The sequence below is a fragment of the Musa acuminata genome, chromosome BXJ3-10 (assembly GCF_036884655.1).
Source record: "Musa acuminata AAA Group cultivar baxijiao chromosome BXJ3-10, Cavendish_Baxijiao_AAA, whole genome shotgun sequence".
Classification (NCBI taxonomy): Eukaryota; Viridiplantae; Streptophyta; class Magnoliopsida; order Zingiberales; family Musaceae; genus Musa; species Musa acuminata.
Window position 1 is genome coordinate 14901076 of NC_088358.1, and position 67953 is coordinate 14969028.

General features: G+C 39.9%; 4 protein-coding genes and 1 non-coding gene across 13 annotated transcripts; 1 reads left to right on the forward strand and 4 right to left on the reverse strand.

Moving 5' to 3' along the window:
- Positions 1-24094: 24094 nt before the first annotated feature.
- Positions 24095-26232, forward strand: LOC103999878 (delta(12)-acyl-lipid-desaturase-like). Of its 2 annotated transcripts, none has more exons than XM_018819065.2 (2): positions 24095-24742; positions 24845-26232. In XM_018819065.2, exons 1-2 carry the CDS (start codon positions 24712-24714, stop codon positions 25999-26001), a joined length of 1188 nt encoding a protein of 395 aa, XP_018674610.2. In that variant the 5' UTR covers positions 24095-24711; the 3' UTR covers positions 26002-26232. The 2 variants fall into 2 exon arrangements, with proteins under 2 accessions (XP_018674610.2, XP_009420049.2); XM_009421774.3 differs by having other exon boundaries at positions 24098-24644.
- Positions 26233-28347: 2115 nt separating this feature from the next.
- LOC103999877 (uncharacterized) lies at positions 28348-32253 on the reverse strand. The gene is made up of 2 exons (XM_009421773.3): positions 31873-32253; positions 28348-28839 (listed from the first exon to the last, which is right to left on the reverse strand). Exons 1-2 carry the CDS (start codon positions 32050-32052, stop codon positions 28666-28668), a joined length of 354 nt encoding a protein of 117 aa, XP_009420048.1. The 5' UTR covers positions 32053-32253; the 3' UTR covers positions 28348-28665.
- Positions 32254-33470: 1217 nt separating this feature from the next.
- On the reverse strand, positions 33471-36214 carry LOC135650601 (cation/H(+) antiporter 15-like). Its single transcript, XM_065170083.1, has 3 exons — positions 35975-36214; positions 34886-35884; positions 33471-34767 (listed from the first exon to the last, which is right to left on the reverse strand). Exons 1-3 carry the CDS (start codon positions 36212-36214, stop codon positions 33502-33504), a joined length of 2505 nt encoding a protein of 834 aa, XP_065026155.1. The 3' UTR covers positions 33471-33501.
- Positions 36215-36859: 645 nt separating this feature from the next.
- LOC103999875 (uncharacterized) lies at positions 36860-38569 on the reverse strand. Of its 8 annotated transcripts, none has more exons than XM_018819083.2 (4): positions 38483-38569; positions 37520-38292; positions 37310-37437; positions 36860-37161 (listed from the first exon to the last, which is right to left on the reverse strand). In XM_018819083.2, exons 2-3 carry the CDS (start codon positions 38084-38086, stop codon positions 37345-37347), a joined length of 660 nt encoding a protein of 219 aa, XP_018674628.2. In that variant the 5' UTR covers positions 38087-38292; positions 38483-38569; the 3' UTR covers positions 36860-37161; positions 37310-37344. The 8 variants fall into 8 exon arrangements, with proteins under 8 accessions (XP_018674628.2, XP_018674627.2, XP_018674626.2 ...); XM_018819082.2 differs by having other exon boundaries at positions 36860-37212; XM_018819081.2 differs by having other exon boundaries at positions 36860-37217.
- Positions 38570-39251: 682 nt separating this feature from the next.
- TRNAL-CAA (transfer RNA leucine (anticodon CAA)) lies at positions 39252-39335 on the reverse strand. Its single transcript has one exon. It is a non-coding gene; the product is annotated as a tRNA-Leu (tRNA).
- Between the last annotated feature and the right edge of the window lie 28618 nt (positions 39336-67953).

The window sequence follows — 67953 nt, forward strand, 5'->3', positions numbered from 1 at the left end:
GACATGCCGGACAACTTGATTAATACTTAGTATTAATTGTCTAGATTGAAGTATGTTTTACATATGCAGGAGTAACTATGATAACAAGGAATGAAGCAAAATGAAGTCCTAGAGTCAAGGACGCGATTTTGTTGGGAGTTTGAGAGTTCGTCAGAAGTCCGGACGTTCGTTAGAAGTTCTGGCAGAACTAGCTGAGAAGTCTCAAAGCTTGCCAAAGAAGCTCATCGGAACTCACCAAGAAGATCATCGTGAAGTCTAGGAGCTTGCCAGGAGTCCGCCGGAACATTGTCGGAAGATCGCTGAAAGCTCGCCGGAAGAATAGACTTACAGACTTGTTTAGCTCAGATTATGTCTTATATTTCATAACTAGCACGTAATTGGGTTTGGATTTGGGCCAACCCATTAGGGGCCAGCAAGGCCCATGTAAGAACTGTATTGGGCCCAATGAGAGGCTCAAACAGTGCCCCAAAAAGTTTTACAGTTATGGCACAGTCTTCGAGACTATGTCAGGCGATGGTACCGTTAGTCTGGGTGGTTGCACCTACCACTGCCCCTGGCAGGGTGTCAGGTGATGGTACCGCCAGTCTGGGCGGTGGTACCACCTAGCACTGCCCCCCAAGTGGTGGTACCGCTAGACCTAGGTGGTGGTACTACCTAGGGCAGTGTTAGTGTCAAACTGATATTGGGCAGTGGTACCACCCAACGCAGGCGATGGTACCACTCGTGCCCGGGGAACCTGGGATGGGAAAGTTTTAGGTTCCAAGTTTGAATCAACTTGATACCTATAAATACCCTTCTCATCCCTGGTTAAAGCACACAAAAGCACAGAGAGTTTAAAAGTGAAGAAACGCTGCTACAATCTCTTTAGAAATTCCCTCCTCCACTCTAAGTTTAGAATTCTGTAAGAGAGGAGTGAGTGCTTGTAAGGGTTGTCTCCTAAACCCGTGAAAAGGAGAAGAGGGGTGTAAGAAGGAGGTTGATCTCGACTATTAAAGGTGTTGAATCTCGTATTTTGATGATGAAACCACTTGATATATGTTTATGATTTAATCTGCATTTTGAGTGATGTAGGATGCTACGATCAGGATGAGACAATTAAAGCAGGAAAATCATGTTGTGCCGGAGGAACATGTCAGAAGATTGGATGTCGGGCCAGTGGATCGGTCGACGTATCGACAAAAGACTTCGGGTCGTGGATTCGGGCATCAGGCCAAGAAGAGCGGGTATTGCGCCAAGGATATCAGAGTTACAGAGTCAACTGGCCGATTGGGCAATAGGCTGCAAGAGAGCATGATGCGCCCAAGAATCGCACGAAGCGTCATAGGACCAATGACATTCCGGAAAACTTAGTTATTGCTTTGTATTAATTGTCTCAATCAAAGTTTTGTTTGAAGTATGCAGGATTAACTACGAAAGCTTGAAGACATAAAGCAAGTTTACCGGAGTCAAGTTCGATGGGTGTTCGAGAGACCGTCGAGAGTCCGAAGCTTCATCGGAAGTGCTGTTGGAACCAACCGAGAAGAAATCGGGGACTTGTTGAAGTTTTCAGAAGTCCGCCGAAGAGATCGTCGGAGGTTCGTGGAGATCATCGAGAAGGTTCGGCTACTTCCCAAAGACTCGCTGAACTCGCCACAAGACCGGGAGCCTGCTGGGAGTCCGCCGGAAGAAATCCGAGGATGTATCGGAAGTCCGCTGAAAGATCGCTGAAAAGCTCGCCGAAAGAAAACTCGACGTTGTCAGTTAAAAACTTGCTTAGAACTATGTTTTTAATTACGTAGTTTGCATGTAATTAGGGATAGGATTAAGGGTTAATCCTATAACCCGGTTAGGGGCCAATTGGGCCCGAGTTCGGACTAGTTTGGGCCAAGTTTGGAGCCCAACCAGTGAGCTGAAATAGTGTAGGCAGTGGCACCGCCAAACTAGGCGGTGGCACCGCCCAGAGCCTGAAGTATCAAGCGGTGGTACCACCGGACTGGGTGGTGGCACCGCCCAGAACCCGAGAGTTCCAGCGGTGGCACCACCAAAATACTGTCAATGTGGAAATTGATAGGCGGCAACTGTAATATCCCTCACTTTTGAAAATTTATTAATAAAGATTTATATGTAAATTGGAGGACCTATATGTAAATATAAAAATTTCAAGGACTAAATTTTTAAGTTGCAAAAAGAAAAAAATAAAGAAAACCGAAAATTTCGGTTTTATCCCACCGCCTCCCACGCTCTCTCTGTTTCGGTGGGGCATGGGGAGAAGAAGAAGAGAAGTAGAGGGAGAAGAGAAGAAGAGGGAAAAGAAGAGAGCCAGAAGAGGGAGAAGAGAAGAAAAGAAGAAGAAGAAGAGAGGGAAGAGGGAGAGGTAAGAGAGATAGCTGCAGCAGCTAGGGCTGCAGCACCTCTGTTTCGTGTAGGAGGAAACAGAGGAGTGTTAGGATCGGAGCGGCACTAAGAGGGGGGGGTGAATTAGTGCAGCGGATTAAAACTTCGATTTTAACAAAATCTTTCGTACGTTAAGAACGAAACTTGAAAAGTTTAACTTGAAGGCGTATTCTTAAAGTTGCGCAGCAAGAGTAATAAGGAACTAAAGCAGTAAGAAGATTTGCAGTAATGTAAATGACAATAATAAAATGCAAACTAGAGATTACGCCGATTTTTAGAGTGGTTCGGTCAAATGACCTACTCCACTTGCGAGGCCCCTCTTCGATGAGGCTCCCACCTTCCACTAGCAAGTCTCTTGAAATGGAAGGGTAAACACCCCTCTTACAACCTTTTACAAGCAGCTCAACCTCTTACAAATTTTCAATAAGAAAGAAGGAGGAGAACTCTCTAGCAAATTGAAAACAAGACTTGCTAAGACTTTCTAAGACTTTTCTCTCAATCAAAATGCTTCTCAAAAGTTGTAACCTCAGCTGAGATTTGAGGGGTATTTATAGGCCTCAAGAGGATTCAAATTTTGGGCTTCAAAATTTGAATTCTCTTAGGGTTCCCGGTGCTGGAGGTGCCACCGCCCAGCGCTCGGGTGCTGGACGGTGCAACCGCCCAGCCAAGGAGGTGTCACCGCCCAACCAGGCGGTGCCACTGCCTGGCTCTCCAATTCATTTGTTTGGCTTAATTTTAGCCCAAACCAAATCTGACTTTGGGCCCAGTTGGCCCCTAACCAGGATATAGGATTATCTCTTAATCCTAATCCTAATTACAGGTGAACTACATAACACAAAAAAAACATCCTAAGCAAGTTTTTTTTAACCGCGAACGTCGAGTCTTGTTCCGGCGAGCTTTCCGACGAACTTCTTCCGACGGACTCCCTGCAAGCTCCCAATCTTTGTGATGACTTTAACGAGTAGCCGAGCCTTCTTGGTGATCTCCGCGAGCCTCCGACGATTTCTTCGGCGAACTTCCGACACGTTCCCGATTTCTTCTCGGATGGTTCCGGCAGCATCTCTGATGATTCTTCGGTCTCTTAAACGTCCATCGAGCTCGACTCCGGTATCCTTGCTTTATGTTTTCTGGTTATCGTAGTTAATCCTGCACACTTAACTCAATAATATGGATTAGATCAATTAACCCACCAATTGATTATATTATCAAAATCCGAGATTCAACAATCTCCCCCTTTTTGATGATGACAATCAATTGATTACGGAGTTAAACATAACTCCCCCTATCTATATGCCATATTATGAGAAGATAAAAAACACTTGAATTCCATCCCATTGGATTCAAGCATAACCCGATAAGTTCTAATCGTAGAACTTATCGTTATCCTCATTAAACAATAGTAAGTACGAAACTTCGATGAAAATCATAAGTTAAATGATACGGGACGAATTTTGCTACGACAGAAGATAAAGATTTTCAATATAAATTTCATGATATCAATCTTGTGATATTTTCAAGGATTTGCAAGTCATATAAGACATTCATATCACACAGAAGATAAAGATTTTCAATATAAATTTCATGATATCAATCTTGTGATATTTTCAAGGATTTGCAAGTCATATAAGACATTCATATCACACAAGTTTTTGTAATTCATATTAGTCATGCTATCGTTCTGGTGTAAGTCATCACTTCCCCCCCTTTGTCATCAACAAAAAGAGACAAGCCAGTTAATTGATGATCATAGAAAAAAGGTTTAGCATTTATCAAAGTTCATCATTCAAATTTGCCAGAAATAGTTTATCCAAAAGACATCATCATCTATGCAGATTAAGACAGTAGTTATCTAAAAGGAAAGATCAGTTATCGTTCAATCGATGACAAACTTGAACTTGTTTTTAAAAGCAAACAAAACAGAATAAAAAGATACATCAATTTAATCCTTAGGAGGTAATCCACAGTGCTGATACATGATATCTATTTTTTCATTTATCTGTCGTAGTGTCTTCAAAATTTCAACTTGTTGATTCTGAATTTGTTCTTGCTGTGATTTGATCTGAGATAGCTCCGTCATAATGATATCTTCAGAGGAGGAAACAGGAGCTGAAGGTGCTGCGCCAAAGGGACTAGGAGGAGGAGATTCATTTCCCATAAGAATTGGTGTTTCGGGTTGTTCTATTGGTGGAGGAATTGGATCCGTCCTTCTAGGCTGCCTAACCCATATGCCATTGCTAAAAGTGCACATAAGTTTTTTCAGCAGGTTTTTATTTATTATGTTATATCGATCATTTTGAATAGATTCTTCATCGGGTGGAATGCAAATGTCATAGGCATGAAGAATTCTAGTGATTAACCTCCCATATGGCAATATAGTATCTTTAGTCATAATATCCTGCATGTGTTGGCGAATTAAGTACCCAAAACAATTATGTTGACCGGTCATAATCCAATACATGGTTCCTATCTCTATTTGACTTATTTCGTCAAGATGAAATTGTTTGGGGAATATGATGCTTGTGATAATGTGATGAAGAATTTTAGAGTTGAAAGGCAGTAAGTGTTCACAGCTCTTGGGTAGGAAGTCAAGGTTTGGATTTGCAAAAATTGTTTTCACGGCTTCGGCATAGGTTGCTCCTATTTTTTTGACATCCCATTTACCTTTAAAATAGCATCCCCTATCTTTTTCAGTTATGCCAATTAGCTCACAAATGGTGCTGTCAAATATTCTAATGGGTGTTCCTAGAATGTAAGTGCTTAGGCTATCATTGTCTTCATATAGGTTGGCATAGAACAATCTCACTAACCATGGATAGATTGGTTCATCTATTTGTAGTAGAGGTAGAGCTTCTAGGTGTGCAAACCACCTAATGGGTTCTAAGTCCTCTAGTTCATCCAAATCAACGTATTTTCCCTTATGGACACATCGTGTTTCAAATTTTGGAAAGCTAAGGGCTACCTCTTTTGATCTAAAAAGGTCATGGTTATATGAATCTCCTTCAATCCTTATTCCTTTTGATCTCTTAGGAGCCATTTTCTAGACAACATGATGATGAAACTGTGAAAAATAAGCAAGAGAAAGAGAAAAGAAAAGAGGGATTTCAAGTGTTACCGTGTGGAGATTATGTTGAGAGATGGAAAGCTTGGACCACCAAGAATCCTTCTCCAATGTTTCTAAGAGTTAGAATGAGGGTTAGAGGGAATGGGAGAGGGTTTTTGAGAGGTTTTTCTTCGGGTTGGGGGCGGTGTCAACGCCGGCCCTAACCCCTCGGGTTAAAAGGGTGACTCAATCGGTGTCACCGCTTGGCGCCCGAGCGCCAGTCGGTGCAACCGCCGGATCTGGCGGTGCCACCGTTGGCATCACGCGGAGGAAAGAAAAAAAAATTTTCTTCCTTCCTTTTGTTTAGCTTCTTCCCTCAAGATCATAATTTATACTTTAATGGATCATTTTGAATTGAAGAAGAAGGAAGAATTCAAATTCATAAACGAAGGGAAAAGAACGAGTCCTTTTTGTGAAGTTCATTTTAGGGATAATTTAGCATGCCTAATTCCCTTCGGATGAATTCAAATTGGTCTTCATTCAAAGCTTTTGTAAATATATCTGCTAATTGATGCTTTGTGTCAATGAATTCTAGAACAACATCATTGTTAAGAACATGATTGCGTATGAAATGATGCCTAACGTCGATGTGCTTAGTTCTAGAGTGCTGAATTGGATTTTTAGTAAGGCATATGGCACTAGTATTATCGCATTTTATGGGAATATTCTCAAGGTGAATTCCATAGTCTTCTAATGTATTTTTCATCCAAATTACTTGTGCACAACATACACTTGCAACAATGTATTCGGCTTCCGCCGTAGATAGTGCAACTGAATTTTGTTTCTTGGAAGTCTAAGAAACAAGTGCATGTCCTAAAAATTGGCATGTTCCGGATGTACTTTTTCTATCTATCCTACATCCGCCAAAATCGGCATCTGCATAAGCTATTAGATCGAATTTTTCAGATTTTGGATACCACAATCCTAAATTTGGAGTTCCTTTAAGATACCTAAATATTCTTTTAACACTCTTAAGATGAGATAATTTAGGATTAGATTGAAACCTAGCGCAAAGTCCTACACTAAACATAATATCCGGTCTAGTCATAGTGAGGTAGAGTAGACTACCTATCATTCCCCTATATGTTTTTTGATCGAAACTTTCACCATTTTCATCCATATCTAACTTAGTTGCAGTACTCATAGGGGTGTTTATTGCTTTTGAATTATCCATGTTAAATCGTTTTAACAATTCTAATGTATATTTAGATTGGTTAAGAAATATACCATCACTAAGTTGTTTGATTTGTAATCCCAAAAAGAAAGTTAATTCACCCATTAAACTCATTTCAAATTCAAGACTCATACATTTGGCAAATGATTCACATAGTGATTCATCCGAAGAGCCAAACACAATATCGTCAACATAAATTTGCACAATAAGAAAATTATTTTCAAAATGTTTAATAAACAATGTAGTATCAACCTTGCCTTTGGTAAAATTATTTAAAATAAGAAAGAAACTAAGCCTTTCATACCAAGCTCTAGGAGCTTGTTTTAAGCCATAGAGAGCTTTAGTCAATTTGAATACATGATTAGGAAGAAGAGAATTTTCAAATCCAGGAGGTTGTTCGACAAATACTTCTTCGGAAATAAAACCATTCAAGAAAGCACTTTTAACATCCATTTGAAATAGTTTAAAATTATTACTACTAGCATAGGCAAGGAGCATCCTTATGGCTTCTAATCGAGCCACGGGAGCGAAGGTTTCTTCGTAATCGATACCTTCTTCTTGGTTGAAACCTTTGGCCACTAATCTAGCCTTGTTTCTAACCATGATACCATTTTCGTCTTGCTTGTTTCTAAAGACCCACTTAGTACCTATGACTAAGTGGTCACTTGGTCTAGGAACAAGCTTTCATACCTCATTCCTCTCAAATTGGTTCAATTCTTCTTGCATTGCAATGATCCAAAAATCATCTTTTAAGGCTTCGTCAATGCATTTAGGTTCAATTTGAGAAAGGAAAGCGGCGTTAGCACAGAAATTTTTGAAAGAAGAATGAGTTTGAACCCCTTTTGATGTATCTCCTATAATTTGCTCTTTTGGATGAGCATATCTACATACTTCCATTCTTTTGGTAAAGAAATTTCGGAAGAAGATGCATTCAAATGGCTATTTTGAGGAGAGGGTTCATTTAAATTCAAATTATCAAAACCAAGATCATCATCAAAATCATTTTTCTTTAAATCGGAAATTTCATTAAAAACTACATGAATAGACTCTTCAATTACTAAAGTTCTTTTATTAAAAACCCGAAAAGCTTTAGAAACCGAAGAGTAACCAAGAAAGATGCCTTCATCGGATTTAGCATCAAATTTTCCTAAAGCATCCCTTTCATTTAAAATAAAGCATTTACAACCAAAAACTTTAAAATAGGAGATGTTTGGTTTTTTGTTATTCCATAATTCATAGGGAGTTTTGGATAAGGATGGTCTTATTAGGACTCTATTCATGATGTAGCAAGCCGTATTTACGGCTTCGACCCAAAAGTACTTAGGTAAACTATGTTCATTCAACATAGTTCTTGCCATTTCTTGTAGGTTTCTATTTTTCCTTTCAACTACTCCATTTTGTTGAGGATTTCTTGGAGTTGAGAAGTTGTGATTGTACCCATTACTTTCGCAAAAATTTTGAAAGTCACGGTTTTGGAATTCACCACCGTGATCACTCCGAATTGATGAAATCATGAAGCCTTTTTCGTTTTGAGTGAGTTTACAAAATTTAGAGAAACACTTGAAGCAATCACTTTTGTGAGCTAAGAAATAGGTCCAAGTGTATCTAGAGTAGTCATCCACAATCACAAAAGCATATTTGCTTCCACCTAGACTTGTTGTATCAATTGGTCCAAATAAGTCCAAATGGATCAATTGTAATGGTCTAGTAGTGCTAATTTGATTTTTTGGTTTGAAGCTTGTTTTTATTTGTTTGCCTAGTTGACATGCATCACATACTTTGTCCTTAATAAACTTTATATTTGGAATTCCTCGTACTAATTCTTGAGATGAGATCTTAGATATTGTTTTCATGCTTGCATGGCCTAATCTCCTATGCCAAAGCCAAGCATCATCATTTACGGCGGAGAAGCACATTTCATTACTTAGTTCATCAAGATTGATGGTATAGACATTATTTTGTTTTAAAGCAATCATAGTCATGTTATGATTTGGTTTTTCAATAATGCACATATTTGATTCAAATCTAACGATGTAACCTTTATCGCATAGTTGACTAATACTCAAGAGATTATGTTTCAATCCATCAACTAGTAAGACATCATCAATGGAAAAATTAAATTTGTTACCAATAGTTCCCTTGCCAATAATTTTGCCCTTGTTGTTGTCTCCGAAGGTAACGTACCCTTCTTCTTTGCTAGTGAGCATAGAGAAATGAGATGGATCTCCAGTCATATGTCTTGAGCATCCACTATCGAGATACCATCTCTTGCTCCTAGCTTGTGGGTTTGTCTACAAAAGAGGATGATTTTTAGGTACTCATTTGATTTTGGGTGCCTCAAAAATTGACCCACTAACTTTGTTATTTATGATTGAATTCTTTATAGTTCCTTTAGGAACCCATATTAATTTTTGTGAACTAATTTTCCTAAATGGGCATTTGTAGGCAATATGTCCGGATTTGCAACAAAAGTTACATTTCATATAAGAGGAAACATGTAATGTAGGTCCTTTTATGAAAGTGGTAGGATTTTGATGTAATCCTTTTACAAATCCAATTCCATTTCTATTTGCGATGTGACCCTTGTGTGCAAGGATCATATCTAATCCTTTACTACCAACCTTAAACTTGTTTAAGGTTTCCTTAAGAAGTAAATTTTTATTTTTTATTGCTTCTAAGTGCTCACACTTAGAGCATGGAGGAGTTTGAAGACTATCAAACTTATCTTGTAGCAAAGCATGCTCTTTCTTTAAGATACTTAACTTCTTGCTAATAGTTCTACATTCATCAAATAATTCATGAAAAGCGATAGATAGTTCTTCAAAAGATAAATCTTCATTAAATAAATCACATACCTCTTCTCCTAACGCCATTAGCGCGTAATGAGCAACTTGCTCGGTGTTGGACTCCTCTTCTTCGAATGCGCTTGAATCATCCCATGTTGCCTTGAACGCCTTCTTCTTTGATGTTCTCTTTTTGGCTTGAGGACAATCGTTCTTATAGTGTCCCGGTTTTTTGCATTCATAGCAAATCACTTGGTCCTTCTTTTGTTCAAATTTATTTTTTGTATTATTTTTAAATCTATTCTTTCTTAAATATTTTTTAAATTTTTGAGTCAAAAGTGCAATGTCATTGTCACTGTCCTCATCACTTGATGTTCCTTTCAAGTGGTCTTCTTGTGATTTGAGTGCCATATCCTTCCTGTTCTTTGGAAGGGGGTTCTCGAGCTCGTCATGAGCTTGACATGTCATTTCGTAGGTCATTAGAGACCCAATGAGTTCTTCAAGAGGGAATGCTTTAAGGTCTTTGGCCTCTTGAATGGCCATAACTTTTGGATCCCAACTTTTAGGGAGGGATCTTAAGATTTTAGTTACTAGTTCAAAGTTAGTAAAATCTTTACCAAGAGCTTTGAGTCCATTGATGACATCCGTAAACCGGTTGTACATGTCTCCGATGGACTCACTTGGTTTCATTCGGAAAAGTTCGTAAGAGTGCACAAGGATGTTGATTTTGGACTCTTTCACTCGGCTAGTGCCTTCATGAGTGACCTCAAGAGTTCTCCAAATATCAAAAGCCGAATCACACATTGAAACACGATTAAATTCGTTTTTGTCTAGTGCACAAAACAAGGCATTCATAGCCTTTGCATTTAAAGCAAAAACCTTCTTCTCCGACTCATCCCATTCGCTCATCGGAAGAGAAGATTTTTGAAATCCATTCTCGACAATAGACCAAAGCTCAAAGTCCATAGAAATGAGGAAGATTCTCATGCGAGTCTTCCAATATGTGTAATCCGACCCATTAAACAAAGGTGGTCGTGCAATAGAATGACCCTTTTGCATGCCGGAGTAAGCCATCTCTCTTGGGTATTAAACCAAATATGAGAGATAACCTTGCTCTGATACCACTTGTTAGGATCGGAGCGGCACTAAGAGAGGGGGGTGAATTAGTGCAGCGGATTAAAACTTCGATTTTAACAAAATCTTTCGTACGTTAAGAACGAAACTTGAAAAGTTTAACTTGAAGGCGTATTCTTAAAGTTGCGCAGCAAGAGTAATAAGGAACTAAAGTAGTAAGAAGATTTGCAGTAATGTAAATGACAATAATAAAATGCAAACCAGAGATTACGCCGATTTTTAGAGTGGTTCGGTCAAATGACCTACTCCACTTGCGAGGCCCCTCTTCGATGAGGCTCCCACCTTCCACTAGCAAGTCTCTTGAAATGGAAGGGTAAACACCCCTCTTACAACCTTTTACAAGCAGCTCAACCTCTTACAAATTTTCAATAAGAAAGAAGGAGGAGAACTCTCTAGCAAATTGAAAACAAGACTTGCTAAGACTTTCTAAGACTTTTCTCTCAATCAAAATGCTTCTCAAAAGTTGTAACCTCAGCTGAGATTTGAGGGGTATTTATAGGCCTCAAGAGGATTCAAATTTTGGGCTTCAAAATTTGAATTCTCTTAGGGTTCCCGGTGCTGGAGGTGCCACCGCCCAGCGCTCGGGTGCTGGACGGTGCAACCGCCCAGCCAAGGAGGTGTCATCGCCCAGCACTCGGGTGCTGGGCGGTTTCACCGCCCAGCCAGGCGGTGCCACCGCTTGGCTCTCCAATTCATTTGTTTGGCTTAATTTTAGCCCAAACCAAATCTGACTTTGGGCCCAGTTGGCCCCTAACCAGGATATAGGATTATCTCTTAATCCTAATCCTAATTACAGGTGAACTACATAACACAAAAAAAACATCCTAAGCAAGTTTTTTTTAACCGCGAACGTCGAGTCTTGTTCCGGCGAGCTTTCCGACGAACTTCTTCCGACGGACTCCCTACAAGCTCCCAATCTTTGTGATGACTTTAACGAGTAGCCGAGCCTTCTTGGTGATCTCCGCGAGCCTCCGACGATTTCTTCGGCGAACTTCCGACACGTTCCCGATTTCTTCTCGGATGGTTCCGGCAGCATCTCCGATGATTTTTCGGTCTCTTAAACGTCCATCGAGCTCGACTCCGGTATCCTTGCTTTATGTTTTCTGGTTATCGTAGTTAATCCTGCACACTTAACTCAATAATATGGATTAGATTAATTAACCCACCAATTGATTATATCATCAAAATCCGAGATTCAACAAGGAGTTCATGTGTGGGGTGTCGGGGAGGAGAAGGGAAGAAGAGGAGAAGAAGAGAAGCAGAGGAATAGAAGAAGAAGAAGAAGAAGAAGATGAAGAAGAAGAAGAAGAAGAAGAAGAAGAAGAGAGAAGGTGGCTGTGGCAAGGGCTGCAGCGAGGAGCTGTGGGGCGTTGGGGAGGAGAAAGGAAGAAGAGGAGAAGAAGAAAAGAAGAAGAAGAGGGAAAAGAAGAGAGGAGGAAGAAGAGGGAGAAGAGAAGAATAGAAGAAGAAAAAAAGAGAGGGAAGTGGGAGAGGAGCGAGAGGTGGCAACAGCTAGGGCTGCAGCACCTCTGTTTCCGCCTGGAAGAAGAAGAGGGAAAAGAAGAGAGGAGGAAGAAGAGGGAGAAGAGAAGAATAGAAGAAGAAAAAAAGAGAGGGAAGTGGGAGAGGAGCGAGAGGTGGCAACAGCTAGGGCTGCAGCACCTCTGTTTCCTGCAGGCGGAAACAGAGGAGACGAGGTGTGGGGCGTTGGGGACGAGAAGAAGAAGAAGAGGATGGCTGCGGCATGGGCTGCAGTGAGAAGGTGTGGGGTGTCGGGTAGGAGAAGGGAAGAAGAGGAGAAGAAGAAGGAGAAGAAGAAGAAGAAGAAGAGGAAGAGAAGAAGTAGAAGTGGGTGAAGAGGCGACACCTCTGTTTCCTGCAAGAGGAAACAGAGGAGAGGAGGTGCTGTTCGTCGGGGAGAAGAAGGGGAGGAAGGAGAAGAAGAGAAGAAGAAGAAAGGAAGGAGAAGGAAGATGAGAAGGGAAAGAAGTAGCTGCGGCTGTGGCTGTGGCAGCTGCAGCTGTGGCAGGGAAGAAGGAAGAAGGGAAGAAGAGAGGAAGAGAAGAAGTAGAAGCGGGTGAAGAGGTGGCACCTCTGTTTCCTGCAAACAGGAAACAGAGGAAAGGAGGTGCTGTTCGTCGGGGAGAAGAAGGGGAGGAAGGAGAAGAAGAGAAGAAGAAGAAGAAAGGAAGGAGAAAGAAGAGGAGAAGGGAAAGAAGTAGCTGCGGCTGCGGCTATGGCAGCTGCAGCTGTGGCAGGGAAAGAGGAAGAGGAAGGAAGAAGGGAAGGAGAGGAAGAAGAGAAGGGGAAGAAGGGGCTGCGGCTGCGACGATGGCAGCTACAGTTGGAAGAGAAGAAGGAGAGGAAGATGAGCAGGGGAGGAAGAAGAGGCTGCAGTCGTGGCTGAGGCTGCGACTGCAGCAGTGCAGCTGAGAAAGAAAGAAGAAGAGAAAGGAAAAGGGAAGAAGAGAGGAAGAGGAGAAGGGGAGGCAGCTGCGGCAGTGGCAGCTGCAGCTGGAAGAGAAGGAGAGGAAACAGAGCAGGGGAGGAAGAAGAGGCTGCGGGTGTGGTGGCTACGACCGTGGCTGCGACTCCGGCTGTGGCTGCGACGTTGGCTGCGGTAGCTACGGCAGCGGTGGTGGCTGCAGTTGCTGCTTTTGGGAAAGAGAAAGAAAGAAAAGGGAAAAAAAAAGGGGGCTATGGCCGTGATTGCGACTGCGGTGGTGGCGGCTGCGTCTGCGTCTGCGGCAACTGTGTTTGGGAAAGAAAAAGTAGGAACGAGAGAAGGGAGGAAGGAAGGCAGTGCAGTGGAAGGGGCTGCGATTGTGGCAGCGGCAACGGCGGTGGCTGTGGCAGCTGCGTTTGGGAAAGAAAAAGAAGGAATGAGAGTAAGAGAGAGCAGGTGACTGTGCCTCGATGTTCGACACGTGGTGTAGTTGCGAAGAAAGAAAGAAAACGAGTGCACAAAACGAAATAGGGAGGAGATGGAGGAAAAGTAGAAAAAGGATTCGAGCGTACACCTTCTTTGGATCTTCGGATCAATATCTTTGAAAGGCAAGTGTTCCGATCCTTCCTATTGCAAGCTTTCAATTCTTTCCTATTGCAAGTGTCCTGATCTTTCCTTACTGTAATTTTATCTCTACATTTGCTTTGAATATGAGAAACTTTGAATTGTTCTAGCCTTGCATTTGATATATCTCCTGTTTAGACGTAACGATTCGAATCTGTGTAACGTTTATACTATATCGTATTGACTCATATAGGCACATGTATTTCCCATTGTTCTGCATTTGCTTTCGATATGTGCCTATTCCAGTTTCGTTCCTTTCGACATTGAATTTATCTAACCTTCTTATTTGAATTGAGTTATATGTGATTGCTTGGAATCCTTGAATGCTCTTGCTTTCATTTCCTTTCAAATCTGAATACAATTGTGAAAGATTATTGTTTACTTCGTATTGACTCGTAAAGGCACATGTACGTTTTGTTGTTCCACGTGTGCTTCTGATATGTGCTATTTATTATTCATACTGTCCCTTTGTACTCTGGTGTTTGTGGGATATTGTGAACCTTTGCCAGAAATGGTGAAGGGAGTTATGCATAGAGCCTGTGATGTTCTGCCGGCCCCTATGACTTCACTCAAACGTGGGTGGAGAGCTCCTAGACGTGGGAGACCTCCCAGACGTGGGAGACTTATGTTTGGTGGTCATTCAAAAATGGATATACCATATTATGTTATGGTCTCACTTCACCTTCTATATGTTTGATATGATATCCAGAGCTTTGGTTATGTGTTTCTATACATGCTTTGGATAAGAATAAAATAAATGCAACGTCAATTCGACGTTTGAGCTTCTGTTTTGTATTCGTTCTTTGAAATGCTCTGAAATGGTCCATACGCCATTGATATGTTCCGAAATATTTCATTTATCATTGATATGCTCCGAAACATTTCATACGCCTTTGATATGCTCCGAAATGTTTCATTCGCTATTATTATGCTTCGAAATGTTCCATATGTAGTTGATATGCTCCGAAACATTTCATACGCTATTGATATGCTCCAATTACTCTATGCTCCATCTGTTATGAACCAAATAGGTTTTGAATGACATGACACATATGATTTTGTATCTAATGATATGGTATCTTAAAAATTCTTGTATTCTGCCTTGCAGTATGATATCTTACTTATTTGAAATCATTCCTTTTGTTCTGAATATGTTTTGTCACTTGCTGAGCTGTTTTTAGCTCACTCCGTTGTTATATAAAATCTTTCAGGTCAGCTTATCACTTTTTGAGATGTTTGAATTGGGCTGAGGCAGTGGAGAGCTATTCAGAATTATGGGTAAGTTTTGTTGGTTATTATGTTATTGTTGTATAAGCATGTTTTGTATGTAATGAAATATTGTCGATGAATCGAAATGGATATACTATGTAAAAGTGTTAGAAGATCTCTCTTATTTGGAATTTCGGAATGTTAAGTCTAGTTTATGATGATATGAACTTGTGGTGAATAATTGGAGTTCTGATTGTATAATTTATTTAGCTTGTGGATTTATAAATGTTGTTCATGTTTGTCAAGTTTGGCTTGGGTTGCCATAAATATGAATTATCGAGTGATGTGATATATGATTATAAACTGCACAGGTTTTATAGATGTGAATTTGATAGAATGTTTTTCAGTGTCCTCAAATGTTAGTTTGGATCCTGGATTGGTTTGTGATGAAAATTTTAATATTATCGATATTATTTTTGAGGGGCGTGACAGCAGCACCGCCACCAATAGGCGGTTGCACTGCCAGCCTCAAAAACCCAAGAGAATTCAAAATTTGAAGCCCAAATTTGAATCCTCTTAGGGCCTATAAATGTTGAATCTCGGATTTTGATGATGAAGTCAATTATCATTTGTTATCTAATCCATATGTTGAGATAAGTGTGCAGGATTAACTACGATGGAAGAAAGACATGCAGCAGGAGTTACGTTGGAGTCAAGACTATGATCACGTTGGGAGTTTGAGAGTTCGACGAAAGTCCGGACGGTCGTCGGAGGTTCTGCGGGAACAAATCCGAGAAGTCAAGGAGCTTGCCAAAGAAGCTCGTCGGAACTCGCCAAGTGGATCATCGCAAGTCCAGGAGTTTGCCGGAAGTCCGCTGGAGCATCGTCGAAGGTTCATCGGATGTTCGCCGGAAGTTCGCCGGAAGCTCGCCGGAAGAAGAAGCGATTGACGCACAGGAGCAAGTTGTAGTAAATGTCTTAAGAAATATCGTAGTTAGCATATAGATTAAGTTAGGAATGGGAGGTGATCCCATTAACTTAATCTAGGGTTAATTGGGCCCTTAATAGACCCAAATTGGGCCGAATGGATCAACCCATTCGGACTAGAATTCCTGCCAGGCGGTGGCACCGCCCAAGAGATGGTCTCCCAAGAAAGCTAGGCGGTGGCACCACTTGGGCTCAGTCTCCGAGCGAGATTGGGCGGTGCAACCGCCCTTGACAGGCGGTGGAACTGCTTGAGCTCTGTCTTCGAGCTCTGCCAAGCGGTGCAACCGCCCCTGACAGGCGGTGGCACTGCCCAGAGGCTCAGTCTCCGAGCTGCCAAGTGGTTGTACCGCCCCAGTCAGGAGGTAGTATCACCAGGACACCGGAAATCTGGGAAACAAAATTTTTGAGCTCCAAATTCAAACTAGTTTGGGGCCTATATATACCCCACCCTTTCCTGCATGAAAGAGCACCGAAAGCTTGATCTTACTCTGTGATTTTAGAGCTCAAAAGTGTTGTAAAGTCTAGAAGTTCTCCTCCCTCTTTTCTTCTAAGTTTTGATCTTTCAAAAGAGGAGAGAAAAGTTTGTAAGGGTTGTCTCCTAAGCCCGTCAAAAGGAGTGAAACTGTAAAAGGGTGGTTGGCCTTTGCCTATTGAAGGAAGGTCTCTAGTGGAAGTCGGTGACCTCGTCGAAGGAGGAAGCCAAAAGTGGATGTAGATCAAGATTGACTGAACCACTCTAAAATTGCGGTGCTCTCTGGTTTGCATTTCTTCTTGCTGCAAATCTTCATATGTGCTTTACTTTGTTATTACTTTTGCTGCACTCCTCAACGAACTCGCTTTTAAGTTAAGTTTCCAAAATGGTTTTACGTCAGAAACGATTTCATCGTACAAATGCAATTTTAATCGTCGAAAGTTTTTTGCTGCACTAATTCACCTCCCCCCCCCCAATACACTTATCATGTGAAAAATATTTTTTTACGAAATGGATTTGATAAAATGATTCATACTTGTAAATTCCTTCTTGAAATATGGATGTTAGTGTTTTTACTTGCAAGGATTTGTTTCACATACATATCTTGATCCTTGTAAAAATAAAGTATGATTTAATCTCTCATCGATTTTAACTTCATAGCTGGTATCACAAATAGCCTTCCTCCTTCATGCAAAAAAATAATAACAAATAAAAAGGAAGAAATATTTAAAGCTATCTCCATGTCATGTTTTCCTTGAGATATTTGTATAATTGGTATCCTATCACTCACTGTTGGAAAATGACATGAACCTAGTTATGGCATGAATAATTATCACACTTATGCTTAAAATTTGCTTATATCATTCTTATTTTTGTTGATGACAAAGGGAGAGAGAGATATGAATTGATGCTATGATTATGCCATGTTTGCATCATCGAAAATATATGAATTGATAATAACTATGATTGCCATATTTGCATTATGCCATGTTTGCATCATGTTAAGATATCAAGAACTTGCATCGTAATTTTACGTGTTGATATCTTACCATATGATGAAATGCTATGATTGCTAAAATACTTGAAATACGTGCATCATGTTAAGATATCAAAATCTTACTTCGAAATTTTGCATGTTGATATCTTACCATATGATGAATTGCTACCATTACCATCATTCACATTTGAAATTTGAAAATGGACGTCAAGCCTTGACATCATTTTCAGAGAGATACATCATGATAGGAATCATGATGGGAGTATTGATAAGGTTAAATAATTTTAACTCATCAGTATGTCTCTTGAATTCAAAGGCTTTAAATTCAAGAATGACTTATCTCAAGTATGCCATATAGATAGGGGGAGTTAAGGTTAACTCCGTTATCAATTTATTGCCATCATAAAAAAGGGGGAGATTATTGAATCTCGGATTTTGATGATGAAGTCAATTGTCATTTGTTATCTAATCCATATGTTGAGATAAGTGTGCAGGATTAACTACGGTGGAAGAAAGACATGCAATAGGAGTTGCGCCGGAGTCAAGACTATGATCACGTTAGGAGTTCAAGAGTTCGACGAAAGTCCGGACGGTCGTCGGAGGTTCTACGGGAACAAATCCGAGAAGTCAAGGAGCTTGCCAAAGAAGCTTGTTGAAACTCGCCAAGTGGATCATCGCAAGTCTAGGAGTTTGCCGGAAGTCCGCCGGAGCATCGCCGAAGGTTCGTCGGATGTTCGCCAAAAGTTCGCCGGAAGCTCGTTGGAAGAAGCGATTGATACACCGGAGCAAGTTATAGTAAATGTCTTAAGAAATATCATAGTTAGCATGTATATTAAGTTAGGAATGGGAGGTGATTCCATTAACTTAATCTGGGGGCAATTGGGCCCTTGATAGACCTAAATTGGACCGAATGGATCAACCCATTCAGACCAGAATTCCTGCCAGGCGGTGGCACCGCTAGGGTCGGCGGTGGCACCGCCTAGGAGATGGTCTCCCAGGAAGTTGTAAAAGGTTGTAAGAGGGGTATTTGTCCTTCCCCTTTAAAGTGATTTGCTAGTGGAAGTTAGGAGCCTCTTCGAAGAAGGCTTCGCAAGTGGATGTAGGTCATTTTGATCGAACCACTTTAAATTGGCGTGTTTCTGGAATGTGTGAGTTCTTACTTTCCTAAAATTGTTATTTACACTACTACAAGCTTTCGGTTTTCATCTACTCAAGTTACTATTGAAACGAAATCTCTGTATTTTACAGAATCATTTTTAAACTTACAAGTTTTAATCCGCTGCACTAATTCACCACCCCCCTCCCCCCCTCTTAGTGCCGCTCCAATCCTAACAATTGGTATCAGAGCCACGGTTTTCTATTTTGGTTTAACACCCAATTAGAAATAGCTCTTTTCGGCATTCAAGAGGGTTACTCTCTCATTCGTCCTCCCTTTTTCAATGGGATGGACTACTCTTATTGGAAAACTCGAATGAGAGTTTTCTTAATTTCTTTGGATTTGAATTTATAGCACATAGTCGAAAATGGATTTGAAATGTCTTCTCTTCCAATGAACCATTGGAATGATTTGGAGAAGAAGATGTTTTCTCTAAATACAAAGGCTATGAATGTCTTATATTGTGCACTTGACAAAAATGAATTTAATCATGTTTCGATGTATGACTCGACTTTTGATATTTGGAGAACTCTAAAGGTTACTCATGAAGGCACTAGCCGAGTGAAATAGTCCAAAATCAATATTCTTGTATATTCTTACGAACTTTTCCGGATGAAACCAAGTGAGTCCATCGGAGACATGTACACCCGTTTCACGGATGTCATCAATGGACTCAAAACTCTTGGGAAAAGTTTTTCTAACTTTGAACTAGTCACTAAAATCTTAAAATTCTTTCCAAAAAGTTGGGATCCAAAAGTTACGGTCATTCAAGAGGCCAAAGACCTTAAAACATTCCCTCTCGAAGAACTTATTGGGTCTCTAATGACCTATGAAATAAATAATGTGACAAAAAGGGAACTCGAGAATAACCTTCCAAAGGACAGGAAGGATTTGGGACATAGAACACATGAAGACCACTTGAGCATAGGCTCAAGTGATGGTGAACTTGAACTTGCAAAGAAATTTAAGAAATTAATAAAACAAAAATTAAAGAACAAAAAGAATGGAACTACTTGCTTTGAATGCAAGAAGAAGAAAATAAATTGGGATGAAACGAGCTCCTCCGAAGATGAGGAGAAAATCAAGAAAGGCGAGGTGGCAAACTACGCCTTAACAGTTTTCAACGATGAGGTAATCAAAAACCCCTTAATTTATTTTGAAATTACTTGATGTTTTCCATGATGCACTTTCTTTTTTTTGAATAATTTTTTTTTAAAATTACATGTTTTATGTTAATGGAATAAAATGTTAGTTTTAAATCTAATGATCATATGTATGTTTTTCTTGAGAAGATAAAATGTGTATCTTGATGATTTTCGATTTTGAATGAAACCATGCTTGATGTCTTAATAAAAATATTAGGAAGTTTAATATCATGCTTAATGATGGTGATGGCTTTTGTATGGAAAACTAAGCGTGAAAAGATAGATTCACCTAAAAAGAAAAATGCATAACTATAACAAATAACAAAATTATTTTGGTTAAAAATACCTTATGCTCAATGAAACCTTGATTGATGAATATGCTTTATGATGATGCATAATGATGAAATTGTGTAATAAAAATATTAAACATTTTGAAATCATATTTTAGTGTCATGCATATTAATCATGCTTAATAAATTTCGAAATTATGCATGATGAATCTTGTGATTTATGGATTATTGATTTTTACCATAATGAAAGTGCCTTATTGATCTTTGTTATAATAAATCTTACACCTTCGGTTTTAAACATGATACATGTTTTTATTTGGCATAAATGAAACAAAATCATATGTTTTGAAACAACCGAAAAGAGGAAAACATTCTTGAAAATTATTTTACTCAATCTTATTGATTTTGATGAATCCATTTGTATCATCTTTGTGAATCTCTTTGATTTTGATAATGATTTTGATGATTTAAATTTAAATATTTTTTTCTCGAAATCATGATCTTGATCTCTTGAAATTTATAACATGAAATCCTTTATGAATCAAGATTTCTTACTCTTTATTCTCTTACATTTTGAGAAAATTTTCAAAATGAATCATAAGTGTTCTTATGCATGAATTGAAATCTTTTTCTCCTACATTTCCTTTTGTGATTTACTAAAGAAATTCTTGACTTAAAATTTTATTTAAAAATCTCTTATTATTTGATCTCCTAAGATTTTCCTTTGATTATTTATGATGAGGCTTTTCAAAAAGAAATCATGCCTTTTGGCATTCACATATTTTAATATTTTATGGTATGATTTTTATGTAATTCCTTGTATTCATGAAATGTTTATCTCATCACCCAATTATTTTCTCCTTGATATTCCTTATGTGATGATATGAATACATGAAATATTCATTAATTTGTTTTGATGAAAAGTTATGATCATGAATGGTAGGATGAAATTTGACAAATTAATACCATCATGATTTGAAACATTTATGATTTGAAATTATGCATAAAATTACTTTTTATTGTAATGATATATGCATATAATGTGTATCATGAATACTTTATTATCATACATGAAAATAGGGATAAATATTTTGAAAATAAATGTTTGAATCATGTTCGATGATTTTACATTTTTTGCATGATGAGTTATAGTGATGATTGAAACAATGATTAAAATAATATGAATGATAAAACATGAGATTGTCTATAGTGCAAATTTATTGATCTCATGACTGAAACACTCTTGATATTATTTTGATGCATACAAATGAAAAGTTTTGATCATGCATGGTAGGATGTAATTTGATAAGTTATACCATCATGATATGAAACATTTATGATTTGCAATGATGCATGCAATACTTATGCTTTTTAATTATGATGTGATGTATTGCATATGATGTAAATCATGATTTAAAATACTATGAGTTTTTGCTAAAATGATGTATTATAAATGTTGATTTAATGTTTTGTATAATGAATGCTCTAAATGATGAATGTTTGGTATCATGATCAAAATATTGATAAATAGTTAAAAATTTTAGTAGCATGTATGATATCCTCATAATGTTGATCGGTTTATTCAATATCTTGCTTGAATGAAATATAAGGTTTTTGAAAATATGTATATTCTAATTTGAAAATATAATGATAAACAAATAAGATTGATACTTACCTTTGTCATAATTGATGTAAAGGGTCTTCCCTTCTTTTTGACAATGACAAAGGGGGAGATAGCTAGCTTACACAAGTCAAGAAGATGCAAAAACTTGATTGCTAACTTGTCTATCTTAAGTAGCAAAGATTGCTAATTATTTCAAGAAGCAAAAGTTGTCTTCTTGAACATCACTATCTTGCCTATCTCAAGAAGCAAAACATGCTAACGTGCATATCTAGCAAACTTGTATATTTCAAGAAGCAAGAGTTGCTTTTTGAACATCTTAAAACTGCTATCTTGCATGTTCTAAAATATTGTAAAATGTTGTGAAGAAGGACATGCTATCTTACTATTTTACATATCTAAAACTTGATAGCTTGCATATTCTAATGTGATAAAGCAATTGCTAAATTTTTGCTAGCTTGCATGATGTAGCATTTGCTAAATTTTCAAACTTACTAATTGCATGATGATAAAATTTGATATTATATTTTTTCATGCAATAAGTTGAATTCATATCTCAAACACATAGAAAGTGACATTTCTCTTTTTTGTTAATGACAAAGGGGGAGAAGTATGATCATGTGAAGCATGATGACGTGTTGCAAATATTCACGTTGAATATTTGCAATGACTTAAATTCGACCTGAATTCAAGGTTCTATCAATATGACATATTGATAGGGGGAGTTTGTTTAAACTCTGGGAGTTAAGGTTAACTTCGTCATCAAGTGATTATCATCATCAAAATGGGGGAGATTGTTGAATCTCGTATTTTGATGATGAAACCACTTGATATGTGTTTATGATTTAATCTACGTTTTGAGTGACGCATGATGCTTCGATCAGGATGAGACAATTAAAGCAGGAAAATCATGTTGTGCCGGAGGAACATGTCAGAAGATTGGATGTCGATCCAGTGGATCGGTCGACGTATCGACAGAAGACTTCGGGTCGTGGATTCAGGCATTGGGCCAAGAAGAGTGGGTATTGCGCCAAGGATATCGGAGTTGCAGAGTCAACTGGCCGATTGGGCAATAGGCCGCAAGAGAGCACGATGCGCCGAAGAATCGGATAAAGCGTCATAGGACCAATGACATGCCGGACAACTTAATTATTGCTTTGTATTAATTGTCTCTATCGAAGTTTTAAGTATGCAAGATTAACTACGAAAGCTTGAAGACATAAAGCAAGTCTACCGGAGTCAAGTTCGATGGGTGTTCGAGAGTCCATCGAGAGTCCAAAGATTCATCGGAAGTGCTGCCGGAACCAACCGAGAAGAAATCGGGGACTTGTCGAAGTTTTCGGAAGTCTGCTGAAGAGATCGTCGGAGATTCGCGGAGATCACCAAGAAGGTTCGGCTACTTGCCAAAGACTCGTTGAACTCACCACAAGACCGGGAGCCTGTTGGGAGTCCACCGGAAGAAATCCGAGGATGTATCGAAAGTCCGTCGGAAGATCACCGAAAAGCTCGCCAGAAGGAAACTCGACGTTGTCGATTAAAAACTTGCTTAGAACTATATTTTTAATTGCATAATTTACATATAATTAGGATTAGGATTAAGGATTAATCCTATAATCCGGTTAGGGGCCAATTGGGTCCGATTTCGGACTGGTTTGGAGCAAGTTTGGAGCCCAACCAGTGAGCTGAAATAGTGTAGGCGATGGTACCATCGGACTGTGCGGTGGCACCGCCCAGCACCCAAGAGTTCGAGCGGTGGCACCGCCCAGAACCCGAGAGTTCCGACGGTGGCACTGTCAGAACACTATCAATGTGGAAATTGACAAGCGGTAGCACCGCCACCGACAGGCGGTTGCACCGCCAGCCTCAAAAACCCAAGAGAATTCAAAAGTTGGAGCCAAAATTTGAATCCTCTTAGGGCCTATAAATACCCCTCAATTCTCAATAGAGAACATAACCTTTTGAGGAGTAAGAAATTGAGATAAAGCCTTAGCAAAGTCTTTAGCAAGTCTTGTTTTTCAATTGCTTGAGTGTTCACCTTCTTCTTTCTCGTTGAAAACTTGTAAGAGTGTGAACCACTTGTAAAAGATTGTAAGAGAGGTACTTGTAAGAATGGCAGGCGATTATCTCACTTAGAACCATAGTGTCGAGGTGACTTGGTGCGCCACGTTAGCTTCGAAATGTCATGTCAAGTTCGTCGTAGCAACTGACGTATCCGTGGGGTGAATACTAAAATATACTGCATCAATAATTATAGATCGATTGATCTACTATAAATATTGGCTATGTTTGTAACCTTTTAAGACAAAACAAATAATTAAATAAATTATATGTGAAATATCTATTACAATTATTCTATTTGATATGATCCATTATCAATTCTTGAGAGTCCTTTCCGACCATCCATGTGAACTCCTTGCACCCGGTAAACCTTCGTGCTAACAATAGATGGAAATTGTATGGGTGGTAGATACGCATCTGGATTACCTCTTCTGGCCTTGTGTTATTAATGAATCGTCTCCCAACGCAGTCTTCCCTCGTGATGAAGCACGAGACATAAAAGGACTTCAAACGCACAAACGACGAGGACGACGACAGCTGGTATTTTAGGATGAACGATACCACGTAGCAGCTGCTGTCGCAACCAAGATAGGAGCCTCCCAACATTACAGGTGTTCGAAATGAACGGAGGGGGAACCGGCTTTCCCTTCCATGAAATGACCAGACTACCCTTCTCTCCGGCCATAGTCCAGGAGGTCCGAAATGGTCGCTTCGATGGCCGAGCATGCGTGACGCGGCCGGGAAGAAGGGAGTCCTGCCGGGTGTCCCCTCGGCGGAGCCACTTGGCGGCGACCGGAGCGAACCAAATAACAACAGATCTCTGATTTGGCTGCGAGATCACCGTGCCGTCCAGGGGAACCGACGGCGAGGATCCGGGAGATCGGGAGACCTCGCAAGCGAGCCAGCAGGACCTCCAATGAACGACGGCCACGCTTCTGCCCTCACACGTGAGAGGAAGCGAAAAGCTTATATACGGCCTCGGGGAGGCGCAAGCTTCTACGACTACTCCCCAGGCGTCGCCCAAGGGATCACACAACCCTCACTTTCTCAGATTATACACAGATCCGTTTCTCTGGTGAGTGGATGTGCGGCCTACTGGTTCAGTGATGCGAACACCGGTAGGGGCCCTGTGGTAATCGAAGATGGAAACCAACCATGTGGCCATCGCCACTGGTTCGGATACGGAACGCCCATGCCTTTCTACTTTCTTCGCCTCCGTCCTCTCTGCTGTGCCTTTTGGCTGAGCCCTGACGGAATTGTGTGCGTGAGTCGCAGGTGAGGACAGAGCGGTAGCAGGAGCAATGCGCGCGCGCGGAGGCATGACGGCGACTGTGGTGCCCCTCCGCCGCTCGCCCACCGAGAAGCCTCCCTTCACCCTCGGTCAGATCAAAAAGGCCATTCCACCTCACTGCTTCGACCGCTCCGTCATCCGCTCCTTCTCCTACGTCTTCCGGGACCTGCTCTTTGCCGTTCTCTTCCTCTACGTCGCCGTCGCCCTCATCCCCAAGCTCTCGCTCGGACTCGCCCTCGCCGCCTGGCCACTCTACTGGGTCCTCCAGGGATGCGTCCTCACCGGCGTATGGGTCATCGCCCACGAGTGCGGCCATCACGCCTTCTCCGACTACTCCCTCCTCGATGACGTTGTCGGCCTCGTCTTTCATTCCGCCCTCCTCGTCCCCTACTTCTCCTGGAAGTACAGCCACCGCCGGCACCACTCCAACACCGGCTCCATCGAGCGCGACGAGGTCTTCGTCCCCAAGCCCAAGGCCTCTCTTTCATGGTATTCCAAGTACCTCAACAACCCGCTCGGCCGCATCGTCACCCTGGCCGTCACCCTCACCCTCGGCTGGCCATTGTACCTCGCCTTCAACGTCTCCGGCCGCCCCTACCCCCGCTTCGCCTGCCACTTCGACCCGTACGGGCCGATATACACGGACCGCGAGCGGGCCCAAATCTTCATCTCCGACGCCGGCCTCATGGCGACCTCGTATGCCCTCTACCGCTTCGCGGCCAGCTACGGCTTCTGGTGGCTGGCGAGGGTGTACGGCGTGCCGCTGCTGATCGTGAACGGGTGGCTGGTCCTCATCACCTACCTGCAGCACACGCACCCGGCGTTGCCCCACTACGACTCGAGCGAGTGGGACTGGCTGCGGGGGGCGCTGGCGACGGTGGACAGGGACTACGGGGTGCTCAACAAGGTGTTCCACAACATCACGGACACCCACGTCGCGCACCACCTCTTCTCGACGATGCCGCACTACCACGCCACGGAGGTGACCAGGGTGATCAAGCCGCTGCTGGGCGAGTACTACCAGTTCGACGGGACTCCGCTGCTGAAGGCGATGTGGAGGGAGGCGCGGGAATGCATCTACGTGGAGCCGGACGAGGGGAGAAAGCAGGAGGGTGTCTTCTGGTACCGGAAGGAGTTCTGAATCGATCCGTAAACCAAAAGAGAAGATTTGGCGACGGAGGGAAAGGAGGACGCGCGGCGGCGGCGCTGTCGTTGCTACGTCCTCTTTGTGTTAGTGCCTCGTCTTCGTAGAATCGGATAGGAAGTCGAAGAACAGAGAAGAGACTGATAGGGTTGTTTTTACTCGTTGGTCTCCGATAATGCTCTTTCTTTCTTTCTTCCTTTCTTTACCATGGCATTTGGGATTTGCAGCGATTCTTCGCGACCTAATGTTTGGTATCAACCATAAGCCACATCGATCGATCTCAATTAGACCCACATGGCTTTTCTCTCACTCTTATTTATAATATAGAATACCTAACCGTTTGATATTAAGAAAATATTCTTGTAATTTATGATGACACGACAGGTTAGATCGACTTTTTTGTTTTTTTTGTCTTTTGACATGTTAGCATATTCTGGTAATCATCGAAGTTAGAGATTCGATCAACAAAGTTTCGGCCTTTTTGACAAGTTGGGATGCAAGTGTCAAGTTTCGAGGGAACGATGAATATCACGTGATATACATCGTCTATTCTACTATCGGGCCTACGCCAAGAAATGAGGATTAGTAGGGTGCTAAGAATAAGAACCTATTTCTTAACTTTCCTGGACTTTCATTTAATACAAATTAATATGGTATCTTATCTATTTAGGAAAAAATTATTAAAGAAAGAAAAAAAAGAATAATACGTCTGATATCTTATTGCTCATAAACGGAGCTGCTACTTGTGAATCCATGCCTAGTTGTTGTAGGACTTTTGAGCTTTTATTAACGAGACAACAAAATAAACAGGGTTGACAATTTTTTTTTTTTCTTTTGTGGAAGGACTATAGAGACATATAAAACTACCATAGTACAATATATATAAGGGGCACCGAATAGGAAATCTGAAAATGAGAACTTCTCATTAAAAAAAAAAATCCTAGGTTTTTTGCAAGAAATCTCCGAGTAAACCAAACATCCGCAAATGGAGATGGAAAACGAAAAAACAAAGTAAGAGAAAAGGGAACATCTTATCTTTTCTTCTTTAAACCTCACCTTTAATCTACCAAAGGTGAACAGAGGAAAAAGAGGCCAAAGGGGGTGAAATAGTACTCATGAGTCTGCAGGTCCAAACAATTTCGCTTCGCACTCCAGGAAACAACGGGAAATCGCTGAGCTCCTCAAGGAAATGCATCGATCTCTTGGAATTCATTGGAGGAATCCACCTGAATTGTTCTCCACCCACAGCACCCTCTTCTCCTCTTCTTCCCTTCGTGTGAAGGAGATATTCTTATGCGATTCCACTGGCTCTCTGCACCTCCGAGAGGGCTCGCCATTCGTTGTGTTTGGGAGTGTCTTCTTCTTCTTCTTCTTCTTCTGATTTGGGCAGCCTGTTGTTGCTGTTGCCGGCTTCCCTGTGAGCCTCTGCACGAGGTCGCGGAAGTTGGCAGCCTCCGGTCTTTATGATCTCTGGCTGGCTCGAATATGTGAACTATTTATGATCTTTGGCTTCCGTTTTGCTATCGTCTGCGAATTGTGATCCATGGATGGTCAGCGTGTTAGGGCCATAAGCTCCTCATAACTCTCATCAAGTCCCACACGCCTACTAACCCTTCCAAATCTCCACTTTTGCTGATCAATATCTTATCTTATCCTTGTGGTCCAACTCAGCAAGTTTGAAGAATAAGATTAAGATCATATCGCTTATTCTTTTAAAATGAATGCTATTAAATAAAATATTAAGATGATATCAGAATCAAATATTTATGTTCAAATTTAATGTAGACCATTAGTCACCCATTGAGGGGCGTTATGAATATAGATTAAGATCACCTCTCATATAGATTAAGATTTTAACCGATTTGGAGTGTTTTTCCTGTTCCCCCATTGAACAAAGATCAATTACTTCCCATCTCGAAGTAGCTGAAAATGGAATAAGCAAAGCTAAAGATCCAACTGTGCTGGCATGCTACCACCAACAAACAGATCATACTAAATTATTCGAGAACAGTATATACATACCACGTTATGTTACTATTGAGCCTATACTTTTGTGCTTGTGCATAGTGGCTTATCAGTGTGATCAGCCACTTCCATGCTAGCGGGGTGTCTCATCCCTCCCATTACAACACCTGCGCCACAAATATGCCATATCATTAAGCATGATGTTAAATCTCACTACATGATGGTAACATTTATGTCACCCACAATTATATATTATTTGTTTTCTTCCCATATATATATATATATATATAGGCTCACCAGAAGAAAAGAACCACACAAATAAACTTTATTTGTTTTGGCAAACATAAAACAGAGAAAGAAGAACTCAAACAATAGACAAACAAAATAACTCCTACTATCAGAAAACTCATGCAGTTTTGGCATGCACAAGGAAAGGTCATGAAATGGTAGACAAAACTAAAGCAGTAAGACTCCCTTAACCTGGAATTCTGCCAGGCCTGATGAGCACTCCCACGCCGGAACCATGTCATTGTACTTACAACACAATGGGTTACAGAGTTTCCTGTGGATAATTTCATTCTAAGGGAATTGTTTGCATATGTTATATGATCTTCAAGCCTTTATAGTTCTAAATAATAAATTTAACCCTATATAATCATGATGCTTTACAAATTTAATGTTCCTCATCGCTTGCTGTCATTTCTTAGCCTTAGAGAATCGGAGGCAACGGTACTTTTCTCCGCTGACGGTGATCTCAAGAGCACCATCTTGGTTATCTTGATTTGATGCAGTGCCCGTCAGAACACTCTTTTCCTTCTCTAGATTTTCTCTCTCCATCTTCAGCCGAGCCTCCTGCCGTGCAATCTCTGCCTGCAAAAGAAAGATCCAAAAGGAACATTAAGTCTTTGAGCTGAGAAACGCAATCAGTATACAAGCATTGGTTATAGATTTCAAGCAGTAATCTGAAAGGAAATATAATATGCCATGATACAAATAGTAACAGAAGTTTCACCTGACTGTATACATCCAACATGCTGAGAATTCTTTTCTTAAGCAATGTAAATCATATTGAGACACTGGAACTAGGGCATGTTCAGCAACAAAAGAAAAAAGAAAAAAAGAAAAGTTTGTCTTATTTTATTCTCAACTTTCAGAAAGTTCCGGTGATTGAAACAGAAAATGTAACAATGCAAAATATGATTTATTTTAAAGGAACCTTTTTGACAAAGTTTACCACAAGAACAGAATTACTATAGTGAAAAATGCCACCACTGCAATAAGGGTAATGTCCCAACCGCCAGGATCTGCCACATAGATATTTTCCCATCATTAACTTTACTTAGGGTAATATCATTGTTTAAACTATAAGCTGTCATTTTTAATTGTTTCTTTAGAATTTTCTCGTGTTTCCTTATATATCTTCTCACATCACGTACAACTATAGAAAGAAATAGTGGTATTTGGATTCGAAAAAGATACTAAGCAGGTCTATTCTTGGCTGAGGTTTCCAGATTAAACAACTCAGAATTTCACAAGAATGAATACAGTGGAACAACTGAACTGTTCAAAATGTTACAGTTAAAAATTGACCATTCAACTCTGATCTCAATTCCCTAAACAAACCATAAGCTACAAGACAGGCTTTGAAACTAGAACTCCTAAAATGGACTTCATGAAATAAATAAGTACCACAAAACTAGAAAAGATTCATGTAATTCTCCTCATCCAAATGTTATCCTCATGTTTCACGTCAACAACAGAACCTCTAAACATTGGTAACAGTTGCTTCTTACCTAATGGATAATAGCTAATCAGCTGAATAAATACTTGGGTTCAAATTCACTCCTGATACACTGTCAACTAGAGAGTAAAGGTTATGTTGTCATTGGAAACCAGGAGTGTGTATTCAGTACTTAAACCAGATCTAAAATACTTCCATACAGCAGGATCTAAAATAGAAGCTTCCTAACACAATGTCAAGTGGTGAGTTAAAGGTTATGTTGTCACAGGAAACCAGGAACATACTTTCAGTACCTAAACCAGACATATAATAAGCAGGTCTACACATGATTGATCTAGAATATTATCTTTTTCTCGAACCAGGCAAATAAACTTAAACCACCTCTTCAATTTCCTAATGTCTGATATCCCCATGAATTTTAAAGATTCCTACCTCACAGTTGCCAAAAGTTCAGAACAATTCAGCTTCAACAGATGGCACATTATTGTCAGTTCTTTCTACAGGAAATTAGGAACATTATGGTCATGTAAATTGTAGAAGCAATCTCTACCTCATCACAAGAAAATATGTTAAGTGGCATCTAACTACATTTCCTGTGGGGTGTCGCAAGAGCCTGAGAACATTAACATAGTTGTAGTATCCAAAACAGAAAAAAAAACAAAATTCCATTCAAGCTAATCTCTGCTTATATTGACTGGCAGATAAAGCACCAATGCCAAATTTCAACAAGTGACAATTTTCTAATTTTAACAGAGCCCGGAGAAGCCCAATCTAAATTTTCTAAAGCATACGATTTGGTGAACGCAGAAAAGAAGTGTATCATCTGTTTTATACAAATCAATCCCACGACGCATGTCAGTAGCATTCATATTGAATAGAACTAGATGTAATCGCTAACATATTTCTGGGATGGTCCTATTTTTGTCGATCTAACATATCCTTGATATAAAAAAACCTTCCAGATGAGCTTTGCTGTTGCAAAATCATTTGCAAGGCCTTTTTGGCCCAAATGGATATTATTTTCCAATTTCTATGTATGTCACTGAGAACACCTAATAACTCCTATGCCAAGGATATGTTGAAACCGCTCAAGAAAAACAAACAGAAAAATTTTAATGAAAGCGCAGCATTTCAAAGGGAGTAAGTGTGGAATTCGGTAATATAAGGTCCTCAGAGAAAGTTTGAGGATACAGAAATAGCACTCATATACAAGTAATAAGGTTCTGTTTCTAACTTCTAGGACAGTTACAGTCCAGAATAATCCATGATTAGAAAGGAAGAAAAACAAATCTAGAAAGGAAGAAAAACAAATCTAAAGCATGACACAGCAGTGCCTCTTGCATCAGCAGAGAAAAGTGATTTTTAAAAAAGACAGAAAAAAAGGTCTATGTACACAATTATCTGAGGTAAGCTAGATGGCTTGCTTCCTACCAAAAAGCTGTATTAACAGAAAAATATTGCCGGCCATTGACTTACGATCACACTAACACAATGTTTCGAGAAGATTAAGTACAGATGTGTTTAGTGATAACTATGAAAGCCAAAAAAAAAAAAGGCCGTTTGCATTGCTTCACTTAAATGCTTGACAACCCGTGTGTTGCGATGAAGCAACTTTCTTATGGCATCAGGAATCACCGTCGATCTGTAATGAGCAATATCTTAAGAAATTAAAGGGTCCTCACATCTTATATATACTTAACCACCCCTCATCAAGTGTTCATTCATCAACCGCTGGCATGACAAATTCTAGAACCACATTGCGCGAGCATCTTTATTGTAGCTTAGAACAACTAACAAAGAACAAGAAAGAAAGTCACTTGCAGTGAGCTTGACACTGAATCTTAGGTTTCCCAGAAGATATTACTTCAATCTTCATCCCATCCTCCATACCATGCGATTCACGTTTTGCTGAAACTGGCGAGTCCGTAATATACGAATCCAGTTGGATATGTGCAATAATTAACATATATCGATGTCTCATATGAAGCATCAACCCTCAGATGCGGCCCAATCCACTACGATGGTTCTCTCAAACCAAGAAAACTGTGGATTCACGCATCCCCAGTTCAAGCTAATGTTAAAGAAGTCAAAAAGTATTGGAATGATGAGAGAAAGGAAGAAGATTCTCAAAGAGAGGGGAATCGGCGGAAGAATAAAAATACCTCTCGGCGAGAGAGCTCGGCCTTCCAGGCGGCCTCCCTCTCGGCGACCTCTCGCTCCCTCTCCTGGATGTAGCTCTGCATCTCCCTCTCCTTCATGATGCGGTCCTGTATGTCCGCATCCAGCGCCTCCTGCAGCTCCCTCACGAACTTCTCCACCACCGCCTTTATCCGCAGCGACATCTTAATCTCCTCCCCCGACGATCACACGACCGAAGCGGAGCTCTCCTACAGTAGAGCGCCGCCGGATACACGGTTTCTCGGGCAGGCAATCGAGGGAAATCGCCAGTGATTACTTTTAGGGTTTTGAGACCGATTAGACAGCGCGCAAGTCGAGTCCGCGAGCTGTTACGAAGAACAAACCATTTGTTTTGGCCGGAAAAGGTTTTCTGCGTTACGATGCTTTATTTTTTTGTTTTTTTTGTGATAGTAATTAAATGGGTTTTCATGTTATGAGTGGGGATTTCTTTTTAATTTTATATCGATGAAAAATTGCAAATAATATTCTAAAAGAGAATCATTGATGTTATGGGACGGTAGCAGAAGCCACCCATTCAGGTTTCATGGAATTAATTGAAGCGCATAAGTCATAGGGAATCATTGATGATGAGGACAGAGAATATAATAAATAATATGTGAAGATTGTCGACACGTTGGAAGTTGCGTTGCCTTTTGCTTACGTCCTCCAACGATTAGTGGATTGGAAGTGGATGAATCGGGAGAGGGAGTGCCAAAGTGGCATCTCGTGAGGAGTCAGTCGTATGGCAACGACATCTCGAGCGACCACTAACTACGACGCTTACCTCATGTTTTATGTGGTAGACGTTCGTTCGTCGGGAACCGCCGGAAATACAACACAGGACGATGATACATGAAATCGAACGACGATTAAAGGAATAAACCACGTTGATAAAGATTGACACAGTTCATTTTTGGGAAAAAAAAACAATATTTATATTTTAAGTATTTTTTAATCGATACCTCTTAAACAGTAGGCTTTATTTTAAAAAATACTCAAATTATTCTTCAAAATTTGTTTATCATCATAATAAAAAAAATTATATAATTTTATTTAAAAATATTATAAATAAGTTAAATAAAATTAAAAATATATTATAAATTATTTTATATAATATCATGCTCTAATTATAATAGTTTAGAAACGATCTTAACCAGATAAAATTAAAATTTTAATTTATTATAATATTTTGATCATCATAATAAAAACATTATAAAACCTATTTGAAAACATTATAGATGATCCAAATAAACTCTTAACCCGTCAACTAAAAAGGAGATTACTTTTATAGTATACATTCCTCAAATCCGGATGATTATAAAAAAATATTTAATATTTTGATTAAGATATATCGAACATTTTGAATGGTAAAAATGTAATGTATCTTTACAGAGCTAACTGAGTAATGGACCTCCTTGTAATTATATTCTGATTGAATTGCTAAATCCATTGCTCCAAATCCAACTATTATTGGGCGTTTCTTACTGGCCCAAAGCTCGAGCAAGAAATTGCAAGTTACTGCTCGGCCTTCGAAAACCCCTCCGTCTCTTATCTCTCGCTCCTCGTCTGCATCAAACAGTTGCCTTGTGGCCAATGATTGACTTAACGAAGCCTCACACTCTGGTGCCAGGTATCTGTTTACTAGCACGGTGGTGATCGGCCTTGTTCATGTAGACGCGCCCCTTTGGCTCCATCATGGCGTCGGCGGGCGCCCCTCCCTTGCCCTGCTGCAGCACGAGCACCGACGCCGTCGTCCCGAAGTCTGGCGATGCCAACAGGTCCCCGATTGGCCCGAGCTCAGGGCACTCGCTCCAGTCCGTCAGCCCCGCCGTGAGAGGCGACTCCTTCCCGTGTCCCCTCCCCACCACGTACATGTCTTGTATCCCATCCACCCCTCTTATCACCGCCACCGTTTCCTCCGCGTTGCTCACCACTCGCTCCTCGTACTCCGCTATCCCTCCTCCCCACCTTTCGCGGAACTCCCCCACGCACTCCTCGTCGATCCTCCAATCCCTCTCCTCGTCCTCCCCCGCCACCGTCACCACCCTTTCTGTCTTGGGCGATCCACTCTGCGAGTGGACCCTGGCCGCGTGCACGAAGCGCAGCACGGTCACGTTGATGGCGGGGTGCCCGGCCATGCGCGACGCTAGCGCCAGTGCCTCCCGGTCGTCCGGCCCACCGAAGAAGAGCAGTGTGATGCGACGCGTGGCGCGATGGCTTCCCAGGCCGCGGTCGATGAGGATGCCGACGGAGCATGGCGCAGCCGAGAGGACACTCTGGTTGATGGCTCGGCAGGCCGGGTGATTAGGGCGCATGCCGCCGTCGACGGTGTGGTGCTTGTGGAAAGGCAGGAGAATGAGAGCGGCGTGTCGGTCCTCGGCCGCGGAGATGACGTCCTCGTGCATGGTGGCGTAAGGGGAGATGGCAGTGAGGAACTGGATGGACACGCCGCCTGCGTACTGGTCGTAGGACTCGAAGGCGTGGAAGATGTGATCGGACTGGGCCTGTATGCGGCCGTGGCCGTGGCCGTGGGCGTGCTGGTTACCGCTGGGGGAGGCGTCGGCCGGGGCGGCGTTGAGGAGTATGGCGGAGGTCCTTCCTGTGAGCTCAATGAGGTGGAGGGCGTAGACGAATATAGGGGAGCGCTTCGTGGGGTGCGATATGTCGAGGAGAGCGATGAGACCGGGTACCTGCCGGGGGACATGGACGCAGGTGAGCAGTCGTAGCTCCGAGTCCGGGTTGGGCCACCAGATGGTGCGGCGCTTATAGAACACCAGGCGCTTCGATGGCCTCACCACGGCTTTGAGGAGCGGGCTCACCAGAGTTGTCACCACCACCGACATGACGACCAGGATTGTGAATGATTGATTGCCCAGGATCTGCAATTCCATCGGATGCAACCAGAGTCGTGTTACGTACAGCATGCATGCCCAAATCATGCAATCCAAAGATCACACCAAATGAATACAAACAGAACGAGAGTTCGGAATCAATTACCATCTTACTTCTGCCGATGTTGAGGATGATCACGTCGACAAGACCTTTGGTATTCATGAGGATACCCAACGACATTCCTTCGTGGAGAGGCATCCTATACGTGGCAGCCAGAAACGCACCGCTGGCCACCTTCGACGCGGCGCCGGCCAACACCACTATTATCAGCAAGACGGTCGACCCTGGGTCCTTGATGCTGTAGACATCCGTCCTCAGCCCGCTGATCACGAAGAAAAGTGGCATCAGTATGCCGGCCACGAAATCCTCCACCTTCTCAATGAGCGCCTCCCCCAGCGGTCCGTTGGGCACCGACAACCCGAACACGAAAGCCCCGAAGATGGCGTGCGTCCCCAGGGCGTCGGCGATGAAAGCCCACACCATCACCCCCACGAGGAGCACACACGCGTAAATTTCGTCCAGATCCTCGCCTTCCGGCGTCCGCCGTTGCACCCAGAGCACACCAGGCTTCAACACCGCATAGCTGAAGAGCAAGAGCGTTATCCCCGACAGCACCGTCCACAGCGACGACAGCAAGTCTCCGTCGCTCTGCGCCAGCCCTATGGAGAAGGCCAGCAAGATCCACGCACAAATGTCGCTGAGCATGGCCGACGACAGTGCGAGCCGCCCGATCTCAGAGCCGACCAGCTTCTGCTCTGCTAGGACGCGGGCGAGGACGGAGAACGAGTTGATGGAGAGGGTGAACCCGAGGAAGGTGATGAAGGCGGCCTCGTTCGTGGCCTCTTGGAGGCGACGGTGGATGAAGATGCCCGAGAGTGAGCCGATGGCGAACGAGGGCACCATGCAACCGGCAGCGAAGGCCAAGGCCTTGGCACCCTTGCGCTTGATCACGTTCTTCTCGACCTCCACTCCGACAGTGAAGATGAAGTAGACGAGTCCGAGGTGAGACATGGTGTCGAGGATGATTAAGCTCCTCAGAGGGAAGATCATGATATTGAAATCCGGGATTCTTCCCATGATCGATGGACCCAACACGAACCCACCCTAGCATTCATGTGACGCAACTGACGACGTTAGCTGATGACCGCGGTTAAAGGCGGTCAAATGAGGGGGAGTCGGTTAGAGCGAGCTTACTATGACGTCAGAGATATAGCGATGCTGGCGGAGGGGGCGTAGGACAAAGGCTGTGATGCGAGTGGTGATGACGACAAGTATTACCTGGAAAAGAAATAGAGGGATGGAGAAAACCAAGGGGTTCTCTCCCTTCCAAACGCCGAAGCTGCTGGACATCGTCCGGGCGTAGCACACAAACGGGGCATGCGAGGCGTTGCTTCTCGCGAAAGTGAGGTACTGTATCGGCGAGTTCGTCTCCATCTTTTTGCTTGGCTTGAGGACTGTTGCGAGGCGAATGAGGAGAGAGAGAGAGAGAGAGAGAGAGAGAGAGGGTGAGGAGGAAGATGGAAAGCAGGTGGTGTGGGTTTGGCAGTACCGACGAGCAGTAATGCTATTATTCTTCCTGGTAGACCGTCATCCTCTTGGCGGATCTCGTGTGGTCAGATCAACAAAGATTTGGTCAAATGTCAACACAAAATAAGTTGGGCCTTTGGTCATATCTACAACCCAAACGATGCTTTGTTTACCCCTCCAATTCCTACCAACTTGTCAATCCGATACCGTGGACCCACCACAACCACAAGGACCACGCACATCTATCTGCCTTTGGTCAGCGACAAATGAGGCCATTATTCAAACAGACAATATTTATGGCCTGAAGCAGAAATCTAAAGATAGTCACACACACACCAAAAGCAATTTATCTTTGTATAAAATGTTCATTGTCTCACCAGCACTAAACCATGCAAGGGACAAAATGCAAATGAAGACTAGGCTATTGTTCCAACATGGCCAACAGAAATCATAGCAATCTGATCATAATGTCAGTCTCTCCAGCTCAATGGCTTGTTAGTGTAAAGCAAGCATCAAAATTGAAAGAATTATAGCACAGATGGGCGAGTAGGATGCAGGGAAATTATGCCAATTAAAAGCCCATATCATAAGCAGCAACAAACAGCAATCAATACCAACAAGTTCACATAGTGATGGCATCGCCAATAATGACTATAATGGCAAGAACAGGACATCGAGTTACTACCAAATATTTTGTATTAGTTCAGTTGTTTAAGGACATCTATAATTCCACTCCGAAGTTACATGGAATTAATAACTTCCCCTCTCAGGTCAGCAAAATCAATGCCTACAGGTAAAACCAGTAAGTTGAAGAGTCCACAAAAGCTGCGTTTGAAGCTATTACTCCCAAAGCTCTGCAAAATTTCTTATCAGATTGATCAGCTCTTGGTGAACAAGCCTTCAGCCTACCCTTTAAGGAAGTAAATCAAAATAAAACAAGTAATGATGGTTATTGAAATAAGCTTTTTACAGCAAATGCGCACCATAACAAAAGCTCTTTACCTGTAATTTTCGTCGGGAGAGCTGGAATGATCAAGTCAAGCCGGTCCCGAACTCGAGCTTTCGGCATACCCCAAGCCTGAACGTCCTTGAGTTTGCTGCTTCTCTCCTGGGTGCAGGAGGGCATGTCCCTGCAACCCCTGTTAGTAAAGGTAATAAAATGGGTGTCTTGAGACATTCAGAAGTGTCACCATGAAGCGGAAAGTTCTTAACCGATGTCTCCTGTATCCGATTTAGAACAATCAGTTCGAGAAATGATCGAAAAAACAACTCCAATAGGTCATCTTCCTCGACAGCATCTTCAGCAACATTGTGTTTGACCTGTTGATTGGAATCACCACAGTCATTGAAGTTGAGCTGCCGCCGAGGAGGTACTTGGGTTCCCTTCAGCATCTTCTTTCTGGGGGCAAAAACCAGTTCTTCTGGCCCAGGAGCAAACGGATCAAAGACGTTTCCCGATGGTGTCCGGCAGTCCAGAATGGAATCAAGCTCCTCGGATTGGTCGGAAGAGGAGGGAGGCTCCGAACTATCTCTATCCGGAGAGGGTGTCGGAGGATAAACTTCCCTTCCACCGATGAGCTCGATGAATGCATCATCTCGAACTTCTGGGTGGTCATTGTCCCCCACGAAGGGAGCCTGCCCGTAGATTGCTTGCCCACAATTCTCCATTCCCTTCAACCTGAGCATAGACTCCATCTTGGTGATCCCCGTCACATCAACTTCCTCGGGTGAGGCTTTGGCCACCGGCACGCATTCGGAGTCCATTTGCACAAGGAACATTACGGAGACCTAATTTTGTCGTACCAGACAATGCCCCAACAATTCCCTTCCTGGTTCCTTCGGGTAGACTGTAAGGGATATAGTCTAATGTTCCAATCTCTTCATCGGAACATCCAGAGATGCACCAGGAAAGTTGGATTTGTTCCACAAACGAAGAAAGGAAACCAGAAACAAGGCTGGCAATAAGGAAAACGCTTCAACTTGATCTGGTAAGCCAAAAAATAGTGCAAAATCATCACAAAAACAAAAGATGTGCTACTAATCAACCTTGAGAAATCAGTTTAACTTAGACTGCTAATCCTTGAAACGATCAAAACCCTAAGAGAAGCTAGCATTTCTGCTGCCCTCCAGAGCTATGGAAGAAAGGATCAATGAAGTAGAGAAGAGAGAGCTTACCTCTGCGACAGACGGCGGGGAAAGAACGGCCGGCCGATCGAAAAGCAGCAATAAAGAACTGCGCCCGCCCACGGAGCGGGCCCGAAGAAGACGAAAACAAACGAAACGGCGCTCATGAAAGCAACTACGCTACGATTTCCAAATCGGACGGCTCTGCTTGCGGCGCGCTCCCGTGATCCTCGAGAGTGGTCTGCGTCCAGTCGTAACTCGCCACGCAGCGGTATCTGCGTGCAAACTAGGAAGACAATCTGTTTGATGGGGTCCAGTAGTTAAGCTAATATCTAAAGAACACGTGTTCAGGTATGAAGCCTTGGGATAACGATGATGTGATGTATGGACCGACCAGCCAATTACCAGAAGTCCCGCTCTCCATGGTTTGCCAGCGCGGGCCCATGGAAAAGAGCTTGTCCATCTCAATCTCCTAGCTGTGACACGGCACCAGTCGTCATCACTAAAAGCAGTTGGGCCGTGTGATCTTAACAGGAAAAGGTCGTCAACATCTCGTGACTTTACGACAAATGATTGCTAGCACCGAGTGCATAAGCCATAATGGCTTTATAGCGATGCCGTACGATGATGAGGGCAACAACTAAAAATAATCTTAGCTATGTACACTAATGCGGGATTTGAGCCACACAAGAAGGGAGTAAGTAATCTAAATCATGCAGAGTAATCGTCGTTGGATGTGTGGTTGCATAAATTTAAAGCAATCTTAATTATGTAAACTAAATAGTTGGATCCCATTGGGAGAAAATAGAATATGTATTAATGTCAGAAGTGGGATTTGAACCCACGCCCTCTCACGAAGACCAGAACTTGAGTCTGACGCCTTAGACCACTCGGCCATCCTGACAATTGTGAATTAAATGCTTCCAATTAGTATATGAAATATATAATTAACAAAAGAACCATCCTCACATATAAAGTCATGACTCTTAATAAATTCGCACCTAAAGCACACACCATAAGATTCGCATCATACTATTACATGAGTCACCATATCATTACTTTTTATTATATATATATTACTTCATAGTTCTGATTTAATTGAGGTTGATTATGCCTTTCCACCTCCAGCTTGCAAATGCGGGGTAATCCCGTCTTTGATAGCACCTAGGAATGGGTTATTTTTGTCATATAGATATACTATTACACTAAAATGTCAACCAACGAGTCAGTTCAACTTGGTTTAACATCGAAATTGTAGATTTGACCTAAAGAACTGTTGTGGAGAGCTAGCATAAGGCATGGGCGTAGAGAGTTGTTGTAGAGAGCTGGCCTATGAGGAGCTAGCATAGAGAGTTCACGTGAGGCGCCATCGTAGAGAGATGGTGTGGAGAGCTTCTCACTTATGATGGGAGTGAATTAATCTGGGAGGATATATGCCTTGCTCGTGGGGAGTCATCTCATAGTGCCTCCTCAACTGTGCCAAAGATCCGGCACGATAGGTCTCTTAAAGACCAAGTTAGCACTAGAGAGGGGGGGGGGGGGTGTGTGTGGTGGTAAATTAGTACTTTTGATTCAAAAATCTCATTTGATAAAAGCTCATATCAGAAATATGCTTGACTTAAAAATATGTTTATAAGCGTAGTGAAAGTAATAAGCCAGTAAATTAGTTTGCAATATATAGTATGAAAGAAATGCAAATCAAGTTTTATAGTAGTTCGATCGTCGTGACCTACATCCACTCTCAATACCTATTCACTCGAAGCCATCGGCTTTCACTACAGATCTTTTTTCAATAGGCAAAGATCAACTACCCTTATAATTTTTTTTCTCCTTTTTACATGCTTAGGAGAGAATCTTTACACATCTCTTTCTTTTAAACCTCAATTCTCCCTTATAAACCTTCTAACTCTAGGAGAAAGAGACTTACTAAACTTAGAGAGATTATAACATTTTTTAACTTAGAATTTTTTTTCCATTTCTACTCAATTCTTGCATCTCCATGCAGGAATAGTTGAAGTATTTATAGATCCCAAATTGCTTCAAAAATGGAGCCAAAAAAGGTCTTATCTTGGGTTTCCTGAGTCCTGGCGATGCAACCGGTTGTGCTGGACAGTAGTACCACTTGCAACACTGACACTAGACGATACCATTGTCAGTTCTCTCTGACATTGGGCGGTACTATCGCATAGTCTAGTAGTACCATCACTTGACACAGTTTGGGAGACTATGTCTTGGTAGTACTACTGCCCAATCTGGTGGTACCACCACCTAACATAGTCTTGAAGACTATGTCTAGGTGGTACCATCACCCAGTTTGGGTGGTCTCACCACTTGGGTCAACTATGGGTCATTGAATAGGCCTTCCACTTGACCTAAAACAGTCACAATCTAGGCCCAATTGGCCCCTAATTGAGTTGGCCTAATTAAATTCTAAACCAACCCAATTACAACTAAAACTACCCCAATCTAGAAAATTATTACAAAGCATTAATCACATGTTGTCAGACATGTCATTGGTTCATTCGGCACTTCGTTCGACCCTTCGACGCATCGTCCTCTCCTTCAGCATATTGCCCAATCGGCATGTTATCTTCCCATAATATCCGAGTTCCTTGGTGTAATGTCCGATCTTCTTGGTCCGATGTCCCAACTCATGGCACGAAGTCTTCTGCCGACACATCGACCGATCCTCCAGCCCGACGTCTAATCTCCTAACATATTCCACTTTATCCCAACATTGATTCTTTTTACTTTAATTGTCTTTTCATGATCAAAGTTAGTCCTATGTCACTTAAAACATAGATTAGATAATAAACTCTATTAATTGATTTCATCATCAAAATTCAAGATTCAACAATCTCCCTATTTTTTATGATGACAACCAATTCATGACGAAGTGTAAACCAAACTCCCCCTATCAATATGCTATATTGATAGAAACGTAAATTTAGACATAAATTATGAATCTAAGCAATATGTCATCATAAAATCATGCATAATCAAAATTTTAATATATTATTTTATGTATATCATCATAATTTCTCCCCCTTTGTCATCAATAAAAAGGAGAAGTGCAACTATCAAGTTTTAGAGATATGTAAGCTTAGTAATTTAACAAAATTTCCATCACTTTAGAACACATAAGCTAATGAGTTCTTTCTTCTCTTTTCAAAAGTGCAAGCTAGCAATTTGTTCCTTTCTTTATAATGTTCAAGCTAGTAATTTATGCTTCCTTTGCAATGCGCAAGCTAGCAAGTTTTTTGAGAATGTGAAATTTAACAAAGTTTTTGCTTCTCTTGAGATAGTAACTTTTTGCTTCTCTTTATAATGTGCAAGCTAGCATGCTTTTTGCTAATTTTTGTGATGCTTAAGCTAGCTAGACTTTCTCCTTTGAGATATGCAAGCTTGTAATTTTTGCCTTTCTTTATAAGCTAGCAATTTATTTTTCTTAAGATATGCAAGATAGTAATTTTCTCTTCCCCCTTTGTTATTGTCAAAAGGAAGGGAAGGATACAATAGTACAAAATATATCAATCATTATATGAGGTATACAAGCCATAAATACAAAAGAATCATGTTATGAAAGATATAATATCAAAGATCCGGAAGGATTAAGTCATGAATACCAAAAGACATGATTTATTTTGATAAATCTCCTTTTAGTAAATAACAAAAAGAAATTTTAGGAGATCAAAGATCTTGATTTATAAAAAAATCTAAAGTATTAAATATTGAGAATTTAAGATCATAATTTAGATAAAGACTTTCCTATTGCAAAAAGAGTCATGAGAGAATATATAAAAGATTTCGATTCATGTATAATATATCTCAATTCATCATGAATCATAAAAAAAATAAAGTTATAATTCCAAAAAATCATGATTTATTTGAAAATTTTTCTTCTTTAGTAAACGATAAGAAATCTTATGAGATCAAGGATCTTGATTCAAAAAATCTCAAGTATCAAGTTCATGATTTGGATAAAACTCATTCAAATTTAATTTGTCAAATCATCAAAATCACTTCCTTAAGATATTTATAAAATAACATAAATAAATTCATTAATCTCTTTTTGAAAGCTCGATAAGATTTTAGGGATAGAGACATTTTCAAGAATAATACATTCCCCCTTTTTTTTATGTGTTTCAATTTATGTGATTTGATTTTATACAAGAATGCCAAAGTTTTTTATGCCAAATCAAAACATGCATCATAGTTTAAAATTGAAAGAACAAATCTCATCATAGAAATTATCAAGATTAATAAACTATAAATCACCAAAAATCATCATGCATAATTAAATCATCAAGCATGATTTAAACATAAAGCATTTTTAAAATTATTTTGTTTTGGCTAGTGAGCTTATAAAGTGTGTTGATCTCTAGTCATAGGCCTTGAGTATCCACAATAAAAAAAAATATCTTTTGCTCCTAGCTTTTAATTTTAGAGATGTCTACGAGAAGGGTGTGTTTGTTCTATGTACCCATTTAGTTTTGAGTCTCATGATTTGATCAATTATTCTTAGCTTTTGCCATTAAGTCATTCATGGTTCCTTTAGGAACCCAAACTAACTTATTAAGTCATACTTTTTGAATGGACATTTATATGCAAAATATCTACACCTACTACAAAAGTTATAATTATTTTCATGGGAAATATATAATGTAGGTCATTTAACAAGTAGAGTAGTTGGCTTTTGTTAAGTGTTACTCACAAAATCAATTCCTTTCTTACTACGAACATGACTCTTATTGGCAAGAAATATGTTTAAAAATTTGCTACCAATTTTAAATTTTTTTAAAGTTTGATAAAATAGTGAATTTTTCTTTTTTATAAATCTAACTCTTTACATTTAGTGCAAGAGCTTAACATGCAATTATAATACTTATTTTTTAATTTTTTAAATTCATTAGAAAGAGAAGAATGATCTTTTTTTAATACTTATATTTTTTACCAACTAGCTTACATTCATCAAATAAATCATAGAAAGCATCAAGTAATTCATTGTAAGATAAATGAGATTCAATTGAGTAATTTACCTCTATTGAATCTCAAATTTTGATGATGAAACCAATTGATGTGTTTATGATCTGATCTGCATTTTGAGTGATGTAGGAAGCTTCAATCAGGAAGAGACAATTAAAGCAGGAAGAATCATGTTGGGCTGAAATAAAACATGTTAGTGTTAGGAAAGGGGTTGGCACTAAGAGGGGGGGATGAATTAGTGCAGCGGTAAAAATTACATCGATTCAAAACTTCGTTGCGCTTAAATCCATTTCCGACGAAAACTGTTTCGTAAATATCTTAACTTGAAACACGTTCGTAAATGTATTGAAAGCAATAAGCTATTAAAAAGGTTTGCAGTAAAGATAAATTGCTCAAAGTAAAATGCAAACCAGATTTTAGAGTGGTTCGGTTGTCGTGTCCTACATCCACTTTGCCAATTCCTCTTCCGTCGAGGCCACCAGCATCCACTATCGATCTTTCTTTAATAGGCGAAGATCAACCTCCTTCTTATAGCTCTTTCTCCTTTTACCGGGTTTAGGAGATAACCCTTATACCTGATATGAATGAGCAAGTTGATTATAATTCTGCCAAAGACCCTTTAACTATTCATCGAGGACCAATGACAAGAGCGAAATCTAAAAGGATGAAAGAAGCCTTAACTTGTTTATAGAAGACATTTGGAAGGAGCAAGCTAGTCAAAACTTGGTCAAGGTTCTATGGATACAAGAAGAGCCTAAAATAATCAACCTGATTCAAATAAGTCAAAATCATGAAGAGAAATTCCAACCTTGAGAGAAGGATGAATTTTTAGCCATCTTTGAAGAATAAAGGTCATTCAGCCATATTGGACCATATTAGGAATTGTGTGTTTATTCATGAATAATTATTCAAAACAATTCAATGTAGATTCATGAGTAATCTACATTCATGCATTAGGAATATAAATGTCATTTAATATATTCATTCCCTTTATACTTGGCCTTTGTACTATATAAACAAGGCTAACTCTCTTTGTAAGAGCACACATATTGGAGAAGTATATTCGACTTACAACACCGGTGAGTGTTTTGTTTTTAAGTTCTTGCATGAACTTTGGACTTATCAAGCATTTCTGTTTGTGGCGTTCAAAACCCAAGAAAAATCTTTGTTTTTCCTTTCAACTTATCAAGCTTTTTAGTTTGTGGCGTTTTAAGGGAATCAAAGTACTATTCTAATTACTTCATCAAATTTTCATTGATTATGTGATTAGAATAGTTTTCCTAACTTCAATCTTGAACGATCCATCTTGTTTCAAATCGTTGGAGGAGGTCAATTTGCATTCCATATGTATCATAGCTCTTTAGCTATCGGGGTATATGGTTACTAAGTTGAAGATTTCCATCATTTGGTATCAGAGCTCGGCTCAAGTTTGAGGTTTGCGTATCTATTTATTTGCTATCTTTTAGATTTTCTTTTCTTTTCTCTTCTTCTTCTATTTGGCCAATATCTATAAAAAAAAAAAAAAAGAGATCAAAAAAGTCAAAAAAAAAAAAAAGAAGAGAGAAAATCAAAGGCTAAAAAAAAAAAAAAAAAAAAAAAGAGAGGGAAATCAAAGGTCAAAAAAAAAAAAAAAAAGAGATCAGAATTAAAAAAAAAAAAAAAAAAAAACTGCGGATTCAAAGAATACTTGCAAATTACAGAATTTGATCTTTGTTCATTTGAACTTCTATTTCGATTTGGAAATCTTTCTTCATTTCTAAAAAAAAAAAAAAAATTCTAGTCTTTGCTTATGATTAAAGTGCATTACACACATCTTTAAATTGACCTATCTTTTGTTTGCTTTTAAAGCTGTCCAATTTCACTATTTTTTTTGAATTGCCATAATCTGAATTGTTTGTTTAGGTACCTTAGTTAATCTAAGAACTCAAATAACAAAACAAGAGAGGTAAAAGACAAGAGCGGTAAGATCAGTATAGAGAAAAGCCAAAAAAATTATGAGAAACATGAGTGGAGTGAATCAAATCTAGAGTGAAAAAAAAAAAAAAAAAAAAAAACGTGAGGGAGTGTTGGTGAGGTTGTTCTAACTTTGTTTTTCAGGTTGTACACATGTCTAAAGATAAAGAAGCGAGTTCTTCATCCAATGATCTTTTAGTTCAAGCAATGCAGCAACAATTTGAACGTATGTTCAAAGTGATGGGAGATGTAAGAGATCATCTAGAAAGGCATGATGATGCAATTAATAGATTGCAAGGTGAACCACGACGTGGGAGACAACCAACCTTTGTCAATGACGAATATGATGGTGGCGATGACGTGGATGATGACCAAGTTACTCTAATTGGTCAAGATATTAATCCTAGAAGACAAACTAGGAGAGGACGTTTTGATGGTGTGGACAGAAACATAGGCAGCATCAAAATGAAAATTCCTTCTTTTCAAGGGAAGAATAATCCAGATGCCTATTTGGAGTGGGAACGAAAAGTGGAGATGATATTTGAATGTCACAACTACTCTGAAGAGAAAAAGGTAAAATTAGCCGCTGTTGAATTTTTTGATTATGCTATTGTTTGGTGGGATCAATTGTGTAAAGACAGGCGTAGAAATGGTGAAAGGCCTGTGGAGACTTGGTTGGAGATGAAACAAATCATGAGGAGGAGATTTGTCCCTAGCTATTACTATAGGGATTTGCATCAACGGCTGCAAACCTTGACACAAGGTTCCATGAGTGTTGATGAGTATCACAAGGAGATGGAGATAACCATGATAAGGGCTAATGTGGATGAAGATCGTGAGGCCACCATGGCTCGATTCCTAAGTGGATTAAACAAGAACATTGCTGATCTTGTAGAATTGCAACATTATGTGGAGATTGAAGATATGGTGAATGTGGCCATGAAGATTGAGAGGCAACTCAAAAGAAAAGGCACAAGGTATGATTCAAAATCTTATTCGGGTTCTTCTTCTTCTTGGAAACCGAATTGGAGTAAAAAGGATGATAAACCCATTGTTAAGCCTAAAATTGATGAGACTAAAGGTAGAAATGAATTAGGCAACAAGGGTAAAGGTGAGAATCTACCTAATCAAACTAGAGGTATTAAGTGTTTTAAGTGCCTTGGGCATGGACATGTGGCACGCGAGTGTCCTAATAAAAGAGTTATGATCATGAGGGATGGAATTGTAGAATCTGAAAGTGAGAAAGATGATGATGAAGACATTCTAGAGGATACTAGTGATATAGAGTATGCTAAAGGTGAAAATCTAGTTGTTCAACGCATACTTAGTTTGCAAAATGAAAATGATGAACATGGTGAACAACGTGAAAATCTGTTTCATACTCATTGTTTGATTGCTAACAAGTTGTGTAATGTGATTGTTGATAGTGGAAGTTGCACAAATGTGGCAAGCACCTTGCTCGTGGAGAAACTGAAATTACCTACTATCAAGCATTCAAAACCGTACAAGTTACAATGGTTGAATGATAGTGGTATAGTAAAGGTAAATCGACAAGTGTTAATTTCCTTTTCAATTGGTAGATATAATGATGAAGTTTGGTGTGATGTGGTACCTATGTATGCTAGTCATATGTTATTGGGGAGACCATGGCAATACGATCGAAGGGTAATACATGATGGATTCAAGAACCGTTATTCTTTGATCATAGATGGACAGAAATATCAGCTTGGACCTTTGCCTCCAAAGACAATTTTTGAGGACCAAATGCGCATAAAACAACAATATGAGGAGCTTGAGTCTTCATTAACCAAAACTTTGGGGAGGGAAAAAGAAAGGGAGAAAAAAGAAAATGATGAGTTGAGTAATAAAAATGAGAGTATACTTATAAAAAAAAATAAAAATGAGAGTATTGGGAAATACAAGGGGAGAGAAAACAAAGAAAGTTTGAGTGAAAGAAAAATGAGTGTTTATGCCAAAATGAGTGATGTGAAGAAAGCCTTAACCATGAGGCAGCCCTTACTTGTACTTATGTACAAGGATGTTCTGATTGCTTCTAACAAAATTGACAAGAGTTTGCCTAGTGTTATTGTTGATCTTTTGCAGGAAAATGAGGATCTCTTTCCCGAAGAAATTCCTAATGGTTTGCCACCAATTAGAGGAATTGAGCATCAAATTGATTTCATTCCAGGTGCAAGCATACCAAATAAGCCAGCATATAGATGCAACCCCGAAGAGACCAAGGAAATCCAAAAACAAGTAAGTGAGCTTATGAAAAAAGGGTATGTGCGAGAAAGCATGAGTCCGTGTGCAGTTCCTGTTCTGTTGGTGCCTAAAAAGGATGGATCATGGAGAATGTGTGTTGATTGCCGAGCCATCAACAAAATCACGGTAAAGTATAGACATCCTATTCCTAGGCTAGATGATATGTTGGATGAATTGCATAGTTCTTGTGTGTTTTCAAAAATTGATTTAAAATCTGGATATCATCAAATAAGAATGCATGAAGGTGATGAATGGAAAACCGCTTTTAAAACTAAACATGGTTTATATGAATGGTTGGTTATACCTTTTGGCCTAACTAATGCACCTAGTACTTTCATGAGATTGATGAATCATATTTTACGTGCTTACATTGGAAAATTTGTAGTGGTTTATTTTGATGATATACTTGTGTATAGCAAAAGTTTAAATGAGCATGTAACACATTTAAAAGCTATTTTTGACGTGCTTAGAAAAGAAAAGTTATATGCTAATATAAAGAAATGCACTTTTTGCACTAATAAAATTACTTTTCTTGGATATGTTGTTAATGATAAAGGAATACATGTTGATCAAGAAAAAGTGAAAGTAATTAGGGAGTGGCCAAAACCTACCAGTGTTAGTGATGTTAGAAGTTTTCATGGTCTTGCTAGCTTTTATAGAAGATTCATTAAGGATTTTTCTACAATTGCTGCACCAATAACTGAATGCATAAAAAAAAATATGGGATTTAGATGGGGTGAAAAACAAGATGATGCTTTTAATTTGCTTAAAGACAAACTCTGTTCAGCACCTTTGCTTGCTTTACCGAACTTTGCTAAAACTTTTGAGATTGAGTGTGATGCGAGTGGAATAGGAATTGGAGGAGTCTTAATGCAAGAAGGCAGACCCATTGCATTCTTTAGTGAGAAGCTAAGTGGAGCAAGTCTTCACTACCCAACATATGACAAGGAGTTTTACGCTTTAGTAAGAGTGTTAGAGACATGGCAGCACTATCTTTGGTATAAGGAATTCATTATACACACCGATCATGAGTCCTTGAAATATCTCAAAGGACAAGGAAAACTAAACCGTAGGCATGCAAAATGGGTGGAGTTTATTGAATCCTTTCCATACATCATCAAGTATAAACAAGGTAAGGAAAATGTGGTTGCCGACACTCTTTCTAGAAGGTATGCTCTAATTTCTCAACTTGATGCAAAATTATTGGGTTTTGAGTATATTAAAAATTTATATAATTCTGATCATGATTTTGCTAATGTTTATGGGGCATGTGAGAAAGGGGGTTTTGATAAGTTCTTCAAGCATGATGATTTTCTTTTCAAAGAAAATAAGTTGTGTATTCCTCAATGTTCAATGAGAGAATTACTTGTGAGAGAGGCACATAGTGGAGGTTTAATGGGGCATTTCGGGATTAGAAAAACTTTAGATGTGTTAAGTGATCATTTCTTTTGGCCACATATGAAAAGAGATGTTGAGAGATTATGTAAGAAATGCATTACTTGCAAACAAGCTAAATCTAAAGTAATGCCTCATGGATTGTATACTCCTCTTCCTATAACTAGTGAGCCTTGGGTTGATATATCCATGGACTTTGTCTTGGGTTTACCAAGGTCAAAAGGAGGGAGAGATTCTATTTTTGTTGTTGTTGACAGGTTTAGCAAGATGGCACATTTTATTCCTTGCCACAAAACAGATGATGCAACACATGTTGCGGGGCTGTTTTTCAAAGAAATTGTAAGATTACATGGCATTCCAAAGACAATTGTGAGTGATAGAGATGTGAAGTTCCTTAGCCACTTTTGGAAAACACTTTGGAGCAAGTTGGGTACAAGGCTATTGTATTCAACCACTTGTCACTCACAAACAGATGGACAAACGGAGGTGGTAAATCGAACTTTATCAACACTTTTGAGAGCCATAATTCAAAAGAATTTGAAAAATTGGGAGGAATGTTTGCCACATGTGGAGTTTGCTTATAACAGAAGTGTACATGCTACAACAAACCATTCCCCATTTGAAGTTGTATACGGGTTCAATCCATTAACTCCTATGGATTTGCTACCTTTACCTTTGGAAAAGGCCAATTTGGATGGTAAGCAAAAAGCTGATTTTGTCAAAGCATTGCATGAAAGGGTCCAGATACAAATTCAAAAGAAAACTCTACAATATGAGAAACAACACAACAAAGGCCGAAAGCAAGTAGTATTTGAACCTGGTGATTGGGTTTGGTTACACTTGAGGAAGGAAAGATTTCCTAACCAAAGGAAGTATAAACTAATGCCAAGAGGAGATGGTCCATTTCGAGTCTCTCAAAAAATCAATGACAATGCATACAAGTTGGAACTACCGGGTGAGTATGGTAATGTTAGTGCAACCTTCAATGTTTCTGATTTATCTTTGTTTGATGCAGGTGATGAAGACACTGATTCGAGGACGAATCCTTTCAAGGAAAGGGGGAATGATATGAATGAGCAAGTTGATTATAATTCTGCCAAAGACCCTTTAACTATTCATCGAGGACCAATGACAAGAGCGAAATCTAAAAGGATGAAAGAAGCCTTAACTTGTTTATTAGAAGACATTTGGAAGGAGCAAGCTAGTCAAAACTTGGTCAAGGTTCTATGGATACAAGAAGAGCCTAAAATAATCAACCTGATTCAAATAAGTCAAAATCATGAAGAGAAATTCCAATCTTGAGAGAAGGATGAATTTTTAGCCATCTTTGAAGAATAAAGGTCATTCAGCCATATTGGACCATATTAGGAATTGTGTGTTTATTCATGAATAATTATTCAAAACAATTCAATGTAGATTCATGAGTAATCTACATTCATGCATTAGGAATATAAATGTCATTTAATATATTCATTCCCTTTATACTTGGCCTTTGTACTATATAAACAAGGCTAACTCTCTTTGTAAGAGCACACATATTGGAGAAGTATATTCGACTTACAACACCGGTGAGTGTTTTGTTTTTAAGTTCTTGCATGAACTTTGGACTTATCAAGCATTTCTGTTTGTGGCGTTCAAAACCCAAGAAAAATCTTTGTTTTTCCTTTCAACTTATCAAGCTTTTTAGTTTGTGGCGTTTTAAGGGAATCAAAGTACTATTCTAATTACTTCATCAAATTTTCATTGATTATGTGATTAGAATAGTTTTCCTAACTTCAATCTTGAACGATCCATCTTGTTTCAAATCGTTGGAGGAGGTCAATTTGCATTCCATATGTATCATAGCTCTTTAGCTATCGGGGTATATGGTTGCTAAGTTGAAGATTTCCATCACTCACTCTTCTCAAACTATTCTAACACTTAGAACTTTGAGAGGAGTTTCACATAAGATTATAGTAGAGTTTCTTTCCTTTTTACTCTCAATACTTGTGTTAGTTAAACAGGGATGAGAGGGGTATTTATAAGCCTTAAGTTGATTCAAACTTGGAGCCTAAAAATATCTCATCCTGGGTCTCCTAGGTACGGGCGGTACCACCGCCTATGTTGGGTGGTACCACCACCAGTGTCAGTCTGACACTGACATTGCACTGGGCGGTACCACCGCCCAGCCTAGTGGTACCATCGCCTTGGAGGCTGTGTTGGGTGGTACCATCATCCATACTAGCGGTACCATCTCCTGCAGCCTCTCGGAGGTTGTGTTTGGGCGGTACCACCGCCTGACACAGTCTCAGAGACTGTGCCACGATGGTGCCACCTCTTGAGTCACTATTTGGGCCTTTCATTGGGCCCAACACAGTCCTTACATATGCCCAACTAGCCCATCATTAGGTTGGCCATAATCTATTCCTAATTACATGCTAACTATGAAATCTAAGGCATACTTAAAAGCTAAACAAGTCCCTAGGTCTTGGTTTCTTCCGGTGAGCTTTCGGTGAACTTTCGACGATCTCCCGACAATGTTCCAACGGACTTCCGGCAAGCTCCTAGACTTCACGACAATCTTTTTGGCGAGTTCCGATGAGCTTCTTCTGGCAAGCTCTTGGACTTCTCGGTTGGTTCCTACAGAACTTCCGACGAACGTTTGGACTTCCGATGAACTCTCGAACTCCCAATGAAATCGCGTCCTGGACTCCGGGACTCCATTTTGCTCTATGCCTTGCTATCATAGTTAATCATATATATGTAAAAAAATACTTTGATCTAGACAATTAATACTAACCATGAATCATGTTGTCCAACATGTCATTGGTCCATCGATGCTTCGTTCGATTCTTCGACGCATCGTCCTCTCTTATGGCCTATTGCCCAATCGTCCATTTGAATCTGCAACTTCGATATCCTTGACTCAATATCTGCTCTTCTTGGCCCGATGTCCGAATCCATAGCCCAAAGCCTTCTATCGATATATCGATCGATCCTTCGGCCCGACGTCCAATCTTCTAATATGTTTTCCTTCAGCCCAACATGATTTGTCCTGCTTTAATTGTCTCATCCTGATCGAAGCATCCTATATCACTCAAAATATAGATCAATTCATAAATACTTATCAATTGGTTTCATCATCAAAATCCGAGATTCAATAATCTCTCCCTTTTTTATGATGACAACTAATTGATGATGGAGTTTAAACAAACTCCCCCTATTAATATGTCATATTGATAGAGACTCTTGGATTAAAAAATCCAAACAACATGTTATCATAAACTTATGCATAACATAATACTTCTCCCCTTTTGTCATCAACAAAAAGGAGAAGTGCAACTAGCAAGTGTTTTTAGACATCCAAGTTCAAATCATTGCATAATAAATCTCAAGTTTTATCATCATTGCAAGCTAGCAAAAATTTTGAGTTTTACATCATGTAAGCTAGCAATATTTAAGATGTTAAAGAAGGCAACTTTTGCTTCTTGAAATATGCAAGTTAACAATCTTTACTTCTCTTTTGAGATGAGCAAGCTAACATATTTTTACATCTTCTTGACTTGTACAAGCTAACAAGTTTGCCTCTTTTCATGATGTGCATGCTAAAAATTATTTCTCCCCCTTTATCATTGGCAAAAATAGAGGAATAATAAAACAATGGCGCAATTCATTAATTTTTAAATTATGATAAAAATAAAGTGTCATTCTTATTTCAATATGTCATAATCGAGATAAACCTTGAATTTAAATTTAATTCAAGTCAATGCAATTTTAATCATGACTCTCATACATGATATGCAATACATCAAATATATCATCATAATAAAATCATAAGTATTGCATGCATCATTTTTATTTCATCACATTCATTTCATCTCATCAAAAAAAATTAATTAGGTGATGAATATAAGAAGTTATACAAAAATAAATCATATCATGAGATATAAGATCATGTAAATACCAAAAGACATGATTCATATATTAAATCTCCTCTTAAATAAAATACCAAAGAAAAATTGTAGGAGTACAAAAAAAGAGATCTTGATTAAAAAAAATCTCAAGTAATAAATCCAAGAACTCACAAGAAAAATCATGATTTATTTAGAAAATCTCCTCTTAAGAAAATACCAAGAAGAAACAAGGAGAAAAAAAAGATCTTAATTCATAGAAAGATCTGAAGTTATAAATCTCGAAAAATCAAGATAAAGCTCATTCAAATTTGAATCATCAAATCAAAATCATTTTCAATAGTTAAAAAAAAAAGGACATAGATAGATTCATTAATCTCTCCTTTTTAGATAAATCGATAAAGCAAAGAAATTTTTCAAGGAGAAAGCTTTCCTCTTTTTAGTTTGTTTCATATAAGCATACCTTTGTCCTTTTTATGCAAGTGAGAAAATATATATCATCAATCGTTTAGGATCGAAAAATAAATTGTCATAAAAACCATCAAGATCAATAAACCATAAATTATTTAAAAATCATCATGCATAATCTCGAAATTTATTAAGCGTGATCATTATGCATGACATCAAAACATGGTTTCAAAATATTTAATATTTTCATTACATAATTATATCATTATGTATCATTGAAATTGATTTCATAAAGTATTTTCCATCAAGATCATTTTGTTTGTTGTAGTCATGCATTTTTCTTTTTAGGTGAATCAACTTTTCATGTTTAGTTTTCCATACAAAAGCCATGCATCATCATTAAACATGATATCAAACTTCTTAATATTTTCATTAAGACATCAAGCATGGTTTCAATCACAATCGGAAATCATCAAGATACACATTATTTATTCTTGAAAAAACATACATATGATCATTAGATTTAAATCTAACATTTTATTCTATTAACATAAAACATGTAATTTTCATTATCATTTTCAAAATTACTAGCATGATCATTTTTTTTATATTTTCCTTTTTAAACATGTAATTTTTATAAAAAATATTATTTTAAACTAAATTAAAAATAACTCATGAAAGCATCATGTAATTTTAAAATAAACTAAGGGCATTTTGATTACCTCATCATCGAAAGCCTTTAAGACATAGTTTGTCACCTCGCCTTTGTTGTTTTTCTCCTCGTCTTTGGATGAGCTCGATTCATCCCAATTTGTGTTCTTCTTCTTGCGTTCATAACAAGTAGTTACGTTCTTTTTGTTTTTTAATTTTTGTTTCATGAACTTTTTAAATTTCATGAGTAGTTTAAGTTTACCATCACTTGAGCTTATGCTCGAGTGGTCTTCAATTATTCGAAGTTCAAAATCCTTCATGTTCTTTGGAAGGTGGTTCTTATGTTCGTCAAGTGCCACATTAGTCATTTCATAGGTCATTAAAGACCCAATTAGTTCTTCAATTGGAAAATAGTTCAAATCTTTTGGTTCTTGTATTACAATTATTTTTGAATTCTAATTTTTAGAAAGAGATCTTAAAATCTTATTAACGAGTTCAAAATTTGAAAAGCTTTTACCAAAAGCTTTTAAACCATTGACGACATCCATAAAATAGGTGTACATGTCAACAACGGTTTCGCTTGGTTTCATATGAAAGAATTCGAAATCATACATTAAAAGATTAATCTTTGAAACTTTTAATCTACTAGTGCCTTCGTGTGTGGTTTCAAGAATGTGCCAAATATCGAAAGTCGTTTCGTATAAAAAAACCCAATTGAATTTGTTTTTGTCTAAGGCACAAAATAGAGCATTTATAGCTCTGGCATTTAAAGAAAATATCTTCTTCTCCAAATCATTCCAATCGTTCATAGGAAGAGAAGACCTTTGAAATCTGTTTTCAACCATATTCCATAAATTTAAATCAATCGAAAGTAAGAAAACTCTCATTTGAGTTTTCCAATATGTGTAGTCCATCCCATTGAACAAGGGAGGATAAATGAAAGAAAGTCCCTCTTGAAAGCTGAAAAGAACTATTTCTCTTGGGTGTTAAACCAAATAAGAAATAACAAGACTCTGATACTAATTGTTAGGAAAGGGGTCGGCACTAAGAGGGGGGGAGGTGAATTAGTGCAGCGGCAAAAATTATGTCGGTTTAAAACTTCATTGCGCTTAAATTCATTTTCAACGAAAATCGTTTCGTAAATATCTTAACTTGAAACACGTTCATAAATATTTTGAAAGCAATAAGCTATTAAAAGGTTTGTAGTAAAGATAAATTGCTCAAAGTAAAATGCAAACCAGATTTTAGAGTGGTTCGGTCGTCATGACCTGCATCTACTTCGCTGATTCCTCTTCTGTCAAGGCCACCGGCATCCACTATCGATCTTCCTGGGTGGGATATTTATAGGCCCCAACCCAGTTCAAATTTGGAGCTCAAAACTATCAATTCCCGGAATTTCGGGATCAGGCGGTTGCACCTCCTGACTGGAGCGGTTGCACCGCCTGGCAGAGCTCGAAGACTGAGCCTCTGGGCGGTGTCACCTCCTGTCAGGGGCGGTTGCACCTCCTGCCAGAGCTCGAAGACCGAGCTCAAGCGGTGCAACCTCTTGACTAAGGCGGTTGCACCGCTCAGCCAGTGCTCGGAGACCGAGCCCAGGCGGTGCCACCTCCTGTCAAGGGAGGTTGCACCACCCAGTCTCGCTCGGAGACTGAGCCCAGGTGGTGCCACCTCCTGGCTGGGGCGGTTGCACCGCCCAGTCTCGCTCGGAGACTTAGCCCAGGCGGTGCTACCTCCTGGCTTGGGCGGTTGCACCTCCCGCCAAAAATCAGGGTCCGAATGGGTTGATCCATTCGGCCCAATTTGGGTTTTTCAGGGGCCCAATTGCCCCAAGATTAAGTTAATGGGATCACCTCCCATTTCCAACTTAATCATTGTGCTAACTACGATTTTTCCTAAGATATTTACTGCAACTTGCTCCGGTGCGTCAATCGCTTCTTCCGGCGAGCTTCCGGCGAACTTCCGTCGATCATCCGATGAACCCTCGGTGATGCTCCTGCGGACTTCCGGCAAACTCCTGGACTTGCGACGATCCACTTGGCGAGTTCCGACGAGCTTCTTTGGCAAGCTCATGGACTTCTCGGATTTGTTCCCGCAGAACCTCCGATGACTGTCCGAACTTCCGTCGAACTCTCGAACTCCCAACGTGATCATTATCTTGACTCTGGCGCAACTCCTATTGCATATCTTATTTTCATCGTAGTTAATCCTACACACTTAAAACAAAACTTTGATCGAGACAATTAATCCTAAGCAATTAACCAAGTTGTCCGGCATGTCATTGGTCCCTCGACGCTTCGTTTGATTCTTCGGCGCATCGTCCTCTCCTGTAGCCTATTGCCCAATCGACCAGTTGACTCCGCAACTCCAATATCCTTAGCACAATACCTGCTCTTCTTGGCCCGATGCCCGAGTCCATGGCTCGAAGCCTTCTGTCGATACGTCGACCGATCCACCGGCTCGACGTCCAATCTTCTGACATATTCCTCCGGCACAACATGATTTTCCTGCTTTAATTGTCTCATCCTGATCGAAGCATCCTGCGTCACTCAAAATGCAGATTAAATCATAAACATATATCAAGTGGTTTCATCATCAAAAATATGAGATTCAACAATCTCCCCCTTTTTGATGATGACAACTACTTGATGACGGAGTTAACCTTAACTCCCAGAGTTTAAACAAACTCTCCCTATCAATATGCCATATTGATAGAAACTCTTGGATTCAAAAGTCCAAGCAACATGTCATCATAAACTTATGCATAAACTTATGCACAACATGTCATGTCATCAACATACTTCTCCCCCTTTGTCATTAACAAAAAGGAGAAGTATCACAATCAAGTGTTTGTGATATTGGTTCAACTCATTGCATGAAAAACATAATATCAAGTTTTATCATCATGCAAGTTTGCTATTATCAAATATCAACATGTAAAATTACGATATAAGCTTTTGATATCATAACGCAAACATTTCAAGTGTTTATCAATTGTAGCATTTCATCACATGGTAAGATATCAACGCGTAAAATTACGATACAAGTTCTTGATATCTTAACGCATGATGCAAACATGGCATAATGCAAGTTTGACAATCATAGCATCAATTCATATATCTCTTGATGATGCAAGCATTACAAATATGGCAATTATATCAATTCATATATCTCTTGATGATGCAAGCATAGCATCAGTGTTCATAGCATCAATTCATATATTTCTCCCCCTTTATTATCAACAAAACGGAGAACGATATAAGCAAATTTTAAGCATAAGTGCTTGTAATTATTCATGTCATAACTAGGTTCATGTCATTTTCCAACAGTGAGTGATAGGATATCAATTATACAAACATCTCAAGAAAAACATGACATGGAGATAGCTTTGAAAACATGATATCAATTATCTTTTTGCATGAAGGAGGAAGACTATTTGTGATACATGCTATTTGTGAGTTTACTTCGAGTAAAGTTAGAATCGATGAGAGATTAAATCATGCTTCATTTTTACAAGGATCAAGATATGTATGTGAAACAAATCCTTGCAAGTAAAAACACTTTCATCCATATTCATCAAATCCATTTCTCAAAAAAAATATTTTTCACATGATATGTGTATCAGAGATGTATTTACTAGTTGATTACATATGTCAAAAATCAATGATATGAACTAAACTTGATATGACATATGCTTGTTAAGTTCGGAAGAGAGTAAACTTGATATGTTAGGATCAAGAGAATCTGAAAATGAAATTTGACTCTTTCTTGCATTCGGACAAGGTTTTGTTATAGATATTCAATTACAATCATGAAGGTAAAGCATGCTTGTTATCATGAAAGTTTTGTATTCAAGCACATAATTTCCAACATGTAATTGTGTAAAATCATTATGCAAATCAAGTGATTTGATCATTCAATCAAGAAAGTTCAAAAAAATAATTTTAACACGTTCAATCATTAGGACGTATTTTTGCCATAGTTTTTCAAATACAATCATGAAGATAAGGCATGCTCATCATCATGGTAGTACGATGGCAAGTTTACAATTTTAAGACACGCAAGCTAGTAATTTTGAGATGTTCAAGAAAGCAACTCTTGCTTCTTGAAATATAAGTTTTGCTACATGTGCAAGTTAACTTTTTGCTTCTGCAAGATATCATTCCTTGGTGATGTTCAATATAGCAAGTTCTACATCATGCAAGCTAGTGAATTTTATAACATTTTAGAACATGCATAATCACCAAAGCATCATAAATTTTAATGATGTGCAAAATTACAAATTTTGCATGTTTGCATTTGTGCATCTTGAGATTTGTAAGATAGCACTTCTTGGTGATGTTCAAGATAGCAATTCCTTTTTTTTTAGAAGTGTAATTATTTTCTTTCTCCTTTTTTAGCAAATTTTCTTTCTCCTTTTTTTTGCTCCCCCTTTTTTAAGTGTTTCATCTTAAGTGATCGATTTCATGTAAGAATGTCTTTTCATTTATGTCAAATGAAAACATGCATCAACGTTTAAGATCATAAAATGAATTTCATCATAAAACCATCAAGACCAATAAGTCATAAAAATCATCATGTATAACTTTAAAATCTCATGCATAAAATTATAAATCATGGTATCTAAACATTTAATATTTTTATTACATCATTATGCATCATTGAGTATACAATCGTCAAGCATGACACTTACACTATTTCATATAACCATGCCTATTTCATTAATGTCAAACATGCATCAGTTTTTAAAGCCACTATTATTATCATAAAAATCAATAATCCATAATTATTAAGAATCATCATACATAATTTCAAAAATATATACTCATTAATCATAACTTCAAATTAAACATGATTTAATATACTCAAAATCGAGAAATAACAATGGACATCACCATGATACACATTATTACTTCTTAACCATGATTTCATATTTTCGATCAAAATCATTTTGTTTGTTTATCATAAAATATGCAATATTATCATTTTCAAAATTACTAGCATGATCATAATTTTTTTTTAAACATTAATTCTAAACTAAAAAAGAAAATACATCATGAGAGCATCAAGTAATTTCAAAATAATTCAAGAGAGTTGAGTTACTTACCTTGTAGTTGAAGCCCGTCAAAGCCCAATTCGTCGTTTCACCTTTGGAAGTTCTTGATTCATCCTTAGTTGCCTTCCTCTTCTTTGGCCTCTTCCTTCGTTCAAGTTCATTGTCTATTTTAGATTTTTGTTTAATAAACTTATTAAGATTTAGTGTTCGAAGTTCAAGTTCATCATTGTCCTCATCACTTGAGTCATCGCTCAAGTGGTATTCATTTGTCCAGAGTTCCAAATCCTTCCTGTTCTTTGGAGGTGATTTTGTTCATCATGTTCATCATGTGCATTGTGCACCATTTCATATGTTATCAATGAACCAATTAGTTCTTCAAGTGGTAAGTTGTTTAGGTTTTTCGCTTCTTGTATTGTAGTTACTTTTGAATCCCACTTCTTAGAAAGAGAACGCAAAATCTTATTTACGAGTTCAAAATCCGAAAAACATTTTCCAAGAGCTCTTAAACTATTGACGACATCCATGAAACGGGTGTACATGTCGCCTATAGTCTCGCTTGGTTGCATTCGAAAAAGCTCAAAATCATGCAATAAAGTGTTAACTTTCGAGTCTTTGACTCTACTAGTTCCCTCATGCGTGATTTCAAGTGTTCGCCAAATGTCAAAAGTCGTTTCGCACGTAGAAATCCGATTGAACTCATTTTTGTCCAAAGCGCAAAATAAGGCATTCATAGCCTTTGCGTTTAAAGAAAAATACTTCTTCTCCAAATCCGACCATTCGTTCATCGGTTTAGAGGGAAGTTGAAAACCGTTTTCAATGATATTCCATAAATCCAAATTCATAGAAATTAAGAAAACTCTTATTTGAGTTTTCCAATAAGTGTAGTCCAATCCGTTAAACAACAGTGGACGAAAGACCGATAAACCCTCTTGAAAGCCATGAAGAGCCATTTCTCTCGGGTGTAAATCCGAAATGAGAAATACCAGGCTCTGATACCAATTGTTAGGATCAAGAGCACTAAGAGGGGGGGGGGGGGAGGTGAATTAGTGCAGCGGAAATCTTTCTACGATTAATAAAAACTACGTTCGTACGATAAAAGCGATTTCGGTGTGAAAGCCGATTCTAAGATTACTTTAACTTAAGATCAAGCGAGATGACGTTAAAGTAAATCTATGAAGGCAGTTTGCAGTTATGATGGAAATCAGAATATAAGCGCAAACTGAAATATGACGTTCGTACGATAAAAGCGATTTGCGTCTAAACGCCGATTCGGAAAGCACTGAACTTTGAAACACGTTCGTAAAAGCACAGAAGGCAGTAAGCTATTGAGGAGGTTTGCAGCAAAGATAAGATGCTCAAAGTAAATGCAAACCGAGATTTAGAGTGGTTCGGTCAATCTTGACCTACTCCACTTTTGGCTTCCTCCACCGACGAGGTCACCGACGTCAACTAGAGGTCTTCCTTCAATAGGCGAAGGCCAACCACCCTTTTACAGTTTCACTCCTTTTGACGGGCTTAGGAGACAACCCTTATAGAATTTTCTCTCCTCTCTTTACAGCTTAGAACTTGGAAGAAAAGAGGGAGAAGAACTTTTCGCCTTTACAATAATTTTAAGCTCTAAAAATCACAGAACAAGATCAAGATTTTGGTGTGTGTTCTGTGCTCTTTCAGTGCTGAATGGGTGGGGTATTTATAGGCCCCAACCCAGTTCAATTTTGGAGGTCAAAACTATCAATTTCCGGAATTTCGAGATCAGGCGGTTGCACCTCCTGACTGGAGCGGTTGCACCGCTTGGCAGAGCTCGAAGACTGAGCCTTTGGGCGGTGCCACCTCCTGTCAGGGGCGGTTGCACCTCCGGCCAGAGCTCGAAGACCAAGCTCAGGCGGTGCAACCTCCTGACTGAGGCGGTTGCACCGCTCAGCCAGTGCTCGGAGACCGAGCCCAGGCGGTGCCACCTCTTGTCAAGGGAGGTTGCACCGCCCAGTCTCGCTCGGAGACTGAGCCCAGGTGGTGCCACCTCCTAGCTGGGGTGGTTGCACCGCCCAGTCTCGCTCGGAGACTTAGCCCAGGCGGTGCTACCTCCTAGCTTGGGCGGTTGCACCTCCCGCCAGAAATCAAGGTCTAAATAGGTTGATCCATTCGGCCCAATTTGGGTTTTTCAGGGGCCCAATTGCCCCAAGATTAAGTTAATGGGATCACCTCCCATTTCCAACTTAATCATTATGCTAACTACGATTTTTCCTAAGATATTTACTGCAACTTGCTCTGGTGCGTCAATCGCTTCTTCCGGTGAGCTTCCGGCGAACTTCCGTCGATCATTCGATGAACCCTCGGTGATGCTCCTGCGGACTTCCGGCAAACTCCTGGACTTGCGATGATCCACTTGGCGAGTTTCGACGAGCTTCTTTGGCAAGCTCATGGACTTCTCGGATTTGTTCCCGCAGAACCTTCGACGACTGTCCGAACTTCTGTCGAACTCTCGAACTCCCAACGTGATCATTGTCTTGACTCCGGCGCAACTCCTGTTGCATATCTTATTTTCATCGTAGTTAATCCTGCACACTTAAAACAAAACTTCGATCGAGACAATTAATCCTAAGTAATTAACCAAGTTGTTCGGCATGTCATTGGTCCCTCGACGCTTTGTCTAATTCTTCGGCGCATCGTCCTCTCCTGCAGCCTATTGCCCAATCGGCCAGGTGACTCCGCAACTCCGATATCCTTGGCACAATACCTGCTCTTCTTGGCCCGATGCCCGAGTCTACGGCCCGAAGCCTTCTGTCGATACGTCGACCGATCCACCGGCCCGACGTCCAATCTTCTGACATGTTCCTCCGGCACAACATGATTTTCCTGCTTTAATTGTCTCATCCTGATCGAAGCATCCTACGTCACTCAAAATGCAGATTAAATCATAAACATATATCAAGTGGTTTCATCATCAAAATACGAGATTCAACATAGTTAACTAGGGATGAGAAGGGTATTTATAGGCCTCAAGTTGATTTAAACTTGGAGCCTAAAAATATCTCATCCTAGGTCTCCTAGGTACAGGCAGTACCACCGCCTGTGCTGGGTGGTCCCACCACCAGTGTCAATATGACATTGACACTGCACTGGGTGGTACCACTACCCAGTCTGGTGGTTCCACCACCTGGGAGGCTGTGCTAGGTGGTACCACTGCCCAGACTAGTGGTACCACCACATGCAGCCTCTCGGAGGTTGTGTTTGGGCGGTACTATCGCCTAACATAGTCTCAGAGACTATGGTATGATGGTGCCACCTCTTGGGTCACTGTTTGGGCCTTTCATTGGGCCCAACATAGTCCTTACATAGGCCCAACTGGCCCCTAATTGGGTTGGCCCAAATCCATTCTCAATTACATGCTAAATATGAAATCTAAGGCATACTTAAGCTAAACAAGTCCCTAGGTCTTGGTTTCTTCCGGTGAGCTTCCGACGATCTTCCGGCGAACTTCCGGCAAGCTCCTGGAATTCATGATGATCTTCTTAGCGAGTTCCAACGAGCTTCTTCTGGCAAGCTCCTGGACTTCTTGGTTGGTTCCTACAGAACTTCCGACAAATGTCTGGACTTCCGACGAACTCTCGAACTCCCAACGAACTCTTGAACTCTCAACGAAATCGCATCCTTGACTCTGGGACTCCATTTTGCTTTATGCCTTGCTATCATAGTTAATCCTGCATATGTAAAAACACACTTCGATCTAGACAATGAATATTAAGTATGAATCATGTTGTCCGGTATGTTATTGGTCCATTGACGCTTCATCCGATTCTTCGATGCATCATCCTCTCTTGCGGCCTATTGCCCAATCATCCAGTTGACTCCACAACTCCAATATCCTTAGTTCAATATCCGCTCCTCTTAGCCCGATGCCCGAATCCATGGCCCGAAGCCTTCTGTCGATACATCGACCGATCCTCCGACCCAACATCCAATCTTCTGATATGTTTTCCTGCGGCCTAACATTATTCTTCCTGCTTTAATTGTATTATCCTAATCGAAGCATCCTACGTCACTCAAAATATAGATTAATTAATAAATTTTTATCAATTGGTTTCATCATCAAAATCCGAGATTCAACAGTCATAAGATTGGAAGTCGAGCCAGAGGATCGATCGATGTATCGGTAGAAGGCTTCAGGCCATGGTTTCGGGCATTGGGCCAAGAATAACAGAAATTACACCAAGAAAATCGGAGTTATGAAAGTCAACTAGTCATTTACCTCTGTTGAATCTCAGATTTTGATGATGAAACTGTTAGGATCGAGAGCACTAAGAGGGGGGGGGTGAATTAGTGCAGCGGAAATCTTACAGCGATTAAAAACCAAAAGCTGCGTTCGTTCAATAAAAGCTATTATGATGCAAAAGCTAATTCTCAGTTTGTATCTAAGTGCAGTTTGCGTCTAAGCGCAGATTGCGTCTAAGCGCAGTTTGCGTCTAAACACAGTTTGCGTCTAAGCGCAGTTTGCGTCTAAGCGCAGTTTGCGTCTAAACACAGTTTGCGTCTAAGCGCAGTTTTGCGTCTAAGCGCAGTTTACGTCTAAACTCAGATTTACGTCTAAACACAGTTTTACGTCTAAACGCAGATTTACGTCTAAACGCAGATTTACGTCTAAACTTTGAAACTCGTTTGTATACTCGCAGAAAGCAGTATGCAGTTGAAATCAAGACGTAAACGTGAACTGAGAACTGATGATTGTGAGAGGAAAGCCGATTTACGTCTAAATGCAGTTTTACGTCTAAATGTTGAAACTCGTTCGTAAAATTGTAGAGGACAGTTTGCAGTTATCAATAGGATCAAAATGTAAGTGTAAACTGCAAAGAAACTCTTTCGTAAAAGCACAGAAGACAGTTCTGCAGAATCAAACGTAAACGTAAACTGTAATGTACGAAAATACGAATTTACGTCTGAATGCAGATTCGGAAGAACAGCACTTAGAACTTGTTCGTGAGAGCGCAGAGAGCAGTAGTAATGGAGGAGGTTTGCAGTAATGATAAAGTGCTCAAAAATAAACGCAAACCAGAGATTTAGAGTGGTTCGGTCAGCCTTGACCTACTCCACTTTTGGCTTCCTCCACCGACGAGGTTGCCGACGTCAACTAGGGGCCTTCCTTCAATGGGCGAAGGCCAAACTGCCCTTTTACAGTTTCTCTCCTTTTGACAGGCTCAGGAGACAACCTTTACAGACCTTTCTCTCCTCACTTTACAACTGAAAACTTGAAGAACAGAAGGAGGAGACTTAAAGGCTTTACAACACTTTTGAGCTCTTAGAATCACAGAAAAGATCAAGATTTCGGTGTAGGTCTGTATCTTTTCAGTGCTGAATGGGTGGGGTATTTATAGGCCCCAACCCAATTCAAATTTCGAGCTCAAAACGATCAAATCCCGGAATTCCGGGATCAGGCGGTTGCACCTCTTGACTGGAGAGGTGGCACCGCCTGGCAGAGCTCGAAGTCTGAGCTCAAGCGGTTGCACCTCTCGACTGGAGAGGTGGCACCGCCTGGCAGAGCTCGAAGACTGAGCTCGGACGGTTCCACCTTCTCTGTCAGGGGTGGTTGCACCTTCCTGCCAGAGCTCGAAGACCGAGCTCAGGCGGTGCATCTCCTGACCAGAGAAGTTTCTCTTCTCTGCCAGAGGTGATCGCCCCTTTCTGCCAGAGGTGGTTGCACCTCTCTGCCAGAGGTGGTTGCACCTCTCTGCCAGAGCTCGAAGACTGAGCTTAGGCTGTGCATCTCCTGGCCAGAGAGGTCGTACTTCTCTTCCAGAGCTCGAAGACTGAGCTCGGTGATTGCATCACCAGGCAGAGCTCGAAACTTGAGCTCAGGCGGTGCTACCGCTTGACAGAGGAGGTTGCACCGCCCAGTCTCGCTTGGAGACTGAGCCCTGGGCGGTTGCACCGCCTGGCTGGAGCGGTTGCACCTCCCAGTCTCGCTGGGAGACTTAGCCTGGGCGGTTGCACCGCCTGGCTGGAGCGGTTGCACCGCCCAGTCTCGCTGGGAGACTTAGCCTGGGCGGTGGCACCTCCCTGCCTGGGCGGTTGCACCTCCCACAGCTTCTTGGGTTCGAATGGGTTGAACCATTCGACCCAACTTGAGTTCTTCAGGGGCCCAATTGCCCCAGGATTAAGCTAATGGGATCACCTCCCATTTCTAACTTAATCACCGTGCTAACTACGATTAAATCTAAGACAATTTCTGCAGCTTTGCTTCGGTACGTCAATTGCTTTTTCCGGCGAGTTTCCGGCGAACTTCCGTCGATCATCCGATGAACCCTCGGTGATGCTTCTGCGGACTTCCGGCAAACTCCTGGACTTTGCGACGATCCACTTGGCGAGTTCCGATGAGCTTCGCTTGGCAAGCTTCTGGACTTCTCAGATCTGTTCCCGCAGAACCTCCGACGACCGTCCGTACTTCCGTCGAACTCTCGAACTCCCAACGTGATCATGAACTTGACTCCGGCGCAACTCCTGCTGCTTGTCTATCTTTCATCGTAGTTAATCCTGCACACTTATCTCAACACATAGATTAGACAACAAATGACAATTGACTTCATCATCAAAATCCGAGATTCAACAATCTCCCCCTTTTTGATGATGACAATCAATTGATAATGGAGTTATCCTTAACTCCCCCTGTCTATATGCCATAGTTGAGATAAGTCAACCTTGAATTCAAGACCTAAGAATTCAAGTGACGTATTGATAAGTTAGATCAGTTAAACTTATCAATACTCCCATCATGATACCTATCATGATGTATCTCTTCAAGGATGATGTCAAAGCTTGACATTCATCATCAAGTTTGTATGATAGTGTTTGTGACTATTCATCATGTAATTGAACATTATCATTTAAAGCTCGAAGGACTATTACATGATGCACACATATTATCATTCTAGCAAGTTTGCATTTACTTCACAAAATAGGATATCAACTCAAGACATAATGCAAACTATAGCACATGTTTCATATATCTCTTGGTGATGCAAGGATGGCATTGTGCAAACATTATTTATAGCATCACTCAAGGTATTTCTAATCACAGTGTTTATCAATTCATATATTTCTCCCCCTTTGTCATCAACAAAAAGCATTGTTATACAAGGAAGACCAATTTAAACGAAAGCTTATAGAGGGATTTTACATAGATTGCTTTGAAAACTTCTTCCCCCTTTTGTTATAATTCATTTTACCCGTAAAGATATTACAGAATGAAATACATATTCAGGAATCACTTTATCAGATTTAATTCAAAAACTTATTTTTCATGAAAGTGTACGAATAAATCTGTTTTATAGCATTCGAACAACTAAGATGCATTTGGACAAGATTTTGTTACAGATTTTCACATATAATCATAGAAAATGGCATTCATGTGATCTGATCATTCAAAATAGTCCGAAAAATAATTTTAACAAGTTTATTTATTCGGACACATCAACATTCCTAATCAATGCACAAGGTTTTCAAAACTTTTAGTTTCAGAACACAATATTCTTATCACATATCAAAAAAAAAACGATATGATTAAAGTTCGAGATAACCTTTACCACAAAGCACATGTCAAATGTTTACTACAATAGATGTTTACAACCAGCATGTCAGAAGTAACATAAGAAGTTTACAACAACAAATGTTCATACAAGTTCATTCATGAGGTGGAAAATTAAAGTGCCTAAACAAGGAGTCGAATTGACTATGAATCTGCTGTAGCTCTGATAGAATTTGATCTTGTCGTTGTTCAATCCGTTCTTGTCTCTGTTCGAATCGGTCCATTCGAATCCCAATTTCTTCGACGGATGTATGAGTTTGCTCAACTGGATGTGTTTCCTCAAGGGGAAGGATTGGAGGAGATTGAGTACCCCTAAATACTGGTGTTTCCGGTTCTGGTTCAGATTGAGGGTGATCTGTCCTTCTAGGGAGTCTAACCCAGTTACCGTTTCTATAGTAACATCTTAGTCGGTGAAGTAGATTTTTGTTTATTATGCTGTATCGATCTACTTTCATTACTTCTTCTTCTGGTGATATTAGAATGTCGTAAGCTTTTATTATTCTAGTGATTATACCACCATATGGGAGCATCATATCTTTCTTAGATAATTCTAACATGCTTTGTTGGATAAGATAGCCAAGACAGATGTCATGTCCCTTCATGATTAAGTACATAGTTCCTAATTCTAATTGACTCACTTCATCATGATGGTATTGTTTAGGAAGGATTATACTAGTCATGATATGATGAAGTAATTTAGTGTTCATAGGTAGTAGATGTTCACAACTTTTAGGAACTAATGTTATGTCGGGATTGTCCAAGATTGTTCCTAAGGCTTCAGCATAGGATGTTCCAATAGTTTCATCAACCCATGATCCTCTAAAGTAAAGTCCTATGCTTTTCATGGGAATGCCTATCATATCACAAATGAATCTATTAGTGATTGAGATGTGTTGTCCTAAAAGATAGGTGGACATCCTTTCTTCCTCATCTATTTTTATGTTATTGTAAAACAATCGAACTAGTCTAGGATAGATGGGTTCATTAATCTGCAAGATTGGAAGTAGATCTAGGTTTGCAAACCATTGGATAGTTTCTAAGTTTCTAAGTTCATGTATGTCTACGTATTTTCCCTTATGGATGCTTCTAAGTTCGAAAGAGGGAAATTTTTCAGCATGGTTTTTCGAATCAAAGAGGGTGAAATCGAACTCTTCTACTAATCTCCTCTTTCCCTTGTCCCTTGAGGATCTTCTAGATCCCATAACTACAACAGTTTAGAGGGATAAAGATGAGCAAGAGTGAATGGAGAGCAAAACAGAATTTAAGAGGTTCTTAGAGAATACCTTGGTTGATTCTTCAAAAGAGAGAAGGATTCTTGATGTTTTGCTCCGAAATGGGAGGTATTTGGGAA

Excerpts from the sequence above, each read along its gene's own strand:
- LOC103999878 (XM_018819065.2), top strand. The coding sequence starts at position 24,712 with ATGGAAACCAACCATGTGGCCATCGCCACTG. Across the intron at positions 24,743-24,844 it reads CCATGTGGCCATCGCCACTG|GTGAGGACAGAGCGGTAGCA; the intron begins GTTCGGATACGG and ends CGTGAGTCGCAG.
- LOC103999877 (XM_009421773.3), bottom strand. The coding sequence starts at position 32,052 with ATGTCGCTGCGGATAAAGGCGGTGGTGGAGAAGTTCGTGAGGGAGCTG. Across the intron at positions 28,840-31,872 it reads CCGAGCTCTCTCGCCGAGAG|GCAGAGATTGCACGGCAGGA; the intron begins GTATTTTTATTC and ends TTTCTTTTGCAG.
- LOC135650601 (XM_065170083.1), bottom strand. The coding sequence starts at position 36,214 with ATGGAGACGAACTCGCCGATACAGTACCTCACTTTCGCGAGAAGCAAC. Across the intron at positions 35,885-35,974 it reads GCTATATCTCTGACGTCATA|GGTGGGTTCGTGTTGGGTCC; the intron begins GTAAGCTCGCTC and ends CATGAATGCTAG. Across the intron at positions 34,768-34,885 it reads ACATCGGCAGAAGTAAGATG|ATCCTGGGCAATCAATCATT; the intron begins GTAATTGATTCC and ends ATGGAATTGCAG.
- LOC103999875 (XM_009421771.3), bottom strand. The coding sequence starts at position 38,086 with ATGTTCCTTGTGCAAATGGACTCCGAATGCGTGCCGGTGGCCAAAGCC.